The sequence below is a fragment of the Vulpes vulpes genome, chromosome 5, assembly GCF_048418805.1.
Source record: "Vulpes vulpes isolate BD-2025 chromosome 5, VulVul3, whole genome shotgun sequence".
In the NCBI taxonomy this organism is placed as follows: Eukaryota; Metazoa; Chordata; class Mammalia; order Carnivora; family Canidae; genus Vulpes; species Vulpes vulpes.
Genome location: NC_132784.1, coordinates 75,964,316 through 76,036,404, shown reverse-complemented (window position 1 = coordinate 76,036,404; position 72,089 = coordinate 75,964,316). Strand labels below are relative to the sequence as shown.

Sequence of the window (72,089 nt, the reverse complement as noted above, 5' to 3'; positions counted from 1 at the left end):
AAAAAGAGAATTATAGACCAATATCCCTGATGAACACAGATGTAAAACTTCTCAACAAGATACTGGCCAATAGGATCTAATTGCACTTTAAGAAGATTATTCACCATGACCAAGTGGGATTTATCCCCAAATGCAAGGTTGGTTCCACACTAGTAAAATAATCAACATGATAGGTCATATCAACAAGATGAATAAAGAATCCTATGATCCTCTCAAATGATACAGAGAAAGCATTTGAAAAAATACATTATCTATTCCTCATCAAAACTCTTCAGAGTGTAGGGATAGAGGGAACATTCCTCAGCATCTTAAAAGCCATCTACGAAAAACCCACAGCAAATACCATTCTCAATGGAGAACCACTGAGTGCCTTTCACCTAAGATCAGGAACAAGACAGGGATGTCCACTCTCTTCACTGCTATTCACATAATACTAGAAGTCCTAGCCTCAGCAATCAGGCAACAAAAAGAAAGAAAAGTCATTCAAATTGGCAGAGAAGGGGTCAAACTCTCCCTCTTCACAGATATGGTACTGTACATAGAAAAACCAAAAGATTCCATCACAAGATTACTAGAACTCATACAAAATCCGGCAGTGTGGCAGGATACAAAATCAATGCCCAGAAATCAGTGGCATTTCTACATACTAACAATGAGACTGAAGAAAGAGAAATTAAGGAGTCAACCCCATTCACAGATGCAGTGAAATGCTAGAACACCTGCACCCCAATGTTTAAAGCAGCAATGTCCACAATAGCCAAACTTTGGAAGGGGCCTCGGTGTCCATCGAAAGATGAATGGATAAAGAAGTTGTGGTCTATGTATACATGGAATACTACTCAGCCATTAGAAATGATGAATACCCACCATTTCCTTCAACTTGGATGGAACTGTAGAGTATTATGCTGAGGGAAGTAAGTCAGTTGCAGAAGGACAAGCATTATATGGTCTCATTCATTTGGGGAATATAAAAAATAGTGAAAGGGATCATAGGGGAAAGGAGAGAAAATGAGTGGGAAATATCAGAGAGGGAGAGAGAACATGAGAGACTCCTAACTCTGGGAAACGGACAAGGAGTAGTTGAAGGGGAGGTGGGTGAGGGGATGGGATGACTAAATGACGGGTATTGAGTGGGGGCACTGGACGGAATGAGCACTAGGTGTTACACTGTATGTTGGCAAATCTATTTCCAATAAAAATAAATAAATAAATAAATAAATAAATAAATAAATAAATAAATTGATAGAAGATAGACAGATAAAAGGAGGGGAAAATGCATATTATTGCATTTAAATTTGGGTTCTATTGATGGATTAAAAGGAAGTACCAGAAACATTCATAAAAGCTCATTTGGCTTGTCTCTAATTAAGTTAGAGAGAACCTACTTTAGCAGTAGGAAGCCACTGTCTTGAGCAGCCCGAGTGGCTCAGCGATTTAGTGCCGCCTTCAGCCCAGGGACTGATCCTGCAGACCCAGGAGCATCAAGTCCTAAGTCAGGCTCCCTGCATGAAGCCTGCTTCTCTCTCTCTCTCTCTCTCTCTCTCTCTCTCTCTCTCTCTCTCTCTCTCCCTTTGTGTATCTCATGAATAAATAAAATAAAATCTTTAAAAAAAGGAAGCCACTTTCTTTCCTGCTTGTCCTTTCTGAATAAATAGTGTCTATTCACAAGTTAGAGTTGCCAATAGATATTGATGCTCATGGTGACCAGAAGGATTAAAAGCCGTGCCTTGAATATGGGCATGCCAGGTGTAATATCATGAATTTTTAAAATTAATTGATTTCTGTGGATACACAACTACTAAATCAATGGGATATGTGCACCCAAATGTTCATAGAAGCATTACCTGCAATAGTCATTTGCAATGACAAGGAAAGAGCTAGAGAGTATTACGCTAAGTGAAGCAACTCATAGAAATATGATTTCACTTATGTGGAATTTAGAAACAAAACAAATAACTATCGGGAAAAAAAGAGAGAAGGGTCAAATAAATAAATAGACTCTTAAATATAGAGAATAAACTTATGGTTGACAGAAGGGAGGTGGGTAGGAGGATGGGTTAAATAGATGATGGTAAATAGGGATACACATGTTGTAATGAACTGAGTATTGTTGTAAGTGTTGAATTACTAAACTGTACACCTGGAACTTTTATTACATTGAATGCTAACTAAATGGAATTTAAATATCCATTTTGAAATAAATAAATAAATAAACTCCTTGATTTCAGTGTATTCAAAGGTACCACATGCTAGTAACTGTTACAATAATCCATGTTTAATTTTTCTTTTCAGTATTTTGCTGGAAAACCTTGTCAATACGAATATTTTCTTCCTGTCAGGGATACTTTTAAAATAAGTTCATTAAAATATCATGTTTTCACTGTTCTCACTACTTTTTGCTTTCTGGGATATTATGAAGCCTAGTGACTGCATTAGTGTTCCAAAGATGGCATATTGACATACAAAAATATATATATTTCAGTTGTAAAATGTTATTTTGATATACATATAATGTGAAAACATCACCACAATCTAACTATGTAGCATTCTATTTTTCTCTATATAATTACCATTGTGCTTTTGTGTGTGTGTGTAAGATTTTATTTAAGATCTATCCTTTTTGTAATTCCAAGTATTCATTACGGCGTTGTTAACTATAGTGACCATGCTATATATTAGATCTCTAGAATTTATTCATTCTACATAATTGAAACCTTATAACCTGTGGGCCAACTTCTCTTCATTTTTCCATCCCTGGCGCCTGGTAACCACTATTCTACTCTCTGCTTCTGTGAAGTGAACTATAACATTTCAACCTGTAAGTGAGATCAGGCAGTATTTCACTTAACATAAAGTCTCCCAGCTCTTTATGTTATTGCAAATGGCAGAACTCTCTTCTTTTTAAAGACTGAATCATATATATCTCACATTTTCTATATTGATTCATCAGTCAAGGATGAGGTTGTGTTCACACCATGGCTATTGTGAATAATGATGCATTGAACCTAGGAATGCAGATAGCCCTTCACAATCATGATTTCAGGTCCTTTGGATATATACCCAACAGTAGGATTGGGGGGCAGTAGTTCTAGCTTTAATTTTCTGAGGGACCTCTATGCAATTTTCTCTAATGACTGTAGTAATTTACATACTCATCAATGGCATGATGAGGTCCCTTTATTCTACATGCTCACCAACATTACTGATCTTTTATCTTCCCAATAATAGTCTTTCTAACAGATGTGAAATGATATCTCATGATTTTGATTTGCCTTTTTTATGGTGATGAGTGATGCTGAGCTCCTTTTGATGTATCTGTATGCCTTTGCAAAAATGCCTATTCAGTCCCTTTGCCTATTTATAAATCACAGGAGATGAAGGAAATCTCCATAGCTTCTCTCAATTTTCCTGTAAACCTGAAACTGTCTTTAAAAATAAAGTCTATTATTTCAAAAGATATTAAAAAGATATGATTGACTATTAGACAAAAATCATCTAAATTTGCCCAAAAGAATATAGAAAAGAAATAAAATAGGCTATAAAGCGGAAAAAAAGTAAACCACAAAAAGATGAACTTATACCAAAATATTTAACAACTACATTAAATGCAAATACACTACACTTGAAAGGCAGAAGTTGTCAAGATGGACAGAATAATCTTCAGGTAAGTAATGGACTAATGATACACACCTCACTATGATAAAGTTCAGAACAAAGAGACCGTGTATGATGAGTAAATGCTGTATTTCAATTTACATAAAGTTATAGAGTAGACAATACGGAGCTAAGCATGGAGTCTGCTTAAGAACTCTCTCCCTCTGCACCTTGCCACCCGCCAGCACACACATATGTCCTCTAACTCTTAGAAAAATCAAGAAAAAAAAATGAAAGTAGATTGTATATGTCTAGAAATGCTGTTGATGGTGACGGAGAGGAATAAGTGACTGCGAATGGCTATGCAATTTCTTGTTGGGGGGGCAAAGGCATTGTAAAATAAGACAGTGTTGATTATTTCATACCTTAAATTGTATACCATTAAATTATATACTTTAAATAATTGAATTGTATGATATGTGTAGATTCTATGCCAATAAAGCCATTAAAAACCAATGAATTATTGAAAACTGCATTTGAAATGTAGAGCTATATGTGGTCTAATTGAATTTAAATAAAAAGAAAATATATTTTTTTAAAAACCCAGATAAACATTAAATATAATGATCATTTGTACAGAATAAAAGGCCATACAGCAACTATTACTAAAAATATACTTACCATGAACAGAAGTTATGTAAATGTTGTATTAAAATCACTGCATAATAATGACTTTGGATCTCTTTTAGAATTAAAATGTTAAGTGACCAACATTTCATTTGATAGTTTGATTCAGTCTTACAGAATAACTGAGAAATTTTGTTATCAGAAATAAATAGGTTGCGGCATAAGAAAAGGCCATCTGTTTCTAATCTGCAAAATGGTGCCATGTGACCATTTGGTCAGTGGATAATGTAGCATAGCTCTAAAGAGAATAGAACTTGGCATCAGATACAGTTCATATCTTAGGTTACTGCTTAATATTTTAATGAATAGTTATTATTATCTGAACCCACCCATTTTTGTTAACTCATATGAAAAAGGAGTATCAGAATAGTAACCCTGGGGTTATAGTGAGTTTGTGCATGCAAAATGTGTATAAAAATTCTCCCCATAAAGTATGCTGTCATTAAACATTATCTGAAATATGATAATAGCCTTAAGCCAAAACGATTTAAAAGATTGAGTATAATAATTCCTCTGCGACATGCATATTTTTTGGTGCAAAAATACTCCAAAGGGACGCCTGGATGGCTCAGCGGTTGAGCATCTGTCTTTGGCTCAGGGCATGGTCCTGAGGATCCATGGTCTCAGGATCCAGTCCTGCATTGGGCTCCCTGCATGGAGTCTGCTTATCTCTCAGCTTATGTCTCTTCCTCTCTCGCTTTTTCTCTCTCTCTGTCTCTAATAAAAATAAATAAATAAAATCTCTTTAAAAAAACAAAAATACTCCAAAAACATAAAAAGTACTATTAAAAATGTCATATGTTCTTTATCATTTCAGGTAACCTAAGTTTCTATTGTGTCTCTGTAGTGAATATGTTGAACCATCACATTTTACCCATAACCAAACGTCTGCCCTCAACAAAAACATGATTTGCCTAGAAGGCTCTCAATGTGAATGAATTATTTTAATGGTACAAGCAGGAGAACAGTATGGTGTAGTGGACAGTGTCTGGTCTAATGATCATGAAAGTGAGCATCTAGGAACCTATGTCTTGTCACCTTTTTCTTGTTAGCACTGAGCATTCATTCCTTCTGATTCTTCTTCAGTTGGTAAGTGGAAGTAAAAATACTGGATCCATTTGCCTTGTGCCAAGAGCAAAATGGAGACCATTTAAGAATATACAATAGAGGGTCTTATGATTCTTACTTGTCATGGCCACAGAAGAGTACTCCCAAAAATATTTGGAGAGGAAAAACAGTTGTATTAAAAAATAGATATCAGAATTTTCTTCATCAATTAATTGGTTTTAACTGTGTATTTTGTATTCTGCCAGAGGGGATAGAATGAAGATTTTATATTATGATAAGGAAAAAAACATTGACGTTGGAATAAGTTTGTTCTAGGTTCAACATAGAGCTTAGCAAAGTACTTCTTTATATATAAATCGAGAATATCCAAGCTTAACGTTTGTTTACACAGAAGAATATGATCAGTTAGAGGACATATATAAATCCCAGGGCAGCTTTTCATTAAAATCATAGAACAAAAATTAAAAAAATCAAAACCGTAGGAAATGCAACTCTTGGTTTACAGTGTGTCCTTAACAGTGGTGCAAACCTCATCATCTCTTAACATAAGGTCCAGTGCTGATCAACCTACAATGCTTAAAAATCAGTTTTGAAAATGTAGATCAATATAGAAAAAGATCCTTCAAAGCAGCTCCTATAAAGTTTCTCCTGAATCTTCTGGGGAAAAAAATTCCATAAAATATCCCTCTGTATTTTTCTCTTTCCCTTTCCCTATTCTTTGTCTCTCCCCCTCTCTCCCAAAATATCATACTGTACTCACCTTTATTGTATTCACCTTTCTTCTTGTGATGATATGAGATGATAAAATGCCTACATGATGGGATGAAGTGAGGTAAATGAGGTAGGCATTGTGAGGCAGTGTTAGCTATTCTTGACCTTACAAGACATCAAATGAGGATCATTTGCTTCTGAACCATGCTTGACAGCAGGTAACTGACCCCATGGAACATGAACCATGAGTAAAGGGGACTACTGTATTTTTGTCCTTGTTTTGCAGATAAGGAAACTTGAGTCCAAGATTGCACAAGGACTAAGAGGGAGGTCTACCTCTAATCCATTGATTTCAGCCATATGATTTGTAAGTGCCTATTTTTTCTTTACACCTAGATACTATCCTCAAAATACAAATAACGGCTTAAAACCCTCATCAATTGCACTCAAGATTTTCCTGAATGTACTATCTGTAGTAACAAAATTACTACAGAAGAATTTAAAAATTTAAATTATGAGATCAAGTTTTTATAAAATGAAGATTTATGGACATTACAATTATTTTCTCTGTATCTTATATATATTATAAATAATATATATGTCAAAGTAATCTTTCAGGAATTTCTTTTTACTTTCTTGTCTGTACCATGCAACAGCAAACAGATGTGATGCACCTCTGACTCTCCTGTGAATCTTGCATCCAAAGGAGCTTTCAGGAAAACATTGTTGGGAATACCACGAATTAAAGCATGAAGGGGTCCTGAGGGGGGAACCTCCCACAGGTAACTTATAGTAGCCAATGTGTTTGTGATTATAATTTGAAAAATAAAGCCTGTATTAGTAGAGCGGTCATATAGATGGTCTTGAGTCTTACTTGATATATTTCTTTTTTTTTTAAGATTTATTTATTTGAGGAAGAGAGCAAGGGGAGGATCAGAAGGAGAAAGAGAGAGAAAGACAATCCAGAAGCAGACTCCCCACTGACCATGGAGCACAAGGTGGACTGAATCCCAGGACCCAGAGATCATGACCTAAGCTGAAATCAAGAGTTGGATGCTTAACCAACTGAGACACTCAGGCACCCCTTGATTTGTCTCTGGAGGGTTATTGCCTAAATGATTCAATATTTTTGTAATGTTATAGTACTGATGTAATGTGGATATCTTTTGCTCTCTCTCCTCTTCTAGAATAATTTCCTCAAAGACTGGAGATATATATGTACATATAAATTTTTAATTGTTCACATCATCTGAGTTAAATATACAAATAGTTATAGAAGATTATTAATATCTTACCCATTGACATAGAGGCATTGCCATTAGCATGAAGATTTTGAAATTATTCTCAATAGTTACATCCATTGGAAACTTTGAAATCCTATACATTGTTTTGTGTTACTAGGTATCGTCTAATAGTAGGGTATCAGTTAGAATTTGGAAAATGCCACGATGCACAATTAGTTATTTTCCTTATTTTAGTTTTGTTTTTCTTTTGCATTGTTTGAGGAAATCCAATTGAGTGAATTGTAGTCTTTTGTTCATAGCAGCAATCCATATGGGTTCATACTAGATCCATGTAAGTCTAATTTTACTTTATATTTTTTTATTCATTGGTCATTTGTACTTCTGCTTGCCACTTTTGTGCACCTACTGTATTCAACTGTACTCAATTCCACTAGCCCAGGACATTGTATAGTCCTTGTGATTTTCCTACAACTATCCACATCTTGCATATAACCTCTTCCAATACTATCTTCAAATTATGGCATTTGGTTCTGTCTTCTTGCTGCATGACCCTTTCTCATGGATGCACTTAATAATCTAGTCCTCAAATACATAAGTTTAGATAATACATATGAAGAAAAATATGAATGTACCTTCACATTGGAAGATTTCAACCTTCCTCTTTCAATTATTGATGCATAAGGAAGGCAGTAAGTATAGAGGGTATAAAAGATCTGAACAATAGAACTTAAAAGTATATGGATATATACATCATATATATTATATATAATATATATAATATATATAATATATAACTATACATCTAACAAGGATATATAGATGGAATATACATAAAATTAATTATTTTGTATGCACAGATGGGATATACATATAATAATTATATTAGATTATCTTTAAAAGCTTCATCATATTTAAACATGTGACATTATACAAAACTCTGAGTACAATAAAAGGTATAAGTAGATATAAATATAGGTAAATATGAACATAAGTACACAGACAAGCACAATATTGGAAATTAAAACTATACTTTGCAAATTATCTAGTTTGTTAAGAAGTAAATCACACTGGAAATTTAAAAATCTACCTATACTTGAAATATAAGGAACATACTGCCTGTCAAAGTTTATAGGGTATAGTAATAGTGGTACTTTTGAGGAAAATTATAACTTTAATATTTTAAAAATATTAGAAAATTAGATATTTTTAATATTTTAATATTTTAGAAAATTAGAAAAAAGAAAATCTGAAAAAGAATATATCATTAGAAGACAGGAGCCCATCAAAAAGTAATATGAAGAAAACATAGGCAAATCAAAGTGAAAAATAAAAAAGAAAAATACAAAAGAAATAATAAATTTTGATATTGAATCTTTGAAAAACCTTTCAAAATAGTTGAAGTTATAATAATATGGATCAATATAAAGGAAAAAGATATAGTATTTAGTGAAGAATAACATAATTATTGGTAAAAATGGGGAGGAGAAATATAAAACATTATCAACAACCAAATGCCAATAATTTTCAAGGATAAACAGAAAAACATGTTTCTACAAAAAAATTATAACAAAACTAACCGGAGAAGAATTACAGAAGATAACTAGTCTATAACTAGTAATACTAGAATTAAACAAAAATAATTCTGTAAAAGAAATACCAGTCTCAAATGGATTTATAAGATTTTACCATAGTTTTTCAAAATATATTATTCCACTCTCTTACAGTTTTTCATAAATGAGTAAAAATGAAACTATCATTAATTCATTTTGCAAGGCTATGGTTACAAGGAAATACAATTAATCTTTGATCCTTTTCCTTCTGAGGTTGACTATAAAAATCTTAATAATACATTAAATTAACTTTATAAAAAAGTCAATGTTCCATTACCAAGTTTTATCCCAGATATTCTTTAATAGTTTACTATTAGAAACTCGAAAAATATGTCATCAAGCTGGAAATTAAAGTGAAAAACCAAGTAAATATTTCAATAGATGCAGAAACAGCATGTGATAAACTTACAAGTTCATCATAAAAATGTTGTGGGGGCCATGAATAAGGGGGCCATCAAAACTTTAATGGGGGCCATTAAAACACAAAAATATATTAATACAAAGGAACTTGCCTAATACTAAAAATAATATTTCTTAAAAATCCTACATAAAATGTTATTTTAGAGGGATGAAGTTAGATACATTCTCTTTAACACCCAGAATGAGACAAAATGCTCATTTCTATCACCATTCTATTCAACACTGTAATGCAGCACAGTGAGACCAAAGTCCGATCTGTATGGCCACCTGGTGGCTCAGTGGTTGAGTGTCTGCCTTTGACTCAAGTCATGATCTTGGGGTCCTGGGATTGAGTCCTGCAGCAGGCAGAAAGCCTGGTTCTCCCTCTGCCTGTGTCTCTGCCTCTCTCTCTCTCCATGAGTTTTGCTGAATTGATTGAATTTTCCTTTCACAAATGAGTTCTCAGTAGCATGAGATACTGTTTGGTAGCATTTTACACACAGTCGACCTTCTCTGAACACTGGAGTCAATCCTCTCAAACCCTGCTCTTGCTCTACCTACAATTTTATGCACTCTTCTAAATCTTTTGTTGTCATTTCAACAATCTTCACAGCATCATCACCAGGAGTAGATTCCATCCCAAGAACCACTTTCTTTCCTCCCCCATAAAAAAGCAACTCCTCACATGTTGAAATTTGATTATGAGATTGCAGCAATTCAGTCACATCCTCATCCTCCACTTCAGATTCTGGTTCTCTTGCTATTTCCACCGCATCTGCAATTACCTCCTCCACAGAAGTCTGCAACCCCTCAAAGTCATTCATGAGAGTTAAAACCAACTACTTTCCAACTCTTATTAATGTCAGTATTTTGATCTCTTCCCATGAATTACAAATGTTCTTAATGGCATCTAGAATGGTGGATCTTTTTCAGAAGGTTTCAGTTTACTTTTCCCAGATCCATCAAGGAATCACCATCTATAGCAGTTATAGCCTTACAAAATGCATTTCTTAAATAATAAGATTTCAAAATCAAAACTACTCCTTCCCATATAATATAACAGATGTTACATTAGCATGAAAATGTGAATCTCTTTGAATATCTCCATCAGAGCTTTTGGGTGACCAGGTGCATTGTTAATGAACAGTTATATTTGGAAAGGCATCTTTTTTTTTTTTTTTTTCTGAGCATCAGACCCAAGAGTCAGTTTCAAATATTCAGTAAACCATGTTGTACACAGATGTGCAACATGTCATGCAGCCTTTGTCGTTCTACTTATGGAACATAAACAGAATAGATTTAGCATAATACTTAAGGGTCCCAGCATTTTCAGAATGGTAAATGAACATTTTCTTTATCCATTCTCCATTGATGGACAGTAAGGTTATTTTCATACCTTAGATTTTATAAATAATTTTGCAATGGAAGAATGAAAGACTTTCATGTGAAAAACCACAAAATACTTTTCAGGGAATTTAAAGAAGACCTAATTGAATAGAAACACAGTTCATATTCGTGGCTTAGAAGACTATACTAAAATAAGATGGCAATATTCCTCAAGTGATCCACAGATTTCATGCAACTTCTACAAAGATATCAATAGCCCTTTTTGTCAAATGGAAAGTTTATCCTAAAATTTAAAAGCATTGTATGGGTTCCAGAAATAAAATAATACAGGTTCTACACAAAGTCTTTCAGAAAATGGAGACAATACTAGACAATTCATATATGAGGTTGGTATTGCCTAGATGCCAAATTCATATTACAAGAAAAAAATGACAAACATCCATTATGAACTCATTCTCAAAGATCTTAAACAAAATACCAGTCAACCAAGTCCATCGATGTTGCTTTAAAAATAATAATTAACCTGATGATGTAGAATTTATTAGGAATAACAGGTTATCTAACATTTAAAAATCGATGTAATTCACTAAGTTAACAGAATGAAGAATTAAAAGGTCATTTCAAGTTGATATAAACACCATTGGATAAATTTCAATTGATTTTTATGATTAAAAAAAGACTTTAACAGGGGCACCTGGGTGGCTCAGTCATTTAAATGTCTGTCTTTGGCTTAGGTCATGATCCCAGGGTCCTGAGATTGAGTCCTGCATTGGGCTTCCTGCTCAGCAGGGAAGCCCGCTTCTCCCTCCACCCCTCACCCCACTCTCATGCTCTCTCTCTTACTCTGTCTCTCAAATAAATAAATAAAATCTGAAAAGAAGATCTTAACAAATGAAGAAAAGAATTGTTCAGCTTGATAAGAAGCATATCTATAAAACCTACAAGTATTATATTATTTAGTAGTAAATTCTTTTTTTTAGGATTGGAACAAATCAACCGTTTCCACCCATCATTTCTTTTCTGCATTGTCCCTTACATTCTAGTCACTGCAGTAAGATGAGAAAAAGAAGTAAAGACATGCAGATTGGAAAGGAAGAAGCAATTTTTCAAAATAGATTTATGTTAAGATGACATGATTATGTAGGCAGAAAATGTTAAGTGCCTACAAAAATTCTAATGGACCTAATTAGTAATTTAGTAAGGTCACAAGATGCAGTGTAAAGACAAAATACCATACATACTTCTATAATTGCAACAATTAGAAACTAAGATTAGAACCATATTATGTAGAATATTTTTTTAGAACATAAAATTTTGAGGGGTGCCTGAGTGGCTCCATTGGTTGAGTGTCCAACTCTTGGTTTTGGCTCAGGTCATGATCTTGTGGTTGTGAGATCTAGCCCTCTGTCAGGCTCCTTGCTCAGCAAAGAGTTGGCTTGAGATTCTTTGCCTCTCCCTATATCCCCTCAACTTGTGCTTTGTCTCTAAAATACTAAAATGAATAAGTAAAATATTTAAAACACAATTGAGGAGTAATATTTTTTAAATTTTTTTTACAGAAAGAGAGTAAGTGTGGGTGGAGGGTAGAGGGAATAAGAGAGAGTGAATCTCAAGCTCAAGATCCTGAGATCATGACCCAAGCCAAAATCAAGAGTCAGACACTCAACTCAACAACTGAGTCACCCTGGTTTCCAGGAATAAATTGTAAACTCATTCATGTATATTCAAGAAATATATATGAAAACTAGAAAGCACTGCAGAGAAAAATAAAGTACAAAAATGAAGAAATATACCTTGACATTGGGGTTAAAAGACTCCAATTTTACCATATTATTTCATATTGTCAATACAATTTAAATAACAATCTCAAGAATATTTTAAAAGAAATCAACAATTCCATTCTGAAATGTTTGTAGAAATATACAAATTTATTGAAGTATAGAAGATAAAATCATTTAAAAAAAACCCCACAATATAGTTTGAATGCTTACACTACTTAAATTCAAGACTTGCTATAAAGCTCCCATTATCAATGCTGTGTCTGAGGATAAACCCTCAGACCTCAAAACAAATAAAATACCCAGAAATAAGCCTGAGTATATGAATTTTTACAAAGATATCAAGTAATTCAATGAGAAAATTATAGACTTTTCCACAAATTATTCTGGATCAATTGGGATATCCATAGTAGGAAAAAAAAAAAAAAGGAATCTAAAACCACAACTTCACCTCACACCACACGCAAAATTAACTCAAAATGAATCAGAGACCAAAAAGTTAAAGCTAAATCCACAGAAATTCCTGAAGAATTCTTTTGAACTTGGAGGTCAACCAATATTTAATATTTGTTAGATATAAAACAATAATCATGAACTATAAGAAAAGATTAAAAATTGCAATTCATCAAAGTTTTAAAATTCAGTGCTTATCAGGTGACACCATTTATAAATGAAGAGGAAATTCGTGGAGTAGCTGAAAATTTTGTATATATGCATATCATATGTGTGATAAAGACCTGAATTGTATGTAAAGAACATTTATAATTTAGTAACCAGGAAACCAGAACCCTTATTTTTAAATTATGTGAAGGACTCAAACAAAAGTACAAAAAAAGGAAGATATACAAATGGCCAATAATAAGATAAAAAAAACAACAACATCATACATCATCAAAGAAAGCAAATTAAAACCACAACAATGCATCATCACATGGCCCCTAGAATGACTCAAAGGAAATAACTAACAGTACCAAGTGACAAAGATGTGGAACAACTGGGAGCCTTCATGTGATCTCACTCAACAATTTTAATGTTGCCTAGTACTCTGTACTGACCAAACCATGAATCCCAAAGAATACTGAGAGCCTTTTAGAATTTCTTTTTTTTTTTTAATTAATTTTTATTGGTGTTCAATTTACCAACATACAGAAAAACACCCAGTGCTCATCCCGTCAAGTGTCCACCTCAGTGCCCGTCACCCATTCCCCTCCAACACCCGCCCTCCTCCCCCCTTCCACCACCCCTAGTTCGTTTCCCCGAGTTAGGAGTCTTTATGTTCTGTCTCCCTTCCTGATATTTCCCAACATTTCTTCTCCCTTCCTTTATATTCCCTTTCACTATTATTTATATTCCCCAAATGAATGAGAACATACACTGCTTGTCCTTCTCCGATTGACTTATTTCACTCAGCATAATACCCTCCAGTTCCATCCACATTGAAGCAAATGGTGGGTATTTGTCGTTTCTAATTGCTGAGTAATATTCCAGTGTATACATAAACCACATCTTCTTTATCCATTCATCTTTTGATGGACACCGAGGCTCCTTCCACAGTTTGGCTATTGTGGCCATTGCTGATAGAAACATCGGGGTGCAGGTGTCCCGACGTTTCGTTGCATCTGAATCTTTGGGGTAAATCCCCAACAGTGCAATTGCTGGGTCGTAGGGCACGTCTATTTTTAACTCTTTGAGGAACCTCCACACAGTTTTCCAGAGTGGCTGCACCAGTTCACATTCCCACCAACAGTGTAAGAGGGTTCCCTTTTCTCCGCATCCTCTCCAACATTTGTTGTTTCCTGCCTTGTTAATTTTCCCCATTCTCACTGGTGTGAGGTGGTATCTCATTGTGGTTTTGATTTGTATTTCCCTGATGGCAAGTGATGCGGAGCATTTTCTCATGTGCATGTTGGCCATGTCCATGTCTTCCTCTGTGAGATTTCTCTTCATGTCTTTTGCCCATTTCATGATTGGATTGTTTGTTTCTTTGGTGTTGAGTTTAATAAGTTCTTTATAGATTTTGGAAACTAGCCCTTTATCTGATATGTCGTTTGCAAATATCCTCTCCCATTCTGTAGGTTGTCTTTTAGTTTTGTTGACTGTATCCTTTGCTGTGCAAAAGCTTCTTATCTTGATGAAGTCCCAATAGTTCATTTTTGCTTTTGTTTCTTTTGCCTTTGTGGATGTATCTTGCAAGAAGTTACTGTGGCCGAGTTCAAAAAGGGTGTTGCCTGTGTTCTCCTCTAGGATTTTGATGGACTCTTGTCTCACATTTAGATCTCTCATCCATTTTGAGTTTATCTTTGTGTATGGTGAAAGAGAGTGGTCCAGTTTCATTCTTCTGCATGTGGATGTCCAATTTTCCCAGCACTATTTATTGAAGAGACTGTCTTTCTTCCAATGGATAGTCTTTCCTCCTTTATCGAATATTAGATGACCATACATTTCAGGGTCCACTTCTGGGTTCTCTATTCTGTTCCATTGATCTATGTGTCTATTTTTGTGCCAGTACCACACTGTCTTGATGAGCACAGCTTTGTAGTACAACCTGAAATCTGGCATTGTGATGCCCCCAGCTATGGTTTTCTTTTTTAAAATTCCCCTGGCTATTCGGGGTCTTTTCTGATTCCACACAAATCTTAAAATAATTTGTTCTAACTCTCTGAAGAAAGTCCATGGTATTTTGATAGGGATTGCATTAAACGTGTAAATTGCCCTGGGTAACATTGACATTTTCACAATATTAATTCTGCCAATCCATGAGCATGGAATATTTTTCCATCTCTTTGTGTCTTCCTCAATTTCTTTCAGAAGTGTTCTATAGTTTTTAGGGTATAGATCCTTCACCTCCTTGGTAAGGTTTATTCCTAGGTATCTTATGCTTTTGGGTGCAATTGTAAATGGGATTGACTCCTTAATTTCTCTTTCTTCAGTCTCATTGTTAGTGTATAGAAATGCCATTGATTTCTGGGCATTGATTTTGTATCCTGCCACGCTACCAAATTGCTGTATGAGTTCTAGCAATCTTGGGGTGGGGGCTTTTGGGTTTTCTATGTAGAGTATCATGTCATCGGTGAAGAGGGAGAGTTTGACTTCTTCTTTGCCAATTTGAATGCCTTTTATGTCTTTTTGTTGTCTGATTGCTGAGGCGAGGACTTCCAGAACTATGTTGAACAGCAGTGGTGAGAGTGGACATCCCTGTCTTGTTCCTGATCTTAGGGGAAAGGCTCCCAGTGCTTCCCCATTGAGAATGATATTTGCTGTGGGCTTTTCGTAAATGGCTTTTAAGATGTCAAGGAAAGTTCCCTCTATCCCAACACTCTGAAGTGTTTTGATCAGGAATGGATGCTGTATTTTGTCAAATGCTTTCTCTGCATCCAATGAGAGGATCATATGGTTCTTGGTTTTTCTCTTGCTGATATGATGAATCACATTGATGGTTTTACGAGTGTTGAAACAGCCTTGTGTCCCAGGGATAAATCCTACTTGGTCATGGTGAATAATTTTCTTAATGTGTTGTTGGATCCTATTGGCTAGTATCTTGTTGAGAATTTTTGCATCCATGTTCATCAGGGATATTGGTCTGTAATTCTCCTTTTTGGTGGGGTCTTTGTCTGGTTTCGGAATTAAGGTGATGCTGGCCTCATAGAACGAATTTGGCAGTACTCCATCTCTTTCTATCTTTCCAAACAGCTTTAGTAGAATAGGTATGATTTCTTCTTTAAACGTTTGATAGAATTCCCCTGGGAAGCCATCTGGCCCTGGAGTCTTGTGTCTCGGGAGGTTTTTGATGACTGCTTCAATTTCCTCCCTGGTTATTGGCCTGTTCAGGTTTTCTATTTCTTCCTGCTCCAGTTTTGGTAGTTTGTGGCTTTCCAGGAATGCATCCATTTCTTCTAGATTTCCTAATTTATTGGCATACAGCTGTTCATAATATGTTTTTAGAATCGTTTGTATTTCCTTGGTGTTGGTAGTGATCTCTCCTTTCTCATTCATGATTTTATTAATTTGAGTCTTCTCTCTCTTCTTTTTAATAAGGTTCGCTAATGGTTTATCTATCTTATTAATTCTTTCAAAGAACCAACTCCTGGTTCTGTTGATCTGTTCCACAGTTCTTTTGGTCTCGATATCATTTAGTTCTGCTCGAATTTTAATTAACTGTCTTCTTCTGCTGGGGGTGGGGTCCATTTGTTGCTTTTTCTCTAGTTCCTTTATGTGTAAGGTGAGCTTTTGAATTTGAGTTCTTTCCAGTTTTTGAATGGATGCTTGTATTGCGATGTATTTCCCCCTCAGGACTGCTTTTGCTGCGTCCCAAAGATTTTGAACGGTTGTATCTTCATTCTCATTAGTTTCCATGAATCTTCTCAATTCTTCCTTAATTTCCAGGTTGACCTTTTCATCTTTTAGCAGGATGGTCCTTAACCTCCATGTGTTTGTTGTCCTTCCAAACTTCTTGTTGTGATTAAGTTCTAATTTCAAGGCATTATGGTCTGAGAATATACAGGGGACTATCCCGATCTTTTGGTATCGGTTCAGACCCGATTTGTGACCCAGTATGTGGTCTATTCTGGAGAAAGTTCCATGTGCACTTGAGAAGAATGTGTATTCAGTTGAGTTTGGATGTAAAGTTCTGTAGATATCTGTGAAATCCATCTGGTCCAGTGTATCATTTAAAGCTCTCGTTTCTTTGGATATGTTGTGCTTAGAAGACCTATCTAGTATAGAAAGAGCTAGATTGAAATCACCAAGTATAAGTGTATTATTATCAAAGTATTTCTTCAGTTTGGTTATTAATTGGTTTAAATATTTGGCAGCTCCCACATTTGGGGCATATATATTGAGAATTGTTAAGTCTTCTTGTTGGATAGATCCTTTGAGTATGAGATAGTGTCCCTCTTCATCTCTCACTATAGTCTTCAGGGTAAATTTTAATTTATCTGATATAAGGATGGCTACCCCTGCTTTCTTTTGAGGACCATTTGAATGGTAAATGGTTCTCCAACCTTTTATTTTCAGGTTGTAGGTGTCCTTCTGTCTAAAATGAGTCTCTTGTAGACAGCAAATAGATGGGTCCTGCTTTTTAATCCAGTCTGAAACCCTGCGCCTTTTGATGGGGTCATTAAGCCCATTCACGTTCAGAGTTACTATTGATAGATATGAGTTTAGTGTCATCATATCTATTCAGTCCTTGTTTTTGTGGATTGTTCCACTGAACTTCTTCTTAAAGGGGAGTTTTTTTTTTTTTTTTTTTTTTTTTTTTGCATGCAGCCAGGTGTTATCTTTATTCTCCCCATAACAGAACAAAAAGTAAGGATGTTCACTTACATTTCTTACATTTTCTTTGCTACATTATTAAAAATCACCTTATGCTAAGTAAAATGAATTCCTCTATTTCTGTAGTCCTCATTTACTCACTAAGAGTAAAACTGCAATTACCTCAGATTAAGTTTTACAAACTCCTCTCCTATACCTGTACTTAAAGACCTTTTAAATCATGCCACAAAGAAATTATTTGGTTATACTGGAATTCCATTGAATTGAATTAAATTCAAGTCAAATCCCATTGTAATTAACTCTTGAGACTGTCCAAATTATTTTTTTGCCCTAGAATGTACTGCATTAAATATTATTTGAAATAACAGGCCACCAGTTAAGGGCTAGGAATCATGGGGTTAACACAATTTTTGATGATGTGGGTTTGGCCTATACAAATTTCTTTTTTTTTTTTTAATTAATTTTTATTGGTGTTCAATTTACCAACATACAGAAAAACACCCAGTGCTCATCCCGTCAAGTGTCCACCTCAGTGCCCGTCACCCATTCCCCTCCAACACCCGCCCTCCTCCCCCCTTCCACCACCCCTAGTTCGTTTCCCCGAGTTAGGAGTTTAAAGGGGAGTTTTAAGAGTCCCCCTTAAAATTTCTTGCAGAGCTGGTTTGGAGGTTACAGATTCTTTCAGTTCCTGCCTGTCTTGGAAGCTCTTTATCTCTCCTTCCATTTTGAATGAAAGCCTTGCTGGATAGAGTATTCTTGGTTGCATGTTCTTCTCATTTAGGACCCTGAATATATCCTGCCAGCCCTTTCTGGCCTGCCAGGTCTCTGTGGAGAGGTCTGCTGTTACCCTAATATTCCTCCCCATAAAAGTCAGGGACTTTTTTTCTCTTGCTGCTTTAAGGATCTTCTCCTTATCTTTGGAATTTGCAAGCTTCACTATTAAATGTCGAGGTGTTGATCGGGTTTTGTTGATTTTAGGGGGGGATCTCTCTATTTCCTGGATCTGAATGCCTGTTTCCCTTCCCAGATTCGGAAAGTTTTCAGCTAGGATTTGTTCAAATACATATTCTGGCCCTCTGTCCCTTTTGGCGCCCTCGGGAACCCCAATTAAACGTAGGTTTTTCTTCCTCAGGCTGTCATTTATTTCCCTTAATCTATCCTCATGGTCTTTTAATTGCCTGTCTCTTTTTTCCTCAGTTTCCCTCTTTGCCATCAGCTTGTCCTCTATGTCACTCACTCGTTCTTCCACCTCGTCAAGCCTCGTCCTTAGGACTTCTAGCTTGGATTGTATCTCATTTAATTGATTTTTAATTTCTGCCTGATTGGATCTCAATTCTGCAGTCATGAAGTCTCTTGAGTCCTTTATGGTTTTTTCTAGAGCCACCAGTAGCTGTATAATAGTGCTTCTGAATTGGCTTTCTGACATTGAATTGTAATCCATATTTTGTAACTCTGTGGGAGAGTGGGCTGTTTCTGATTCTTTTTTTTGAGGTGAGGTTTTCCTTCTAGTCATTTTGCTCAGTGCAGAGTGGCCAAAAACAAGTTGTATTGGGAAAAGGAGAAAAAGAGAGAGAAGGAAAGAAAAGCGAAAAAGAAAAAAGAGAAAGAAGAAAAAAAAGGGGGGAAAAAGAGAAGAAAAAGAAAGAAAGGAGAAAAAAGAAAAAAAGGGGGGTGGGGGACGCAATCAGAAATCAAGAAGAAAGAGAGAAAAGAAAAAAAAAAAGCACAAAACAAAACAAAACAAAACAAAAAACAAAACAAAAAAAACAAGGGGGAGTATCTTCCGATTCTGTATACTTTGAGTCCCTTGACTTCCCCTGGAACTGGTCTCTCGCTGGTCTTCTGGGGGAGGGGCCTGCTGTGCTGATTCTCAGGTGTTAGCACTTGGGGGAGCTGCTCTGCCCCTGCCTGGTGCAGGGCTCAGTGGGGGTTGTTCACCCCGTGAGGCCCCGGGAGGAAGCCTCAGTGGCGGGGGCAGCTCTGGGACCCTGAAGTCAGCCCCCGCAGTAGCTCCGGGGCTCTCCGTCTGCAGGGCCTGGAGGCTCCGAGGCGGGGCCGCTGATCTGCTCAGTTCCAGGCAGGAGCGTCCTCGCTGTCCTGGGCCCTCCCGGCCTCTGCCTGTCCCGGGGGGAGGCCGGATCCTGGGCTGTGTCCCGGCGCCCTGTGCTCCGGGGCCTGCGCTGTTGGATTCGCGCTCGCGGCGGTGCAGCCTCCTCCGCGGAGCCGCCGCCCGAGCCCCTCCGAGCTGTTCCCGGAGTCGCGCCGCCCCCTCCGGGCTGAGCTTCTTCCTCCGCCCGAGCCGCCGCTGCCGAGCTGTTCCCGGAGCCGCGCCGCCCCCTCCGCGGAGCTTCTTCCTCCGCCCGAGCCGCCGCCGCTGAGCTGTTCCCGGAGCCCCGCAGCCCCCTCCGCGGAGCCGCCGCCCGAGCCCCTCCGAGCTGCTCCGGGTCCCGCCGAGCGCTGCAGCCCTTAGGGAGCTCGGCGCATCTCCCGGGGCGCAGTTCCTCTGTTACTGTCCCCGGAGCCCGAGGGCATCCCCGCCTTTCTGGGGATCCTGCTCCAATTCCCCGGGAGGCCTTTCCCCCGGGAAGGTCGGTGCAGCTCCTGCTCCTCCGGGACGGGGCTCTCCTGTCCTGGGGACACTCGCCCCGGCCTCAGCCCGGCTCCTCGCGGGGCCCCTCCCCCTTGGAGGTCTTTTGTGTCTTTATTTCTTTTTCCCCGTCTTCCTACCTTGATAGAAGCGCGAACTCTTCTCACTGTAGCGTTCCAGCTGGTCTCTCTTTAAATCTCAGGCCGAATTCGTAGATTTTCAGGATGATTTGAATGTTTTCTAGGTAATTTGTTGAGGACAAGTGACTTGGACACCCTACTCTGCCGCCATCTTGCCCCTCCTCCCCCTTTTAGAATTTCTATTTACTTCCTGCCTCCTGGTGAATGTGGAAAAAAAAAAAAAAAAAAACAGCTTTTGGAGGGAAGAACTATAAAATGACTACCATTGATTTGATGCCCTCACTGCTTTAGCTCTCAAGCAATCAGTAGCAGGTTCCAGAAAAGTTTTATTATTGCTAAGAAGGCAGAAGTTCTCTCTGTGACATGAGTCAACAGGTTAACTACATCAGAGGTCCCACACTGGAATCATGCCATTTTTCTATTTACCTGACTTTTAGCTTTCTTAGAAACTCAGGTTCGCATAGAAAAAAGTGATTCTTACATGCTTGGGTTCAAAGTTCATGGAATGCAATTCTCTATTCAAAATTTTATGTTTGTCTAACATGTCTCTTTAGCATGGTTTCTAAGACAAAGTCTTTCCATCAGAGGAGATAATTAATTCCTAGGAGAGAAAGTAGCAGCTATAAGACAAGGTCCTTGAACCTTTATGGAAACCTCTTTAAATATCATGCACTGTAAGGTGAAAATGATTTTTGTTGACCACATTTCCAGAGGAAGATTCATTATGGTTAGAATAAGCCATTTGAAGGTGTTTCCTCCACATTTCTTGCTTTTTTGCCTATGGGACCAGAGCCATCTGTAGATGATTTCTCCATAGTGTTTCAAAATAATCCATTTTAAATTCAAATCCCAAGTGTTCTATAAAAAGGTTTTGAGGCCATAGGCTAGAAAGGAAGCTTCTGACTTATAAAAATACTTTCTTAAAAACTGTTGATTTGATATCAAATTACTTGAAGAATTTCTTTCTGAGTGTGTCGTATCTTTCCTATGGAAAATTACTATCTAAGAAGAGATCAGTTTGAAGATGGGATTATTTCTCAACACCCCAAAGCATCATTAAGATCTTCTAAGTCTGTAAGGTAAGTTTTCAATATTGCTGATTATCTTGAAGATTGTTACTTCCCCTATATTTTAATCATTGCTTCAGTCCCTTCAAACATAGTAATGCGGTATTCCATCCTCACCTCATTTCTTCAAAAGATACTTGGTAAATATCATCTACCTAAGCTGACACATGAAAACATTTGAAAATCATGGAACTGAAACCAATTGTAGGACTCCACTCTTCATCACCAGACAGCATGCTTTTGCAATGAGATGTGTTTTAATAATCTAGACTCATAATGAGAGTGAAAACAAAATGTAAATATATTTCTCACATAAAAAAGACACAGTATGAATAATAAATGCCACTGATCCATCACTTGTTTAGTCTAAGCATGAAAGGTTAATTCTTTCTGATAACAAAAGCTATGGCTAATTGAGTCCCTATGCCTTCTTTATTCATTGATTTTTTAAAAAGATTTTATTTATTTATTCATGAAAGACACAGTGAGAGTCAGAGACATTGACAGGGGACAGTGAAGCTCCTTTCAGGGACTCTGATGCAGAACTCGATCCCAAGACCCCAGAATCACACCCTGAGCTGAAGGCAGACACTCAGTCACTGAGCCCACCAGGAATCCCTGCCTTCTTTAAAAGTAAAATTAGAGATGATTCTTCCTAAACATCTTGCACAGTTAAATTATCGAATAATTAACACTCAAAATGTCAATCATTCCTATATCCTAGGTGCATACACAGTTAAAAAGGTGATGAAAGTCCTCTTGTGTGTACAACATGGTGGTGATATATTCAAATATGTTTCCTTAATCAATTTGCCTCAAAAGCTTTGAAGTGGATATTATTAATCTTGCTTTACAGATGAGGAAACAAGGATGAAATGTGCTAGAAATGCACTCCAGATAAAAGAAGATGCAGGTGGAAAAATGAGAATTCTAACCTTGCCCTTTTGATTTTCAGACCAAATAATTAACAACAGTGGAAACCTTTTTTAACATTTTACAGATGGTTTTCTTTGGAGATGGAATGTAGTAGGGAGAACTGGGTCTGAGAGAGAGAGCAGTCAAGGTAAAAAGACCTTTCAATGAGTATAGTACCACATTTTATTTGATAATTGACACTTCAAACATGTCATTGTCAAACAATACACACATGTGTATGTGTGTGTCTGCTGATGTAATTGTGTTATACACATTTGCCTCTACAGGAGTAATAAGACCATTATAACTATTACAGTCATATATAGGTTACTAGTTCAATGTTATACGTTATAGCAATAAAGAATTTGGAGGAAAACTATTAAGTATAATTAGAACGACTCTTGGCTCTGCCCTTAACTAGCATCTTGATCTTGGCAGGGTAACAATAGTGGGAATTATCTTACAGGTTTGTGGTGGGGATTAAATCAGCAAATGTCTACAGAAATACTCAAGGCCACTAAATATTCAATTTTAATAAATACTGTTGCTGTTATTATTACCACCAACATAAGTCTCTAAGACTGTTTCCACATCTCAAAATGGATGATATAAGACCAGCTACACAGGATGTTTTCAGTATTAAATGGGATCCTTTACAGAGTACTTGCTACTATACCATGAGCATAGCAATCAATTGTGTTCTATGTTGCAATTATATATTTAGCAACTATAAGGTTATTGTATTTAAACAATAAGCATTATAACTTATTTTTATAGTAGCTTTTGTATACTTTGTTTACAAACCCACCTCCAATGCCCTATTACTCCTACGTCAACTATTATAAATAATCTCCTAACTGGGGTTTCTATCTCTGGCTTCCATCCCCTCTACTGAACTTCACCCTACTTCTCCCAAGACACATGAAGATCTTTTTTGTTTTAAGATTTTTATTTATTTATTCATAGAGGCACAGAGAGAGAGAGAGAGAGAGAGAGGCAGAGACACAGGCAGAAGGAGAAGCAGGCTCCATGCAACAAGCCTGATGTGGGACTCGATCCCGGGTCTCCAGGACCACACCCTGGGCTGCAGGCTGAGCTAAACCGCTGCGCCACCAGAGCTGCCCGAAGATCTTTATTAAAATTATAGCTCTATTGCCCTTCTTCAAATTTATCTTCACTTTTCTACCTATCTTCTCAATATCTCACCATGGTGCCCCATTTCCTAACGACAAAGGGAAAATGTTAACCTTGCATCCTTAGCCTTTACATCATAACCTACCTCCCTTTACCTACTTCCCTGTCACTTGTGTACACTACACTACTTCATGTTAGGCTTACTCACCTCAGATGATGAAGTATACACTGATGATCTCCAGCCTGTGTATTTATAAATTTCCTTATGTCTATACTCAACAGAAATTTCACCCAGGAGATAATTTAAGTAATCTTCAAGAACACAGAAGTTATTTTCTGTCTCAAAAAACCTTATGGAGAATAAACAACTCAGTAGAATCTAGGCTGTTTTTATTTACTAGATGAAGAAGCTTAATAAATTCAAGTTTGCAATAATAAAAGGGATTTCTTTTTCAGGTGATGTAATTAAGTGTAATATGAAATAATGGGGAATAGAAACAATGCGACAGAGTTTGTTCTACTGGGGCTCACAGAGAATCCAAAGATGCAGAAAATTGTATTTGTTGTGTTTCTGATCATCTACATCATCTCTGTGGTAGGAAATGTGCTCACCGTGGCAGCTATCACCGCCAGCCCATTATTGGGGTCCCCCATGTACTTTTTCCTGGCCTATCTGTCCTTCATTGATGCCTGCTATTCTTCTGTCAATAACCCTAAACTGATTGTAGATTCCCTCCGTGAAAAGAAGACCACCACATTCAATGCATGTGTAACCCAAATCTTTGGGGAACATTTTTTTGGAGGTGCTGATGTCATCCTGCTTACTGTGATGGCCTATGACAGATATGTGGCCATCTGCAAGCCACTACATTACATGACCATCATGAATCGACAGGTGTGTGGCCTGCTCATGGCAGTGGTGTGGGTGGGAGGATTTCTTCATGCAGCCATACAGATCCTCTTTATCATCCCTCTACCCTTCTGTGGTCCTAACGTCATAGATCACTTTATGTGTGATCTGAATCCTTTGCTCAATCTCGCCTGCACTGATACCCACACTCTTGGGTTCTTTGTTGCTGCCAACAGTGGTTTCATCTGTGCCTTAAACTTCCTCCTCCTCATGGTCTCCTATGTGGTCATTCTGCGCTCCCTATGGAACCACAGCTTGGAGGCGAGGCGCAAAGCCCTCTCCACCTGTGTCTCCCACATCACAGTGGTCGTCTTATTCTTTGTGCCCTGCATATTTGTGTACATGAGACCCGCAGCTACTTTATCTATTGATAAAGCAGTTGCAGTTTTCTACACTATGATAACACCCATGCTAAATCCCTTAATCTATGCCTTGAGAAATGATCAGATGAAAAATGCCATTAGGAAATTGTGCAGTAGAAAAGTTTTTTCAGATGAGAAATAAATATGCCTGAAGTTCAACATTGATTCAATGGAAAGAAAAAGGTCAAAAGGACATTGGCGTTTGCCAGTGGATAATCTCAGCAAGGAATACTTACCAAGTTAAAAAAAAAAAAAAAACTAAACTGCTACGAATAATAGAAGATTCTGCACTGAGTGGAGCAGAAAAGTGTGCAAGAAAGAGTAAACCCAACTACAGACTATGCTACAAACCTTATACATATATTAACCATCTATAAATTCTAATGTTTTTATTAATAATTCTGCTCATTTTTATACACTGGGCTTGATGAATACAAGTTGCCTAATAAATCATGGTAAAAAATAAATATGGGGTCATAGAAACAAAGAGTTTTTTGACCTCTGAGGGATAATTAAGATTACCCCAATTTTCCAAATTTCCCTTTAGATGTCAAGTCATTTTGTACTGCTCATGTCACCCATCTTATGATGCTAACCTGTCAGATTGAATGAGGGTTCAAATAACTCAACATCTAATTTTTTGAGAAGAATTCCTATTTATTAAATAGAGTCACACTCTACAGAGTACTTAACTAATTATTAAAAAATTTTTGATAAGTCTGATGGGAAATAAATATTGAATGAGTAAATAGTGGTATAAAGGAAGATGAATAAAGGCAAGAAATTATAGAGCAAAGAAATAGTACTGGAGACAAGGGACTTTTTTCCTACTCTTATCTGATTCAGACTCTTGAGTATTCTAGCTAGATCTCCTCGAGAAACCACAATTTGTTTTAACTTCTGCTTAAACTGTGTAATGAGAAAGAAATTGAAATGGAGATTCTCAGTGAAGGAGCAAGAGCTTACCTTGATATTCACCATGCTCTCAACAAGATTTCCTCATCTTATGAATGTGAGCTGTTCACATCATTGCACTCTTTTAATTAGTTTACTTGTAACATTTCATTATGAAAAGCTGTGTTTAAAAATATGTGGCTCCATCTACACGCAAAACAACTTCAGAATATATATATTCCATTTATTTATATTTGGTAATGTATCCCTCTCTCATTCATCAATAGAAGTTTCTTACGTCCAAAGAACATATCAAAGACATTGATGGTTGCTGGGCCTTCAATGACGAATTGAGAGGAACCTGGGTCTTGCCTTCACAGAGCTTAGAACCCACGGAGAAATACCCAGAGAGGAGCAGAAAGTGACAACATCCTGTTAATAAATGGTAAGGTAGTGGCAGCACAGGGTGCTGGGAAAGCATGCTTGGGGGACACACAGCAAAGATCGGGAGTCAGGAAGATTTCCTAGATGAAAAGACATCAAAAATGGATGAAGGGGAATCATCAGAGTGAAAGGCCTATGTTAGGCTGAGAGTATTCTTAGGAAAAGATGCATAACAAATGCCAGGGGGTGAAAAAGTGTATGCGGAAAACCTAATTATTTCAATATGGTTATAGCTATTCACTCAATAACTAATTATTGAGCCACTCCTGTGTGTTGGGTTCTAAGCTGGACACTGAGCTTGTACAAGTCTGTGTAGTAAAATACGAAATGAAAAATTAGTGATAGGGAAGATCGAGAAGAGTCTCATAATTGTGTTTAAGCTGAATGCTATGGACCATGGAGAGAACATTGAAAAGTTCTTCCCCATCCTTTCATAGCCTATACCTTATTTCTTTTTGCACTGAAATGTACCTCACTCTCTGATGTTGCACTTTATCTATCCTAACCTATTGAAGGACATCTTGGCTGCTCCCAACTGTTTTGACAATTATCAATAAAGCTGCTGTTAAACATCCATGAGCAGGTTTTTATATGGGTATAAGTTTTCATCTCCTTTGGGTCAAAGCCAAGGAGTGAGATTGCTGGATTGTACAGTAAATACATGTTTAGTTTTGTGTGAAACTGAAAAAAACATGTTCCCAAATGGCCAACCATTTTGCTTTCCCACCAGCAATAAATAAGGGTTCCTGTTGCTTCACATCCTCACCAGCATTTGTTGGTGACAGTGTCCCATATTTTGTCCATCCTAACAGGTGTATTATGGTAAAACATCATTTGAGTCATTTGCTTATCCAAAATGTGCATATTGATTAATAAAAAAGGTTCATGGACTTGAAGCAAATTGGTCAAAACCTCACAATTGAAATGTGATGGTTTCAGAATCTCTGCTGTATTTGACCTAATATACACATATTTAGTCCCATCATCATATTAAGGTCAACTTATGTTGAATTCTACATACAGTACTGTTCTTACATAAAGTTAGATTTATTCCAAGGGCAATGGGTCATTACATACAGTTTCTGAAGAGTGAGCAATGGAATCAGAATTGTCTATTAAATTCTGTTTCTTTATTTCTTCAGGTCCAAAGACTCACATTTTACAGATAGACTTTTTATAGTTCAGTTTAAAATGTGAATGCCAGATTCCTGGGTGGGTAGGAGTAACATAGCAGACACATGCTCACACATGATAAGGTAGCAATTATGGAAAACAGAATCATCTCTGGTAAGTCTGGAGAGCTACTAAAGGAAGAAGAACTAGAGGGAATGATATAAAAAATAGGGCATAACGGAGCTGAGGTGAATGACTAGAACCACCTTGACTTGATAATTGTCATTTCTGGGTAGAGGATGAAACTCAGGATCCATGTTTTATGAGAGCTTTGGTCAGAGAGCTAGGGAATCTCAAGGACACATCCGTTTTTCCCTCATTTGTGAAATAGCGAAGCCACATAATATAACCAGGAGATAAATAGACTTCTAAAAATAATACAGTGTTAAATTTTATTCTTTTCTTCATGTAACATAGTGTTTTAGAGGTTTATCACATTGCTTTATCAGTAGTTCATTCCTTTTAGTAAGAATAGTATTCCACTGTACGGCTCTCCCACATTTTGTATACTTATTCACTAGCTGATGGACATTTCAATTGTGTCTAGGTAATGGCCATAGTGAATGAAGCTGCTGTGACTACTCATGTACAAGCTTTAGTGAGGACATATATTACCATTTATCTCAGATTGATACCTGAGCATGGAATTGCTGAGTTATATGTTAAATGTATGTTAGCATTTTTAAAAATTGCCATACTGTTTCCAAAAGTGGTGGTGCTATGTTACATGTCCACCAGCAATGTATGAGAGTTCCCATGTCCCCATAACCTCACCAAAAGTTGGCATTGTCAGTCTTTTTAAATTTAGCATATACGTGTTCAAAATATTCTCTTATGACTCATACTTTCTGTAGAATCTGTGGAAATGGTATTCTATTCATTCTGGATACAATCTTTATCAGTTTGTTTTTTGGTTGCATATCTTACTGAATTGGCTAGGTCTTTCAGTAAAATATTGAATAATCTTAATTAGAACTGGTGATACGAAGTGTCACTTCTTCCTGATTCCGAAGCAATGACTTTTGGTATATCACAATTCAATGTTATTGGTCCTAAAAATTTATAGGCAATAATTTATGCATTGTTACAACTATGGTCTTTTTTTCAAAATTTTATTTAAATTTCATTTAGCATACAGCAAAATATTAGAGTTAGGTGCGGAATTGTTTTTCCTTTTTTTAATTTAATTTGTTTGTTTCAAATGTTTATTTAAATTCCAGGTAGTTAAAAAAAAATTCCAGGTAGTTAATATGCAGTATAATGTTAGTTTCTGGTGTAGAACTTAATGATCCAATACTGACATATAACACTTAGTGCTTTGGCTAGGATAAAGTGTAGTTATAATTAGGTGGTAACAAATCAACTCTTGATGTAATAATGTATTTTTTGTCTTAACACAAGCTAGGAATTTACCTCTAAGCGTTGGTGTACATTTTTGATAAATACTATTTGTATTAATTTTAAAATTATTCTCTACCTTTCAATATGATTTATTTTCATTACCTTTATTTTTTTTAATTAATTTTTATTGGTGTTCAATTTACCAACATACAGAAAAACACCCAGTGCTCATCCCGTCAAGTGTCCACCTCAGTGCCCGTCACCCATTCCCCTCCAACACCCGCCCTCCTCCCCTACCACCACCCCTAGTTCGTTTCCCCGAGTTAGGAGTCTTTATGTTCTGTCTCCCTTCCTGATATTTCCCAACATTTCTTTTCCCTTCCTTTATATTCCCTTTCACTATTATTTATATTCCCCAAATGAATGAGAACATACACTGTTTGTCCTTTATTTTAAAACGTTTAAAGTAACATATACTTGAACTTAAAAGTTACGTTTTTATTGCTGTTTTGTACTTTAACTTCATTGTTATTAGATAAGTTGCTCTATAGATAATTTGACATTTGTCAAGAATAATTTTTTTGGGGGGAGGGGCAAGATGACAGATGAGTAGGGTCCCCAAGTCATTTCTCCCCACCAACTTACCTAGATAACTTTCAAATCATCCTGAAAACCTCCGAATTTGGTCCAAAATGTAAAGAGAGAACAGCTGGAAAGCTACAGTGAGAATAGTTTGCGCTTCTATGAAGCCACTCTGCACTGAGCGAAATTACTAGAAGGAAAAACTCACCTCAAAAAAGACTCAGAAACAGTCCTCTTTCCCACAGAGTTACAAAATTTGGATTACAATTCAATGTCAGAAAGCCAATTCAGAAGCACAATTATAAAGCTACTGGTGGCTCTAGTAAAAAGCATAAAGGATTCAAGAGACTTCATGACTGCAGAATTTAGATCTAATGAGGCTGAAATTAAAAAATCAATTAAATGAGATGCTATCCAAACTGGAGGTCTTAACGACTAGTGTTAATGAGGTAGAAGAATGAGTAAGTGACATAGAAGACAAGATTATGGCAAGGAGGGAAGCTGAGGAAAAAAGAGAAAAACAATTAAAAGATCATGAGGATAGGTTAAGGGAAATAAATGACAGCTTCAGAAGGAAAAATCTACATTTAATTGGGATTCCTGAGGGCGCCGAAAGAAACAGAGGTCCAGAATATTTATTTGAATAAATGATAGCTGAGAACATCCCGAACATGGGAAGGGAAACAGGCATTCAGATCCAGGAGACAGAGAGATACCTCCCTAAAATCAATTAAAACTACTCGACACCTCGACATTTAATAGTGAAACTTGCAAATTCCAACAATAAACAGAAGATCCTTAAAGCAGCAAGAGACAAGAAATCCTTAACTTTTATGGGGAGAAGCATTAGGATAACAGCAGACCTCTCCACAGAAACCTGGCAGGCCTGAAAGGGCTGCCAGGATATATTCAGGGTCCTAAATGAGAAGAACCTGCAGCCAAGAATACTTTATCCAGCAAGGCTCTCATCAGAATAGAAGGAGAGATAAAGAGCTTCCAAGATAGGCAGAAACTGAAAGAATATGTGACCACAAAACTGGCTCTCCAAGAGATATTAAGGGGGACTCTGAAAAAGAAAGAGGAAGTCCAAGGAAGCAATCCACAAAAACAGGGACTGAATAGGTATTATGATGACACTAAATTCATATCTTTCAATAGTAACTCTGAATGTGAAGGGGCTTAATGATCCCATCAAAAAGCGCAGGCTTGCCGACTGGATAAAATAGCAAGACCCATCTATCTGCTGTCTACAAGAGACTCATTTTAGACATAAGGACACCTACAGCCTGAAAATAAAAGGTTGGAGTACCATTTACCATTCAAATTGTCCTCAAAAGAAAGCACGGGTAACCATCCTTATATCAGATAAATAAAAGTTTATCTCAAAGAATGTAGTGAGAGATGAAGAGAGAGACTATATCATACTTAAAGGATCTATCCAACAAGAGGACCTAACAATTATCAATATTTATTCTCTGAATGTGGGAGCTGCAAAATATATCAATCCATTAATAATCAAAGTTAAGACATACTCAGATAATAAGACACTTATACTTGGTGACTTGAATGTAGCACTTTCTATAATCGACAGATCTTCTAAGCACAACATCTCCAAAGAAACAAGAGCTTTAAATGATACACTGGACCAGGTGGATTTCACAGATATTTATAGAATTTTATATCCAAACTCAACTGAATACACATTCTTCTCAAGTGCACATGGAACTTTCTCCAGAATAGTCCACATACTGGGTCACAAATCAGTTCTTAATTGATACAAAAAGATTGGGATCATCCCCTGTATATTTTCAGACCATAATGCTTTGAAAATAGAGCTAAATCACAAGAACAAGTTTGGAAGGATTTCAAACATGTGGAGGTTTAGGACCGTCCTGCTAAAAGATGAAAGTGTCAACCAGAAAATGAGGGAAGAATTTAAAAGATTCATAGAAACTAATGAGAATGAAAATACAACCATTCACAATCTTTGGGATACAGCAAAAGCAGTCCTGAAGGGGAAATACATCGCAATAAATCATACATCCTAAAACTGGAAAGAACTCAAGTAAAAAAGTTAACCTTGCACCTAAAGGAGCTGGAGAAAAAAACGCAAAGAGATTCTACACCCAGCAGAAGAAGAGAGTTAATAAAGATTCTATCAGAACTGAATGAAATAGAGACCAGAAGAACTGTGGAACAGATTAACAAAACCAGGAGTTGATTCTTTGAAAGAATTGATAAGATAGATAAACAATTAGCCAGCGTTATTATAAAGAAGAGAGAAAAGACTCAAATTAATAAAATCATGAATGAGAAAGGAGAGATCACCACCAATACCAAGGAAATAAAAACGATCTTAAAAACTTATTATGAGCAGTTTTACGCCAATAAATTAGGCAATCTGGAAGAAATGGACGCATTTCTGGAAAACCACAAACTACCAAAACTGGAACAGGAAGAAATAGAAAACCTGAAAAGGGTGATAACCAGGGAGGAAATTGAAGCAGTCATCAAAAACCTTACAAGACACAAAAGTCCAGGGACAGATGGCTTCCCTGGGGAATTCTATCAAACGTTTAAAGAAGAAACCATACCTATTCTACTAAAACTGTTTGGAAAGATAGAAAGAGATGGAGTACTTCCAAATTAGTTCTATGAGGCCAGCATCACATTAATTCCAAAACCAGATGAAGACTCCAACGAAAAGGAGAATTATAGACCAATATCCCTGATGAACACATATGTAAAAATTCTCAACAAGATACTAGCCAATAGGATCCAACAATACATTAAGAAGATTATTCTCCATTACCAAGTGGGATTTATCCCTGGGATGGAAGGCTGGTTCACCACGCATAGAGCAAACAATGTGATTGCTCATATCAACAAGAGATAAAACAAGGAACATATGATCCTCTCATTAGATGCAGAGAAAGCATTTGACAAAATACAGCATCCATTCCTGACCAAAACTCTCCAGAGTGTAGGGATAGAGGGAACATTCTCAGAATCTTAAAAGCCATCTATGAAAAGCCCACAGCAAATATCATTCTCAATGAGGAAGCACTGGGAGCCTTTCCCCTAAGATCAGGCGCAAGACAGGGATGTCCACTCTCACCACAGCTATTCAACATAGTACTGGAAGTCCAACCTCAGCAATCAGACAACAAAAAGATATTAAAGGCATTCAAATTGGCAAAGAAGTCAAACTTTCCCTCTTCACCGATGACATGATACTCTACATAGAAAACCCAAAAGCCTCCACCCCAAGATTGCTAGAACTCATACAGCAATTTGGTAGCATGGCAGGATACAAAATCAATACCCAGAAATCAGTGGCATTTCTATACACTAACAATGAGACTGAAGAAAGAGAAATTAAGGAGTCCATCCCATTTACAATCACACCCAAAAGCATAAGATACCTAGGAATAAACCTAACCAAAGAGGTAAAAGATCTATACCCTAAAAACTATAGAATACTTCCGAAAGAAATTGAGGAAGACACAAAGAGATGGAAAAATATTCCATGCTCATGGATTGGCAGAATTAATATTGTGAAAATGTCAATGTTACCCAGGGCAATTTACACGTTTAATGCAATCCCTATCAAAATACCATGGACTTTCTTCAGAGAGTTAGAACAAATTATTTTAAGATTTGTGTGGAATCAGAAAAGACCCCAAATAGCCAGGGGAATTTTAAAACAGAAAACCATAGCTGGGAGCATCAGAAAGCCAGATTTCAGGTTGTACTACAAAGCTTTGGTCATCAAGACAGTGTGGTACTGGCACAAAAACAGACACATAGATCAATGGAACAGAACAGAGAATCCAGAAGTGGCCCCTCAACTTTATGGTCAACTAATATTCAACAGGGCAGGAAAGACTGTCCACTGGAAAAAAAGATAGTCTCTTCAATAAATGGTGCTGGGAAAATTGGACATCCACATGCAGAAGAATGAAACTGGACAATTCTCTTTCACCATACACAAAGATAAACTCAAAATGGATGAAAGATCTAAATGTGAGACAAGACTCCATCAATATCCTAGAGGAGAACACAGGCAACACCCTTTTGGAACTTGGCCACAACAACTTCTTGCAAGATACTTCCATGAAGGCAAGAGAAAAGCAAAAATGAATTATTGGAACTTCATCAAGATAAAAAGCTTCTGCACAGCAAAAGAAACAGTCAACAAAACTAAAAGACAACTTACAGAATGGGAGAAGATATTTGCAAATGACATATCAGATAAAGGGCTAGTTTCCAAGATCTATAAAGAATTTATTAAACTCAACAGCAAAGATACAAACAATCCAATCATGAAATGGGCAAAAGACATGAACAGAAATCTCACAGAGGAAGACATAGACATGGCCAACTAGCACATGAGAAAATGCTCCACATCACTTGCCATCAGGGAAATACAAATCAAAACCACAATGAGATACCACCTCACACCAGTGAGAATGGGGAAAATTAGCAAGACAGGAAATAACAAATGTTGGAGAGGATGTGGAGAAAGGGGAACCCTCTTGCACTGTTGGTGGGAATCCAACTGGTACGGCCACTCTGGAAAAACTGTGGGGAGTTTCCTCAAAGACTTAAAAATAGATCTGCCCTATGACCTAGCAATTGCACTGCTGGGGATTTACCCCAGGGATACAGATACAGTGAAACAACAGGACACCTGCACCCTGATGTTTATAAGCAGCAATGTCCACAATAGCCAAAGGGTAGAAGGAGCCTCGGTGTCCATCAAAAGATGAATGGATAAAGAAGATGTGGTCTATGTATACAATGGAATATTACTCAGCCTTTAGAAACGACATAACCCACTATTTTCTTCGACATGGAGCGACCTGGATGGTATTGTGCTGAATGAAGTAAGTCAATTGAAAGACAAATGTTATATGGTCTCATTCATTTGGGGAATATAAAAATTAGTGAAAGGGAATAAATAGAAAGGAGATAAAATGAGTGAAAATCTCAGTGAGGGTGACATGAGAGACACCGAACTCTGGGAAATGAACAAGGGGTAGTGGAAGGGGAAGTGGGTAGGGGGTTGGGGTGACTGGGTGATGGGCACTGATGGGGGCACTTGACGGAATGAACACTGGGTGTTATGCTATATGTTGGCAAATTGAACTCCAATTAAAAAAATAAAGAAAAAAATGAATTTGTGGCACAAAACAGGTTGAATTACTTTAAATAACTCATATTCACTCACCAGCTGATAAGTGTAGTTTTTTATATCTATCTATCTATCATCTATCTATCTATCTATCTATCTATCTATCATCTATCTATCTATCTATCTATACTTTGCTACTTATTATTTTGGATCAAATCCTCTATGTCCTTCTACATGCATACACATTCAGATTTGTGAAAGTTTCAGGGTTGCAAATTCTATCAACAAGGATTTTAGGAATTGATAATGGCTCTTGCTTTAAAGTCTGTTTTGTTTTCTATGTAATATTAACAAAAATAATATTATATATATGTATTTCAAATACTATTTCATTGTGACTGCTTTATCTTTTTCATGCTTTTAGTTTCTTTTTTTCATCTTTCTTTTTTTTAATAATAAATTTATTTTTTTATTGGTGTTCAATTTGCCAACATACAAAATAACACCCAGTGCTCATCCTGTCAAGCGCCCCCCTCAGTGCCCATCACCCATTCACCCCCACCCCCTGCCCTCCTCCCCTTCCACCACCCCTAGTTCATTTCCCAGAGTTAGGAGTCTTCATGTTCTGTCTCCGTTTCTGATATTTCCTACCCATTTCTTCTCCCTTCCCTTTCACATGCTTTTAGTTTCCATTTTTCTTTGCCCTAGGGGGTAAGTGCATTTTTTGTCAAAAGCATGTATTTGAAAAATAGTCACCAAAAGACGTGTTACAAAATGTTCAAAGCAGCTCTGCTCATAATATCCTTAAATAGGAAAAGGTCTGAATGTCTAGCGACAAGAGAATGGATCTCCTGTCACATATCCATGCAGTGAGATACTACAGATCATTGAAAACAATCATAAAATAGATAAAGCATGAAGAATGAATCTCCTGAACATAACAATGAGAAAATAGACACTGAGGAGTATAATCTGCCTTAGTATTTTTCTACAAAATCAAACACTAGGTAAATTTCATCAACTTTATAGATAAAGATAGTGATTACTTTCTGAAGGTGGTGATTTTAAAGAACTATGAAGAGGACTTCTAGTGTACTGGTAATTTGTGACCTTTATTTTTAAGATTTCATTTATTTATTCATGAGAGACAGAGAGGCAGAGACACAGCCAGAGGGAGAGGGAGAAGCAGACTCCATGCAGGGAGACTATTGTGGGATTTGATCCCGGGACCCCAGGATCACGCCTCAGGCCAAAAGCAGGCACCAAACCACTGAGCCACCCAGGGATCCCCAATTTGTGACTTCTAATCTGATTGCCAATTACATGGTATTGCTCATTTTATGGATCTACCCATTCTACACATGAAGATGATCTTTCTTCTAGTAATGTAGTTGGTCATTTTAAGCACATGGCCTTTCAATCTTTAGACTGACAAATGTTTTGTGATGGTCTTTCAAAAGATAAAATCAAACCTTGCAATATTCTTGTTTCTTTATTAGTAGATGCTGAGAAGGTAGTTTGTCCAATTTTTCATTGCTATAAAAACTCTACTTCATGTTTTCTCCCTCATCATTTTTTTTCCTGCTATTCATGCTTCTTTGCACAGTGTCTCCAGAATGACTGCACTTCTTGCATCACATGTGCCTAATCTTAAACTCTTTCAAGGGCACCTTGGTGGCTCAGTTGGTTGAGCATCTGCCCTCAGCTCAGATCATGATCTCAGGGTCCCAGGATCAAGTCCAGTGTCTGGCATCCTGCTCAGGGGGGAGCCATCTTCTCTCCCTCTCCCTCTGTTTCTTCTTTTTTTCCCCCTCTGTTTCTTCTTCCCCTATTTTTGCTCCTGTGTGCTCTCATGCTCTCTCTCATATAAATATAAAGTTTTTAATAACAAATGAAACTCTTCCAGGATTGTGACTACCTTCTTCTCACAAAATTCCACTATCCAGTTCCTTCTCTGTCATAATTGCTTTGTTTCTAAAGAGATCATATCGTTTAAACTATGAAACACGAGCAAAACACCTGATATTACAGTTGAAAGATTTTAAGGTATTACCTGTTTATACTAGAAAATCTTTTTCAGAAGATGCTTCACTTAGTTACAAGATGATTTCATCCAGGTATTGTGCTGCGATGCATTTGTTTTTAATTAATACATCCTATTTTTTTAGAGCAGTTTTACTTTCATCACAATATACAGTAGAAACTACAGAGATACCCACCTGTCCCTCTCACTGGGACAGCCTCTCCCCCAGAGTGCTACATGTGTTACAGTCAAATGAACCTACACTGACACCTCATTATTACCCAAAATTCAGTTTACATCAGAGTTCACTGTTGTTGTTGTACATTCTGTGAGTTCTGACATGTATAATGACACTTTCCAAAATGCAGTGACATACAGAAGTTTCTCTACCCTAAAAATCCTCTACGTTCCACCTATTGATCCCTCTCCTGTCTTTAATCCTTGGCATCCACTGATGAATCTCTTTGCTCTTTCCTTAGTTTTGCCTTTTCCAGAATGTCATACATAGATTGCCCCCAACTTAAAATGATTTGACTTTTACTTTTCCCTTTACAACTGGGCAAAAGTGATGCATAAGTGTAGTAGAAATTGTATTTTGAATTTTGGATTTGGATCTGTTTCTGGTCTAGTGATATGCAGTATAATACTCTTTTGTGATGGTGGGCAGGGACAGTGACACCCATGTGCAGGATGCCTGGGGGCTCTGGTTGAGCATCAGCCTTTGGCTCAGGATGTGATCCCAGGATCCAGGATCCAGGCCCACATCAAGCTCCCTTTAGGGAGCCTGCTTCTCCCTCTGCCTGTGTTTCTTCCTCTCTCTGTGTCTCTCATGAATAAATAAGCAAAATCTTTAAAAATAAATCCATGTGCAACCAAAATGCATTATTTTTTTTCATTTACTTTGTGGTGAAATCACATCTTATTTCTCTTTGCTAATTCTCTCTCTCTCTCTCTCTCTCTCTCTCTCTCTCTCTCCGTCTTTTCTTATTGTAGTAGGAAAAGTCTTTGGTTGTGGATCCAAATACTAACCATTTACTTACCAATTTTAGGCCAGTAGGAGCAAGCATTAAGATTATGGGAAATGATACTGAACTCTGGCCCATAGGTGGCATCAGCATTCTGATTTGTAGGTTCTCACTCTATCTTCACTGTTTATGATTATTGATTTCAGTTGGGCATCAAGAGAGTTGACCCCGAAGAACCATCTTAAAACAGATTCTACTCTAAATATTTGTTTGCACAACTGATTTCTGTATGATCTAGAGGATGTATATATGAATGTTCTATCACAAATTTAGATTAATTCATTTAGTTTTAGATCATAAACTTTTTATTAGATTACAACTTCTGAACTAACAAAGAATATCTATTATTGTGTGGTCTGGCCTCTAAGTATTTTAATAAAATTATCATCAAAATATTATCTTTTATAATTTACTAATTAATATACCATTGGTTTATGTCCATTGACTCAATCATTTTTTCATGAAGGTTACAGTACCTCTACCATCTTAGTACTCCACAAGCCTAAGTTTCCAGTTAATTTTGGAATGCAAGAATTAGTATTTCTTTCATGATTACTTTAAACCTGTAGTCCTATTGCCCCCTTCATTCTGTTTGCAAGACTGATGACATACAAAACCTGTGAGATAGTCCCTGCCCTTTTCATTCACATCTCCCTCTTTTGTTTCTCAGAGTTGCTTAACCAATAAACTTCTTCAAATTAATTACATGCTTCCTTTGAAAATACTGATGGACACCAAACTTTCCTCATGGCTTTTTTCATCTCTGAATTTCTCAGAGTATAGATTAAGGAATTCAACAAAGGAGCAATGATGGTGTAAAACAGAGCAAATATTTTGTCCTCTGGAAAAGTAATAGGTGGCCTAAGGTACATGAAGACTACAGGCCCAAAATATAGATGACCACAGTGATATGAGACCAACAGGTAGAGGGAGCTTTGCATCTTCCATAAGCTGAGAGGTTTATTAAAGTGAACAATACCATAAGAAACAGATAAGACGGGCACTGAGGTGGACACTTGACGGGATGAGCACTGGGTGTTTTTCTGTATGTTGGTAAATTGAACACCAATAAAAATTAATTAAAGAAACAGATAAGACAATAAAGGTAACTAATGTGACCATACCTGAAAGGGCAATCACAGGGACACCAGTGATGTAAGTATCAGTACAGGCCACTTTAAGCAAAGGAAAAATATCACAAAAGTAGTGATCAATTTCATTAGGACCACAGAAGGGCAAACCAATTGCAGTAGAAAATAAAGGAAAGGCATGAATGGCCCCACCAGCCCAAGCAGCTAAGACTAGGAGATTGCATCTTGTCCTGTTCATGATAATCACGTAGTGGAGAGGTATGCAGATGGCAGCATAAGCGATCAAAGGCCATGGCGGTAAGAATGAAGATCTCAATGCCTCCAAAGAAGTGCATTGTAAAGACCTATAACATGCAATTGTCATAGGAGATGGTTTTCCTTTCCACTAGCAAGTCACCAATTAACTTGGGTGTAACTGTAGAGGTGTAGCAGATGTCTATTAAGGATAAGTGTATAAGGAAGTAGTACATTGGTTGGTGAAAAAGAGGGCTGCATCGAATGGAGGTAAGGATCAGAAGATTTCCTGCCAACAGAGCAACATAACAGAGTAAGAAAATGACAAAACAAAATATTTGTATGCTGTGGACATATGAAAGTCCAAGAAGTATAAATTTGGAGATTTTTCTCTGGCTTGTCATATATTTGCTTTGGCGTATGCTTCCACAGGGACTTAGGTTTCTGAAAGAAAGAACACATAACCAAAGGTGAAAATTAACTCCATAAACACAATAATGTAAAATTTATTAAAATGAATATTGACATAGAGTTAAGATTAATTTTTCTTGATTTTTTGAATTAAGCTGATTCTCCTTATTTTGTCTTTTATAAATCTAGCATGACATAATTTCATAATGGCAATCATGAGAATAATTACATATTTTATTCACTGTTACTAGTACTTTTTAAAAATTTAAATATTATTTTGATAATACATTTTATTACTATTAATGACATATTTAGATAAAAGAACTGCTAATTATATCAGTTAGTCTTAAACAAGAAAAGATTTTGTCCACATTTTCCAGTTCTTATACCTTACAAATAAAATAAATGATCCTTCTTAAAAATTACCTGAGAAAACACTCTTAATGTTCTGGGAATGAATCCTGAAGAAATGCACATTTGTTTATAGATCCAGTTTGAACTACTTAACTTTGATTTCTGTAGCGCATACTATATTTTCCTACATGGTCAAATATTGTCAATGAATCATGTTAAACCAACCAAATTCCTCTTACATTAAAAAGCAAAGTGTTAAAAAAAAAAAAAGGCAAAGTGTTTGAAAACAATACAGCAAAAGAAAGAATATCAATTAATCACTGAAATTTTGAGAAATATTCAGGAAGCCCATTCATTTGTCACATTTATATTTTATGAGTTAAATACAATTTAAAAAAATACATAGGATCATTGAAGTTTTTAATAGTAATTGATCAAGGAAAGATAAGATTGTTGAATTGCCCAAATATATTTGAATTATGCATGAGTCATGGCTCTTGCTGAAAATTTCATACTTTAGTTACAATGTCAAAAATCAAATGCCAATTAAAGGAAATAAAAGTGAAAGCAACTTGAAGACAAACTTTGTGGTAAGTTAGCACTTGGTGGTATTTCTTGGAATAATGACTAAATGTAATATTCAGGAAATCACATCTTTGTAACATTTATCTTAAGACATTATTTAATCAGGGAAAATGAGTTTAGGATAATGAAAAAACATCTCAAAAAGCTATTTTACCCACTAAGGAGGAAATATCTGATCCTAGTGGGTTTGCAAGAACTAATACATCTTCTACCTTAGTCTGATTCTGAAGTGACAGACATATCAGACCCTCAGATGTTTATTTTAAAAATAAGAAATGTGAGCACCTGTGTGGCTCAATGCATTGAGCAGCTGCCTTTGGCTCAGGTCTTCATCCTGGGGTCCGGGGATTGAGTCCCCAGGTGGGCTCCCTACTTGGCCAGGAGTCTGCTTCTCCCTCTACTACTTCCCCCTCCTCGTGCTCTCTCACACGCTCTCCCTCTCTCAAACAAAATTAAAAAAAAATAAAAGAATAAAAAATTGTAAATAAAGTTGCAATATTATTTAGCAACCATCATCTGGAGTGACTCACAAATTTAACATCAATGTTATTGATTGGCTTTAAGATTTTACAAGGCAAATAATTGACAGCTGTGACATTTTTGAATGGTCTATACCTTACCACATCAATTCTATTTTAAATTACTACTCACAATTCTAACCTCATAAAAGTAGAAATTTTCAATTTGTTCCTACTTTGCTTTCAGAATCACTAACAAGGCTTCCTATCCTCCATTATATAACAAATAAAATAATTATATCACTACTTATATCATACAGTGTTCAGCAATTAACAGTAACTATAGAAACTGAGAAGTTTTAGGAGCGTGAGGATCATTGACTTATCTTCTGTTCATTACACCTGGTACTGGTATGTGTTCATGAGTTAGAAACAATGTTAATTCTTAAGATATACCTAATTACTATAACAAACTGATTTATATGTAAGTAATTTTTCTCTGAGTCTCAAAAGAAGAGACATTAAGAGAATCCTAGTAATTTCTCAGATTTGAAAAGGAATACACTGTAAATATTAAAAGACAGAAATTCTGTTTCTTCCTCAATCTGGGGCTATCTTTCATGGGAGAGAACTGATAAAGAACTGATAGAGAACTGATAGAGAGAACTGATATATATATATTTTTTCATAGTGTTCAAGGCTTTACTGGGGATTAGGCAGGGCTGGGCAGGGACCACCCTGGGGGAGCAACACGGGCACACCAGGTCACACCGGGCTTCAGAGCAGTGCTCCAGAGTTCAGGGGCAGGCTCTGCAGGCCAGAAGTCCAGGCCAGTTCCTGCAAGTGGCACAACCACCGAGGGAAGAATGATCTGGTTGGCTTTAGCACAGGAGGGGTAACACTGGGGGAGGAGGAAAATTGCTGAAGTGGATAGCTGATGTCAAGGGCCTGTTCTGGTACATGGAGCAAGCACAGCTCCAGTTCCTTGCTGGCATCTCCTCCTATGCCCCCCCTACATGTTGCCCCATGCCCCATGAAGGACAGCATGAAAGAACTCTTTTGGTTCCTCATCTGAGCAGAAAGGAATATGCAAGACAATGGGTTAACAGACAACCCGTCTGTCTTTTGAGTATTTATGTTAGTAAAGAGGTAGGAAATATTTAATATTCACACATATCATAGAATTCTCTGATTATAAAAGATTTGAAATAATTTGCCTTCAGTTTTACAAAGACAAATATTCCTAAACAAGACTCCTGCTTGTTGGGACACCTGAGTGGCTCAGCAGTTGAGCGTTCTGCCTTTGGCTCAGGTCCTTATTTCGGTCTGAGATGGAGTTCCCAATCGAGCTCCCTGAGAGGACTGTGCTTCTCCCTCTGCCTTGTTTATGCCTCTCTCTCTCAGGGTCTCTTATGATAAATAAATAAATAAATCTTAGAAGAAGAAAAAAAAAAACACAATCCTGCTTGTCTTCCCAATCACCATTAGAATTTTATCTCCAAAAGCTCAAAACCTCATCCTGTATTTTGAGGGAACTTGCTCTGTGAACAGTGCTGTTTGTAGAGGTAAAGGGAAAGAGGGAAGAGTCAGTTGATGAGAATTGTTGTCATAAAACAACATAGTGATACTGAGGAATCCTCCCATGAGAAAACTGAAGTCACAATTGGTAAGGTAAGAACTACAGGAAACCATGAACAAAAGATTAAAACAATAGCAACACAGAAAGGTGCAAACGTTGAGACATCTCAAATAAACTGGCCGATGTGATCCATGAGTGAATTGCTTAATCTCTTTGGGCCTCATAGTACTCATTTCACAATTAAGATACCATTACAAAATTCAGAATTTTAATGAGGGATACATGAGATAATATGAAATAGCCAGTGACATGTATGGTTTAAAGCTGTCATTTTTCTTTTACGGTCTTTCCTCTTTGAATGACTAGTTTAAGAAAACAGATTGTCATGCATGCACACACAACCAATGGAAAAATAAAGAAAATTAAAAAGAACATTCATATCATGGATTTAACAAGTATGATCATGATAAACTCCCACTTCAGCAATCTTTACTGAAAGTGTGTTAATGTCATAATCAATTGGTTATCTTAGCATTTTTCTTGACACTAATCACTAGTCTATTTTTTTTTCTCTACAAAAAGGTACTCAAAGGATTAGTTTGGTTTTTGGTATCATTGAATACAAATTATGTATGTCTTTTGAATTACAGTATTCATAAGGAAGTTCTTATATTTGAATAAAAGTTTCTACCACACATTCAAACTTTCTTAGTGTAACAGAATGTGGGATGCTATAAATTTACCGTAGTTGGCGCAAATGAAACTACTCTATTTTAGGATGGCAGATGTTTTGAAATAATAAGAAATTCTTTGTCATTGTACATATTCAAGCATAAAGTCTGTTTCTTAATAATAATAATATGGAGGACTGCCTGTAAGCAAGATTCGGAGTCACATTGAAATTCAATGTCAATTTGAACATGTTTTAACTAACTCTACTGTTTTGCTCTCCAAAAAGGGGAATTTTGCTTAAAGCTAATGTCCCATTAAAACTGAAGTAAGCTAAAACATTTGTATAATAATCAAGTTGTCATATGCTGCAGGAGAAGTTGTAGCCTTTAGGATGAATTTATATACAATAATTGTAAAGAACACACAATTAGCCTAGCACATGTGGGGTGGTACCCTTCCCAAACCAAGGTGACAAGGGGTAATCCATTAACCATAAGATCTCAGTGTCTGTCAGGTTAGTTTGGGGCTGCATTCAGTTCTTAGATATTCACTCTGCCAGTTTGTCTCTAGTATCAAAACCTGGAATAAATGAAGGCAATTGCAAAGCCATAATTCAAACACATTCAGATTAATTCTCTACAAATACTTTGAAAGTTTCAACATGTCTTAAACCTTCTACAGTTTACAAGGGAAGGGGGCTTCAAGTATTCGCTTAAACTCAGTGATGAAAGAACTGGATCTTCATCCCACAGGAAAGAAGGCTGGGAATTCTTAGAGTTGATTTAACTTCTTAAGAATAGCTCAGAAAAAAAAATAAGCAAAATGTGTTTTTCTATGCCTGCAAAAGCTAATACAAATTCTTAGGTTTTAGGAATCATCCACTTATTTTATGCCTATGCCTAAAGACAATTCATTCAGAGGGACAAATATAAACTTAAGTGGCAATGTGAGATATAATAGGTCTTTGAAAGCTTTATGTAATTATGTTCCCAAAGACATTTCTAAACAGGTCTTGGCCCAAGTGTTACAAAGTCACTGTCCACAGAAATGTTCTTGGTGCTCTTGGGTATAAACTTTCCATATTTGCCTATCTGAGAAAAAGAAAAATATTGGCCCTTTTCCCTGGAAACCCCAAAAGGCTATAATCTAACTGCCCTGTGCACTTCCATTTTTCTGAAAAGTAGGAAAGAAATTGTAGCCTGTAATACTATCAAGTTAGCTTTCAGGAAAATCTGAGATGAGTTAGGAAAAAGAAGAACCAAAGACAACCACTTGCAGTCCTTTTTTGAAAATTTTCAAGATCTTTGATGCAAAGAGTATGTAGATACATAAAATCAATGATTTCTGATAATATCATTGGTATGAAGTTAGCACTGAATGGATGAGCCATTGGAAAAAAGAGGCAAAAACAGAATAAGAATAAATAACTCTTCCTCATAATGTGGCTGGGACAAAAAGCAAAAATGATATGGAAAAATCAGAGGAAGGAAGGAAAGTACAGCAAAGCCTTTATCGTGTTTTCTATCCGGTGTCTCTGCTCACTGGCTATTCACAGGTTGTTTAGACTCAGTCTCATCTGCATGCACTGAAGCTAATCGGTCTCTCTCTATTAGATGCCAATCATGTATGTAAAATTTTCTCATGCAAGAACTGTCAGGAAATCAAATTTTATAATATTTAATCTGTTCCAGATCAATCTACTTGGCCAAATAACAACCAAAATTTAGTGAGAGATTGTTGGGTAGACTAAGTTAATCATATTATTTAATGCTCATAATAATGCAAATTTTGACACAAATATTATTAGCTTTACTATATAGACAGAAACACAGAAGGTTCTGGAAGTTAAATAACTGTCTCAAATTAGAAGTAGAGAATTGAAGCAAGAAAATGTATTATTTTACTTTAGTACTTCTCTGGGGGCCTTAAATGTTGTATAGCCCTGAGGAAATGAAGGATTGTAGCACTTCCTCTTACAGCACTTTATAACCCAGTGATTTATAGCTTCTCTACATCAATGTTATGCCCAGTGTTGACCAAGCTGTACTCAAGGGCTAGCCTATACCAATCTACAGCAGGAGATAACTGGTCATATCTCTAACCTCTTCCTGTATACACACTTGTACAACCCTTGGGGATGAATATAAGTTGCATTTATATCCTCAACTATTTAATGCATACATCTTTATGTACTAGTTTTGTTACATAGTTTTAATTTTGTTGAAGCGCAAATCATTTTTTTATGAGCAGCTTTTTTTTTAGATTCATTTATTCATGCTAGAGGGGGAGAGGAGAGAGAGAGAGAGAGAGAGAGAGAGCGTGTGCACACAATGGAGGGGTGGAAAGAGGAAAGAAAGCCTCCAGCAGACTCCATCCTGAGTGCTGAGCCCTGCAAGGGGCCCCACCTCAAGACTCCAAGATCACCACCTAAGGGAAACCAAGAGTTAGATGCTTAACCAACTTTGCCACCCAGGCGCCCCTATTTGGACACTTCTATTCCACACATTTAGAAAATTTTCCTTGTAATCCAAAGTCATGAAGATCCCCTATAATGTCTCCAATTTTTTTACCTTTATATTCACATATAGGTCTAAGATCCATTTTAAATAAACCTGTACAGGTTTAATGTATAGACAAAAGATTTTCTGTTTTGTTTTGTTTTGTGTGGTAGATCCAGATGTCCAACGTTGCCACTCTATTTTTGTTAGAGAGTGCAGACTATTTTTTTTTGTTGCAGACTATTTTTTCTCCAGTGAATTGACTACAGACTTTTGTGGATAAGAGTAGACCATAGGTGTGCAGGTCTACTACTGGGCTCTCTAGTCTGCTTTGTTGATCTTCTGGGATATCTTTATGAACATACCACATCATTTTGAACACAGTAGCTTTAAAACATCACTGGAAATCAAATGGCTTAAGTTCTCCAACTTTGTTCTTCTTTAAAGTTGTGGGACCCAGTTTAAGGTCCTTGCATTTCCATATAAGTTTTAAACCAATTTTGAAAATTTTTAAATATGTGCATGTAATTTTGTTTTTGAAAATGCTTGACTCTGGAGATTCCTTTGGGGAGAATTCACATCTTAATAACGTTGAGTCATCTGTCCATGAACACAGTGTATTTTCTGTGTTAAGGTGTTTTTATTCTCTTAACAAATATTTGGCTTTCAGAGAAAATGTATGCCTTATATCTTGATATAGTCATCCTTAATTATTTTATAATTTTATAATATTATGATATTACAAATAGGATTTTTAAAATCTAATTTTTATTTGTTAGTTACTAGCATAAGCTATGTAATTAATTTTTAAATATTGATATTGTCAGGTTTAATTGGATCGGTAATGAAATGGAATAGACAAGTCAGGCAAAAGTTGGTCGAAACAGGCTCTTAATGGGACACGCTCTCAGGTGAGGTTCCACAGCCCACAGGGGAGGGGGAGAGTGAGAGAGCGAGGAAGTCACGGGCCAGGGAAGTCGCGCCCAAGCAAACTGCAGGGAGGGTCTATAAAGAATTTTCGGTGGGAAGATGAGAGCAGGGCAGCATTCTGATTAGGGCAAGGGTTACAGGTCTTTGTGTGCTAAGGTAGGACAGCAACGTGGTGTTAGTGGGAAGATGGGGGTAGGGTGGCATTCCAGTTAGGGCAAGGGTTACAGGTCTTTGTCTGCTAACTTAGGGTAGGGCGGCAAGGTGGCCTTATTGGGAAGTTGCTGGCCTGGGGTCGGCCGTTTTGAGGTCCCCAGTCTTGCCAGCCCAACATTCCGATCTTTTTGATATGTTATAATGGGGCGACCATTCAGATCTTGCTGCTTCCTGCTGATATATGGGCGTAGTGGTGCCTGTCGGAGGTGGGCAGGCGAATGTAGGGGTGTAAAAGAAGTTGATTGACTGATACCCGAGATATTTCACAGATTCATTCCTTGATGAATCGGAGAAAGCAAGGGGCCACCATTAATAGTATGCCAATGATTAGGAGTGGTCTTAGAGAGGGGGGGAGCCATGTGGTTAGTGGGGTCTGCCACCATTGGGGTCTAGTTGGGTCAAGAGGGTGATATTGTTTTTGGAGAGACTCAGGAACTTTGACAAGGAGGTGGAGATTGGTTTCAACTATGCCTGTTGATGTGGTAGCAGCAATCTTCATTGAGAGACATACAAGTTCCTCTGATCTCGGCTGTGAGGAGGTCCAAAGCACGTTGGTTCTGAAGAGCTACCTGGGCCACCGAGGTTATTTGACATTGTAGGGAAGCAAAAGACTCTGCCAAAGCCTCCATAGCCATTTGAAGCCTCTCAGCTCCCTGGAAGAATCTACAGAGTGGATTAAGGCCCCCGTATCCAACCCTGTGGCCACCAGGGTTGAGGCCAGAGGGACAACCAGTGGGAGAAAGATCACTTGTTTCTGTTTTTTCCGGGGGGCTGGTGAGGAGGGCTACTTCTCCCTGACTATAGATAGTTAATCATAGAACTAGTGAGACAGGCAGACAGGAGCAAGGCAGAGGTATTGGGAAATTTAGATAGGGTGCCGTTGCACCAAAAGAAACGGCCAATAGGAGCATGATGAGAGGTGACACTTGACCGGGTAACGTTGCAAAGGGATGAGTTAGGGGTGGAATAACAGAAGGGGAATTGATGGTTGAGAGGGTCAGTATATAGGGGAACATTAGTGAGAGGGAGATGAGGTGCTGGAGGTGTGGGTGCGGGGCTGGTACAGCTGAATGACTGGGAAGGGGAATGACCACAAGGGGAGTTTTGCTTAAAGCAGCACAGATAAAACAGTGGGTCAGATTGCCCATGCAGGAAAGGCTGGTGAGGGAAGGACCTTGTTGGATAAGTTTTATCCAGGAGAAGGGACCCTGGTTCTGAGCTGGGCTAGCCTGTAGGTGGGTTCTCCTGGAGTAGGGGTGACTGAATCCAGATGGGCCCACAGGAGGGCTCTTAGAAGAGTTAGGTAAGGTAGGTAAGATAGGAGAAGAGGAGGTGATGATGGAAGATTTTAAGTGAGCAGGAAGGGCCACCCTGTAGAGAAGCTCAAAGGGACTTTGGCCCTACGGCTCTCTAGGGGTAACTCTGAGTCTTGTTAAAGCCAGTGGGAGGAGGGTTGTCCACGACAGGCAGGTTTCAAGGTAAGTTTGGTGAGATGTTCCTTGAGAAAGACATTGGCCCACTCTACCTTATCCAAAGACTGGGGGTGATATGGAATATGGAGTTTCCAGGTAATATTTGGGCTTCTGGAGACCTGCTGGGTGACACTGGAGATGAAAGCCAGGCCGTTGTCAAATTGTAGGATCTGCAGGAGGCCGAATCTTGAAATGATGTGTCCGATGAGTATGGTGGCCGCCACATCCGCCATCTCCTGACCTGTGGGGAAAGCCTCTATCCACCCTGTAAAGGTGTGCACTAAGGTTAATAGGTAGTGAAAGGATTTATGGCGCAGCTTGTGGAAAAAGTCAAGCTGCCAGTCCTTGCCAGGTTGGTAGCCATGGAACTGATGATTGGGTTCTGGCCTGCGAATTCCCCCTTGGGCATTTACAGTGGAGCAGGTTTTGTAAGACTAATGCACCCCTCCAATTACCTTTCAGAGATGTGGATAGTGGAAAAGGGGTTCTGGGAACTGGTGTAAGGCCTTGGGACCAATGTGTAGGGACTGATGTATGTCTGAAATGATCATAGGAGCTAAATGGTTTGGAAGAGCGAGTTTCTTTGAATGAAGATCCAGTCTTTTCCCCCAGCTATTCTAACCATCTTTTTTAGTGTCTGAGTTTCCTTGTCTGTGTAAAAGTGGGAATGTGGTGTGTTGAGGAAGAGGAGGGGAGCTGATGAGGAGCCTAAGGCAGTGGCTCGGGCAGTTGAGTTGGCTTTGTTGTTAGCCCGGGACACCGGGTCTTTGGAGAATTGATGTCTGTGACAGTGGACAATGGCTACTTCAGTGGGAAGGCTGAGGACCTCTAGTAGTTTTGAAATGAGGGGCCCATAGATTATGGGGGTTCCCTTGGTTGTAAGAATCCTTTGCTCTTGCCAGAGGACAGAATGTGTATGTGTGATAAGGGAGGCATATTTGGAGTCAATGTATATGGTAACTCATTGCCCTTTGGACAGGTGAAGAGCCCTGGTGAGAGCTATAAGTTCTGCCTTCCGAGAGCTTGTCCCAAGGGGGAGGGAACTGCCTCTAGGATGGCATCTAGGGTAACAATGGCCTATGCTGTTTGTCTCCGGCCACAAATTCAGTCAGAGTTAGGGAGGGGCTGATTCGAAAGTCCTGGATGTGGAGGAGTCAGCTCTTCCAGGAGTTGAGAGCAGGAATGGGAGGGTTCAGGGTTAGTAGATGGGTAGGAAGGAGGGTAGCAGAATTTAGACGAGGAGAAGTTGATAGATAGATAGATAGTTGATAGATAGATAGTTGATAGATAGATGGGTAGTCCATGGAATAGAGGGGGTACCATCAATTCCCATCACCACTACTGGAGAGGGAAAGCTGGCCCCCGAGTAGGAAGGCAGAATGGAGTCTGTCCCCGTGTCCAACAGGAAAGAGATGGACTTACCCGCTACCTGGAACAGGACCCTGGGCTCAGCCTGGGTTAGGGGGTATCCAAGTCTGGGTCCCTTCAGTCATGTCCAACCCGAGTAGTTGGAAGGCTGGACTTCCAGGTCAGGGTTTCCTCTGCATGGAGGCGCCAAGGATCCCTTGAGACCAGGGCAGGCGGATTTCCAGTAGCCCATCATTCGACATTGAGGGCATGGCCACGTTGGCTCCTTGAGATTGGGACATTGACGGGCCAGCGTCCCTCGGTGCCGCATCCGAAGCAAGCCCCAGGTGGGGTGCAGTTGGATCCCCCTTTCTGTGGGCTCCAGGAGCCCGCTGGCCCCAGGGCTGCCACCAAGGCTTGGGTCTAGAGTTGGACCTTCTGCTGGAGCCTGGCCTGCCTCTTAAGTTCAGCCACTTCCTCTCAGGTGTTAAAGACTTTAAATGCCATTTTCACCAGGTCGGGAATGGGAGTTTGAGGGCCTTCCTCAGTCTTCTTTAACATGTTTACAGATATCGGAGGAGGACTGAGAGATAAAATGGGTTGCCAGGACAGTAGCCCCGGCTGGGGAGACAGGCTCCAGGCAAGTGTACTGGGTTAAGGCCTCAGTGAGCCTAATGAGGAAAACTGCAGGCATCCACGGCCCTCCTGGCCAGCCTGATAATCCTGTCCCGGATCCACGGGTGGGAACTGAGCACTGATGGGCATAGCAGCTTCAGTTAAATGGACCTGGTCGGCATGTTCTCGGGCAGCAGCCTTCCCTCTCCACTGGTGTAAGGGCGGTGGTCTGGACAACATGCAAATCATGCCAAGTCAAGTCCTATGCCGGGCCAAATATTGGAATGCCTTGATATAGTTTCCTGCGATAGCAGAGCAAGAGCCCAGCCGCTTTTTAATTTGGGAAAGGTCTTAGAGAGAGAAAGGAGCGTGGCTCCGAACAACCCCTTCAGCTCCCGCCACCTCTCGCAGGGCACAGGCCGGGTTAGGGATGGAGGAGACCTTGTGGGATCTGGTGCGCTAGAGATCAGAGGGAGGTACAGGCTGAAGGTCGGGGGTCAGAAACGGGTAAAGAGGTGTGTGGTTGGGAGACAGGAGGAGAAGGAGAGGGGGCAAGGGTTTCCGGATAGGGAGGGCAGAGGGCTGGCAGCCACCTAGTAGGTGGATGGGCCAAGGTCTCAGGAGACTCTGAGGGAGGGGCAGGGGGAAAGGATTCTGGGGCTTTTGGAGCTGAAGGAATAGGTGGAAGGGAGGGAGGGAGCGGTGCCCGTGCCAAAGGACCTGAGTGGTAGAGCACTGGGAGCAGAGGGAGGGGCGAGAGCGGAGATCCAGAAAGCCTGCACCTGTGGGACCTCGGTCCACTTGCCCTGGCTAGAGATTGTCCAGGTCCCTGGACATGAGAATTGGGTAGTCAAAAGTACCCTCAGGGGGCCATTGAGACTGATTGTCTAGGCGATATTGGGGCCAGGCAACCGTACAGTAATGAATGAGGTGGCATCTTTTCAGGTCCTGGGAAAGGCCCAGAGTTTTGAAATTGGCCAGTAAAATGGAGTTTTTACCCAATGGAGTAAAACCAACAGAGTTTCGGGGTCAAATTTGGATTGGGCAGTTCCCATGATTCCTGCCCGGTAACCCAGAGACTGAAAACAGGCATCCCCGTTTGCAGCTCAGGGTCACAGACAGAAACGGAGGTCACCGTGAGTATGAGGACATCTCCTGATCCCCAGGGACCCGCGGAGAGCCACCTGGTGGCGCGGTGGAGGTGCCCTGGCGCGGCCGCAGCTTCAGGCAGGACCACGCGGAGGGAGGCAGGGAATCGGGGACCTTACCCGGTGTTTCCAGATACTGGGTTCGGTTAAGGTCCTGGTGGTGAGAGGAGAGAGGCTCCCCACCAGCGTGGGGCCTCGATCTCCTGGGTCTCAGCTGAGGTTCTGGTGGCGAGAGGAGAGAGGCCCTCTCCTGGAGCGAGGCCTTAAATCTCCTCCTGGGTTTCTGCACCAAATGTCAGGTTTAATCGGATCGGTAGTGTAATGGAATAGAGAGGCCAGGCAAAAGTTGGTCGAAACAGGCTTTTAATAGGACACCCTCTCGGTGGAGGTTCCACAGCCTGCAGGGGAGGGAGAGAGCAAGAGAGCAGGGAAGTCAAGGGCCGAGGAAGTCATGCCCAAGCAAACTGCAGGTGGGTCTATAAAGAGTTTTCAGCGGGAAGATGGGAGCAGGCCAGCATTCCGATTAGGGCAAGGGTTACAGGTCTTTGTGTGCTAAGGTAGGACAGCAAAGTGGTGTTAGTGGGAAGATGGGGGTAGGACGGCATTCGAGTTAGGCCAGGGTTACAGGTCTTTGTGTGCTAAGGTAGGGAAGGGTGGCAAGCGGCCTTATTGGGAGGTTGCTGGCCTGGGGTCGGCCGTTTTGAGGTCCCCAGTCTTGCCAGCCCAACAGATATTATATCCGGCAATCATGCTAAATTCACATTAAAATGTAGAAGCACTAGGGGATCCCTGGGTGGCGCAGCGGTTTGGCGCCTGCCTTTGGCCCAGGGCGCGATCCTGGAGACCCGGGATCGAGTCCCGCATCGGGTGCCCGGTGCATGGAGCCTGCTTCTCCCTCTGCCTGTGTCTCTGCCTCTCTCTCTCTCTCTGTGGCTATCATAAATAAATAAAAATTAAAAAAAATGTAGAAGAACTAAAACTGTCCATAATGACAGTGAAGTGATTGCCTAAATAGAAGGGTCTAAGGAAGGTTCAGAGAAGCTAGTACAATTGATAAGTCTCAAAGATGTGTTAGACTAGTACATTCAGTGCAGAACATTTGCTTCAGTTCTTTTTAAAAGAGTTTCTATAAAATGAATATTAATTTGTATTCTACCAAACTTTGTTTTCTTTAAAGTTTGGTAGAACACACCATTGAAGCTATGTGGACAGAGCATAGGGAGACAAAACAATATACTAAGTTTCTTTAAGAAATACAAACCATTGAGAGTATCTTATTTTATTTTAGATATTTATTTATTATCTATTTGATTGGGAGAGGGAGAGAGAGAATCCCAAGCAGTTCCACACTTGTAAGCCTGATATCGTGACCTGAGTTGAAATCAAGACTTGGATGCTTAATCAACTGAGCCACTCAGGTGCCCCAAATATCTATTATTTTTCAATGTGCTTGGGTAATTAATACTAAAGTATTTGCCCATCCTATCTAAATTGTTGAATATATTGATCCCTGGGTGGCGCAGCGGTTTAGCGCCTGCCTTTGGCCCAGGGCACGATCCTGGAGACCCAGGATCGAATCCCACGTCGGGCTCCCGGTGCATGGAGCCTGCTTCTCCCTCTGCCTGTGTCTCTGCCTCTCTCTCTCTCTCTCTCTCTCTCACTGTGTGCCTATCATAAATAAATAAAAATTAAAAAAAAAAAAAAGACAGTGATCACGTGAGGGCGCGGGCGGGCGCCGGGACTCCGCCCGGCCGGAGGGTCCACCAGGGGGCAGCGGGGACAGGAGCCCGACCCCTGGGCCCCGCCACCCACCATCACCACCATCACCGCTGTTTTCAGCGGTGTTCACCATATTCCTTTATTATCCATCTAAAATCTGTAGAATGTGTAGTGATACTGCCTCTATCATGAAAAATAAGTGTTTAGTGTTCAATGGTCTACAAATGTCCTAGAAAGTAATATCTAGAAATATAGAAGTAAATTAAGACCAAATATGAAAATAGGACATAATAGATTATAAATTTATTTACAAGTTATAATAGGAATGAAGTCAAGGATATGGCTAGCAGCCTTAAATAGAGAATTAAAAAAAGAAAGTATATGGGATGAAAACTATCTCTTCTCCCTTCTCCCTTCTGGATCTAATATTAGATCTCCCTTGGCTGATCTAATAATTAAATTGACACAGAACAGATTAAAAAGAAATTTAATTTTGTACATATAGGAATCCCAAAGATATAAGACTCCCTGAGAGTCAGGCAATTAAAATTTGTGCAGCTTGAGGTCAGGAGAAGGGGTTGGGCTCTAGAGCTTCAAAGGCAAAGAAGACAATTCACAAGAAGATAGAAGAGCAAAAGTTTGATAAACAGATGTTTGTCCTGCCAATCAAATAAGTCTTTCTGATGTAAAAAATCTGTGTCTATTGTTAGCTCTCTTCCTGATACAGCCCTCTACCTAAATTATCTTAGGCACTTCAAGGAGAGGTAAAAACAACTCTACCTGAGTCTGTTGGACTTTTCTTGCCTTCAGCTCAAAATAGGCTACATGCTAAAGGGGCATATTCTGGGATCACGTATTCTGCTCCTCTTCAAAAACAAAAGTTGGTCCTCTAAAGAGATGAATAAAACCAAGAAAAACTTATCAAGATCAATAGAGAAAATAAAAAGAGAGAGAAAGAAAAACAAATTACCAGTATCAGGACTGGAACTCTATATTGCTAGTGAAGTGCAAAATTGTACGAAAACATTGAAATATAGTTTGATAGTATCTACTTAAGCTACAATAAGACATTTTCCATCAATTCTAGGTTCATATATTTGTTTAAAAATCCATGATATTGCATGCCTAGCCCAAGTATCACCAATTAAATATAGAGTTAGTATCATTAGATATGGAGTTATACCTGGTCTTAAGAGAAACAATGTGTCACATGACCTTATGGCTCAGACTTTTTTTTTTTTTTTTTTGCCAGATTTTGTTTGTAATAAATTTCAAAGAGAAGATGACCAATTATACTCAAATAGAGATGAGTCCTTGGAATTAAAGTCAGCTTACAGAGCCATTTCAGAGTCAGTTCCAAAACCTCTAAGGCCAGACTTCTTGCAACCTGGATGGGGCACATGGGGCAGGAATCTTAGCAAACAGGACAGATGAGGTGTTCTGAAGAGTCTAAGGTGCCAAGATCCAACTTGAAATTAGCCTATAAATTCTGTGTGAAACCTCTCAAGTTAGATTGAGAGCTCAACTCATTTTTTTTTTTTTTTTTATGATTTGGGTGATTTGAAAGGAGAGCCTGTGAAAAGCGAATTTGAATAAACAATAAGAAGCAGTTTGATAAACAGCTAATTACAAAGAAAGAGCTCCTGAGAAAGTCTTAATACAGTTAGCAAAGCTTTCGCCTTTGAAAGAAAAGGAATATGTTTAAGTAAAACATGGTGTACTGCGCATCCTTATGTTTTAGGTATAGTTGTGATATGCACATATCATTGAAATTTTGTTATTTCATAAATTTATCACAGAATTTACCATTTCTGAAAGCCCAGAAATAAATGATACCAGTGAAAGAAACCATTACATTAAGTTTAAAATTTGGGATATAAAATGGTAACAAGTGTTTGGCAATCCAATCCAAAAGCTCTCGCACATGGGATAGACCCTGGCAGAGCTCGAGGATGGTTATTGAATGGAGCCAGGCCATTGTGCAGGCCAAATAGTGGCTTCCAAGTTTCTTCTTTCCTTCTAAGGAAAACATGGCATTAAGGCACACCCCTGTTCCTCAGAAACAAGAACCACTCAAGCCCAAACTTGATTTCAGGACAAAATCAAGAACATCATCTCCATTTCCTCATCAATAGGTGGCCCCAGCTAAGGTGGAAACCAGACATCTGTGCTTCTTTTTAAAGTTACTAGTAAGAACAACAGTGACTGCTGCTCATGGACAGGTAGGCAGCATAGTTTTTGAAAACTTGAAACTTGAAACTCAAAGAGCTTAGATACCCTTTCCTAGCCCTACTGCTTAACACGTCTGGGTAAGATACTTAAATCCTCCAAAATCCTAATAAAATAACAAAATGCAAGCACTTATAGAATCCTTACTACTGTTAAACCCGAAAATTCACCAGAGTCATTTAAAAGATCCAGCTGGTTTTATTGAATGATTCATGAATCAGGCAGCTCCTACCTAGATAATAGAAAAGAAGTCTAGAGAACTGCAGAAAAAGAAAAGGTTTTAAAAGCAGAGGAGCACCATAAAAAAGGAAGAGTGCACTGTTTTAGGCAAAGTTGCCTTCCTAAGGGGGATGAATGGGGTCTATCATTAAATTTTGTACTGCTGACCAGGAAATTCCATAGTTGAAATACAGCCACAGAACAAATAGATTCTAGAGTGTGTTTGGAGAATGAAGGTGGACTCAGAATACCTGGATGAAAACATCTGAGCAAAGGGTCACACAGAGAGAAAAACAAAGAAAGAGGAAAAATAACTAACATGAGTCTGGTAGCCATGTGTCATGTTAAAACTTCACTTGTGTTAGCCAAAGTAACATTACATCTTTGGGAAGTACAATATCATACCATTTTATAGATATTTTTAAAAGGGAGACTAATAATATGAAAGCAAATTGCCAAGACCCAGAGATAACATTTAGCGATATACCCACTTCTCTCTGACCCCAATGCCTGTCATTGTAACACCACACACTCAACCAACATAGTGACTTCTGAGAATGGCAAATTAGACTCAGATGATTTATGGAAGATTTCTGATAAACAAGCAGGAAGGTTGGGTGTATTCCAAGGAAAATAGGATCCCTTACAGATTTGGGGGGAAAGGAATGATATGATCAATCAGTGATGTACTTCAGAAGGACATTTCTTGCTTCCTCACATACAGATGGTCACACGTGGAACTATTTCGATCCATAGAGGTGACAGATTGCAATCTGATTCACAGTCACTTGCTTGGTTCACGTAACATCAGTCAAAGGTAATTTGGTTCACGTAACATCAGTCAAAGGTAATTTAGCCCAAGTGCCCAAAGAAAGCTTATATGCTTTGTATAATATCTCAAATAATACATGCCTGGGGTACACAGGATTGAAAGTACAATGAATACTACCTTATTTACATGAATTCTGACGTGTCATTGTAGACCACACATTCCCCATGGCAATTTTCATCTCTGTCTTTCTCAAAATCCAGTCAAGAGGATTCAGCATGAGGGCGATCACAGTGTAAATATGGAGAGTTCCTCATCTCTGTTCTCACTCCCTGCAGGTAGAACCTAAGTACAGATACAGGGCATGAAGAATAAAACTACCACCATGACATGAGAGCTGCAGGTGGAGAGAGCTTTGCATTACCCGGCGGAGGAGTGGGTCCTAAGATCATGTGATATGAATATGTAAGAAGCCACCAAGACAAAAAAGGCTGCCACCACCCTACCATCCTTGAAATAGCAATCACTAAGATAGTACAACACAGGTTTCTTTGCACACCAGTTTCAAAAGGGACTTTATATCACATATGTAGTTATATATCTGAGCAGAACTGCAGAATGGTAAATTGAGTAAATTTGGTAAAAAATAAACATTAAATAAGGGGTAAAGCTTGAACTTTTAAATCTGGCAATATTTTTGTTTTATTACTAATTCGACCAACTAGTCATCTGTCCAGTTCGTCTCTGCTATAAAAACACTAATGCATTACATTTTCCTAATCAATTTTTCCACCCTACCTTCCTTCTGTATAGGGCCTTATATAATCATTATAATTTTAGTATTGCATTTATATGGACAAAACCATCCTTGTGTATTTTCATCATCATCCTATGCTTGTTACACAATTTCTTCTGTCTTAAGGATACTTGCTCTGGTTTCTAAGAAATCATTTCTTTTTGTATCTTGTCAGACATTCAAATAAACAGATGACATCAAATTTTTTTTCAGGTTCCTCTAGGAAATATTTCTCATGCATCTACACTTCAGGTTATTTACAAAGATGATTTGTATTTCTATTCATTTCCATGACTTATGTCATGGGGTTTTTTGATTGAAGTTTTTGTTTGTTTGAGCTCTTATTTGCTTTTTGCTTATGTTTTACTTGTGAACATAAGAAAGTCTCTGGGTCCAATAAACAGAGACTTAATACTAATTTCTGGTATTTCATAGATAGCAGTTCCTTTATGGATTTTTTACATGAGCCAACATGTACAAGAGCAGTGAGTGCATTTTTAATACCCTGAGTGACTGATTTCAATCAATTTTTACTAGTATATACATATGTTTTTTTAAAGATTTTATTTATTTATTGATGAGAAACACACAGAGAGAGGCAGAGACACAGGCAGAGGGAAAAGCAGGCTCCACGCAGGGAGCCCGACAGGGGACTCGATCCCAGGTCTCCAGGATCATGCCCTGGCTGAACGTGGCGCTCTACCGCTGAGCCACTGGGCTGCCGTACTAGTTTATTTTTTATTTCTGATGTGTAGCCAAGAGTTTAAAAACGGGGAATCGCTTTAAATCAGGTTCTATTATGCAAACTTCTTGATGTGAAATTAACTTCTAAATACCACTTGAGTTCACTTAGGTGCAGATCGTATCATGAACCAAAACTTAGTTATAAAATCATGGGTTTTAACTACTCCTTGCCATCCAGAATGTTTCATCATGTGGTCTAGCCACCAAACCTGACTTTTCTAATGCAATTATTATTAGAATTTCCTTTTCTACATCACAATTCACAGCTCATATGGCATTGTCTTAACTGCACGTATAACTTTTTATGCATGTAAACTTATTCATGCCATCTCAAAAATCCACAAAATTAACTATGTTTTAAGCTTATGTTTGTATGGTTGGATTAATATTTCTTTGAGTTATTATGAAACTCTGAGTCCTAAGTTCTGTCACTTATAACATGATACCAGTAGGAGAATTACCCTGTAAGATGGTTTCCTCCCTCCCCTATCCACATGTAACTGCCCCTCTGTTTTGCTAAAATGATGTTGAGCTCTCATGTTTGACACCAAAATTTTCTCATGGCATTTTTCATCTCTGAATTTCTCAGAGTATAGATTAAGGGATTGAACATAGGAGCAATGATGGTGTAAAACAGAGCAAATACTTTATCCTCAGGGAAATTGGTTGGAGGTCTAAGGTAGGCAAAGATGGAAGGCCCAAAAAATAAAACTATAACTGTGATGTGAGATCCACAGGTAGAGAGGGCTTTGCGTCTTCCTTCCGCTGAGTGATTTCTTAAAGTGAATAATATAATGACATAAGAAAAAAATAAAACCACAAATGTCACCAAGGTAACCATTCCCGAATTGGCAACCATAAGGACACCAGTGATGTAGGTATCAGTGCAGGCAACCTTTAGCAAAGGAAATATATCACAGAAATAGTGATCAATCTCATTAGGCCCACAGAAGGGCAACCTGATTACCATACAAAATTGAGGAAAGGAGTGGACAGCCCCACCAGCCCAAGCAGCTAAGACTAGGAGATTGCACCTTGTCCTGTTCATGATAAGCAGGTAGTGGAGAGGTTTGCAGATGGCAGCATAGCGATCAAAGGCCATGACTGTAAGGATTAAAACCTCAATCGTTCCAAAGAAGTGCATGGCAAAGACCTGTAACATACAATTACCATAGGAGATGGCTTTTCTTTCCACTAGCAGGTCAGCAATTAATTTGGGTGTAACGCTAGAGGTATAGCAGATGTCCAAAGTGGATAAGTGGCTGAGGAAGTAGTACATCGGTTGGTGAAAAAGAGAGCTGCATCGAATAGAGACAAGGATCAGAAGGTTTCCTAACAAGAGAGCAGCATAACAGAATAAGAAGAGCACAAAGCAAAATATTTGCATGTTCTGGTCATGCGAAAGTCCCAAAAGAATGAATTCTGAGACATTCCTCTGGCCCTCCATGTGTTTTGGACTGGCATTTATTGTAAACAGACGGGTTCAATATCTGAAAAGAAAGAAAACATGAATCTAGACAAAATTAGTATCATGACAAAAATACCATAAATTTTCAAAAAATCAGACTGATGTCATTGAATAAGTGATATTAATTATTCCTGACATTGAGATTTATGCTTCTTTTTTATTTTTCTCACTTTTCAAATCTATTGTAAATAATTCTATAATGGGAACAATAGGGTAAAATCTCAACTTTACCATTAATGATTAAGGAATATTTAAATGTTAGTTTGCTGTTAAAGAAGCAGTTTTGGGATCCCTGGGTGGCGCAGCGGTTTGGCGCCTGCCTTTGGCCCAGGGTGCGATCCTGGAGACCCGGGATCAAATCCCATATCAGGCTCCCGGTGCATGGAGCCTGCTTCTCCCTCCGCCTGTGTCTCTGCCTCTCTCTCTCTGTGACTATCATAAATAAATAAAAATTTAAAAAAAGAAGCAATTTTATTATTGTCAATTATAATATTATATAACAAAAGGAATATAATTTACATGATTTTAAAAAATAAACATGTGCGTTATAATGTGTACTCTGAGATCATGACCTGAGCTGAAATTAAAAGTTGGATGCTTAACTAAATGAGACACCCAGGTGCTCCACAAACTGATATTTTTAAATAAATTAAAAATTAAATAAAGACACAGTCCCAAATAAAACAGAATTTGTCCAGATCATCCTGAAAGAAGAACAGGAGAGTGCCCTGTGTCAGGCATGGAACCTGCTTAAGATTCTCTCTTTCCCTCAGCTTCTGCCCCACTCCCTCTTCTCTCTCTCTAAAAAAAAATAAATAAATAAAAACTAACGATAATCTTCCTTGCCCTGTGGACAAAAATAAATTGTACATATTTAACTAAAATAGGTTAAGGCACATTAAAAGCAAAGAATGCTTGAAAATTATGCAGCAAATAGACTGTCAAAGGATTTAAGTTGTAAAAAATAAAAAGAGCCAATTTATTCATTTATCTGATTTATAGATTACAAACTAAACGAAAATTTAAAAAATAATCTAAATTTGTGATAGCAAGTGATAAATGAAAAATAAAAAAGAAATTGCCCAAGCATATTTGCACTCTTTGTAATTCAGGACTTTTCCTAGGATTTTCAGTTTTTATACACAGTCTAGGCATAAAATCCAACCAAAGAAGCTGTTATAGAGTGTAATTCCAAGGGAGATTTGTCTCAGCACTGAGACTCAAACCCCTGATTTTCAATAAAGAGATTCAGATAAAGGCAATCTAAGTAGTTTATTAGCATCAGAATGTAAAATCATGTGGAGGACAGATATCTTGATTCCCACCCAGTCCAGGGGCTGCATCCCATTCTTGTGAGCAAAGAACAAAGGTGGGGTATCCGGGAGGCCTGCAGGGAGAAGAGGCATATTGATTCTCATCCCAATTAAAAAAAAAAAAAAAGTATACAAGGTGACAGATTACCAATTACCTAAACTACATTTATGAATACTGGGGGGATATATTTTGCAGTTCATATAAATATATGGTCCAGAATTCTTGATCCCAAATAATTGTGAAATAATTTTTAATGGGCTTTAGCAAAATGAGCTTTCTTTCAGGTAAGATTGTGTCTCAATGTCTGGATTATCAGAGATGTTCCACCCACAATAGCTCTTAAATATTTATCCTGATTTATGAAGGGACATGTTATCATGATCACTGTTGTTTCCTGAAGTAAAAGGGAGATGTGAATGCAGTCCAGTGAGGAAATTATTGTCCTTGAAACACATACTATATTCTTGATGACATGTTCTCAATTTGTCAAATAATCGAAATCATAAGTGATGAATGGAAAAAATATTATTCATTCCCTGGTTGGAAACACAGAACAAAAGAGACGTAGACACACAGAGAAGGATAATTTCTGAATGGAGAACGGTTTTGATTCAGATTGTGTTTCTATAGCATTAACAATGTGAATATAAAAAGAAAAACAGTTACCTAAATGTTCCTACTAGTCAGAGGTTTGATATTAAGCAAACTGTGTCCTTATATTTGCTTTATTCCATTTTAGTTATGGTTATTTAGAATTGATGTGTACAGTTTAAAATCAGACTAATCTGGCCAATGTTCTATGAGAAGTCGATCAACCATTATAAGCAAAGACACTATTCAAACATTTTTCTCACTTACTTTATTGTCTTCCTTTCCTATATCCAATAACTTTTAATAAGATCTCAGTACACAAAATTAATTCTTCCCCATCCATAACATTTATGAATGTTGAGGTTATTGCTGACCTCTTAAAACTTCATTGTCCACATTTATAGAATCCATAAACTATTACATAATCCAGAAATATATTGAGGAATAAAAAAAAATAATGTAAACCACCCCAGTTTCATACATGGTTCAAATCTGCACATTAGTTTCCTTTTTTACCTTTTGGAGTCAACAGTCTCTGAAATTGCCATGGGCACATATATAGCCAGCCTCACAAGGAAACAAAATCCTCCCACAAAATATCATAAAACATATTAAAGAGGATGGCCATGATAAATTTCAATGTGGAACATCAGTTAGTAAAGAGAAATAGAATTACTCTAAAAAATTGGTTGTCTTTGGCATTTCTTAATACTAATAACCTAGCCTGCCATTTCCCTGCACTGTAAAGATACAGTCAAATTATTACTTTATTTCTTTGGTTGCACTACATAATCATGCTGCATTGACTTTGATTGTGCTATTTAAACAATAAGAATAATTGTTCTTTTGGTTAAAGTAGAGTTTCCACAATGAGTTCAAATTTTCACCTAATGATATCAGAATATGGCCCACTATAAAGTTACCTTAATTCAGTCAGATAAATCTAGTCCATTTTAGGGTGACAAGATTTTTTGAAAGTTAGTAAGTTATTCATCATTGGGACATGCAATCATAAACTGGGCTATTCATAAGAGAATATGGAGAAAAATATAAAAGTAACCAAAAAGGAACTCAATAAAGTTCACTGAAACTTAAAGATTTCATTAACCTCAACTCTACTCTTCTCATTCTCAAGTGGAATTCTCCTCATAATAATGTATAATAAGACTACAGTTGGTTAAATTGTTTTTGTAGTAGTCAAACTATCTTATGCTGCTACAGAAAATAAAGCCTACTAATGAGATTAAATGGAATAAATTTAAGTAGCAGGTAACCAACCCAAAGCACAGTTGGTGGAGCATTCTCCAATGAAAGTGCCATGGTTAATTCACCGATCATTAGCTTTCAGTCTCTGTAAGATTAGTTTTAGATCAAATCAGGAGGGCTCCCTCCTGAGGTACTCACTCTGCCGATTCTTCTCCAGTATCTAAAGATGAAATAAAATGCAGAGATTATAAACCAATTATTTATACACATTTAGGTGATTCTCTAAAATTATTTAAAGAATATCAACATGTCTTTGGACATTTTATATATTTGCAAAGAGAGTAGAACTTAAACATCCATTGACCATCAGAAATGTAAGAAGTGGATTTTCAGACTTAAAAAAATTTTTAAGTATTTTGAGATTCTTGCAAAAACAAATATACATTTTAAGTTCTAGGAGTTATTTATTTTGTGCATATCCCTAAAGGGAAAGTTGATTCAGAAGAGCAGAATATAACATATGACAACACAAGAATTAATAGGTATTTGCAACTCTGGAAAATTATCTCCCAGAGGCATTTCTGAACAGAACTTCGTCCAAGGCTCTGTGTTGCTCTCCATGGTACTGACCCTGGTGCCTGTGGGCATTTTCTGGATATAACTTTACTTACCCGTGTGCTAGGCTGTGTCAAGAAGTTTCTCTGGAGGCTCCACAAGCCGACCTTGGGCTCATCTTGCTTTCTGAAGAAAAAATCATATTGCATGAAATAGTATTAGGGTAGTGCTGACTAAGATAGAATTCACTGAAAATTAAAACACAACCATTTGGGATCCCGGGGTGTGGCTCCGTGGTTGATGAGGATCTGCCTTCATCTCAGGGCATGATTCTGGGATCCTGGGATGGAGTCCTGCATTGGGTTCCCTGCAGGGAGCCTGCTTCTCCTTCTGATTATGTCTCTGTCTCTCTCTGTGTCTCTCATGCATTAAAAAATAATAACAATAATAATATAAACATTTATTTGGGCCATTAGAATTGCAATTTCGAAGACACAGACTCAGGTAGAAATCTAAAGTGTGTTCCCAGGAAGACAAAGTGAAGCAGAGTCATATAGCTGAAAGGCTGTGAGTGTAATTCTCATTCTGTTTTTTTGCAAAACAGAGGTTGGAATTAGGGCAGCTGGGATTGGTTGGGCTAAATGAGGGATTAGAGCTCCTTTAGAAGTAAAGAATGCAGATAATTCAGGGGTCATGGTGAGGAAGAAGTTAAGTCCAGGCTAGGGGCTTGCAGCTCTCTGAAAATTTCAAAAATCTTCATGGTTTCTTCAATGAGGACGTGCATAAGTTCTTCCTCACTTATGGCTTCCTGATCTTATTTTTAAAGAAAGACTCTTAAGTATGCATTCTTGCTCCAGTTGGAAATTTACTTTTACAGTAGTTTGGAAAAATCTGAGATGGGAAACACAGATTTTTTTGTTTTTTTCAGAACCAAGCAGATGCAGTACAGTCCAATATGCATCATTATCTACAGTAACCTGCGTCAGTAGAGTACATAGATGGATAGAATAGTGACCTACGATATCAGGACTGGAACTTGGGTTATTTATTGTCATGGATTAACAATGAGGAAATAAATGGTAGGGGAATGGAGGGTAGAAGAAAAGGAATGGTAAAAGAATAAACAACTTATTCTTTATACACATTAGGTTAAAAAAGTTATACTGTCAGGTGAGAATATAATAAAATATGGGGGGGGGGGAACAGAACTCAATGCAAAATTTATTCTGTTTACCATTTGGCTTAGTCCCATGTGATTTCATTTCTGCAGGTTATTTGGCTGAGCCCAAAATGTGCACACTGACATTCAGTGAACCAATATTCTTCCATTATGCACAGATCCATATATTAACAATTTCCTTTATACACATTATACTTCAGATAAATTTTTGTAGGATCTTAACTGCTGCAAAATAATGAAACAACCACAATAACAACAATTTATTGAGAAATTATTTTGTGTCTTAGGGTCATCATATAATTTCATCTCACAATAGTGCATATTGTAAGATAAGTAATGTTAGTTCTATTGTTCCAATAAGAACACAATTCTTGGAGTAAATATCCAGTTGTGCAATTGCTGGGTCATAGGGCAGCCTCTCTTTTTAACTCTTTGAGGAACCTTCACACAGTTTTCCAGAGTGGCTGCACCAGTTCACATTTCCACCAACAGGGCAAGAGGGTTCCTCTTTCTCCACATCCTCTCCAACATTTGTTATTTCCTGTCTTGTTAATTTTCCCCATTCTCACTGGTGTGCAGTGATATCTCATTGTGGTTTTGATCTGTATTTACCTGATGGCAAGTGATGCGAAGCATTTTCTCATGTACTTGTTGGTCATGTGTATGCCTTCTTTGGTGACATTTCTGTTCATCTCTTTTGCCCATTTCATGATTGGATTGTTTGTTTCTTGAATGGATTATAGAGGAAAGGAGAGGAAATGAGTGGGAAAAATTAGAAATGGTGACAAAACATGAGAGACTCCTAACTCTGGGCAATGAACAAGGGGGTAGTGGAAGGGGAGGAATGGGGGAATGCGGTGACTGGGTGATAGGCACTGAAGAGGGCACTTGATGGGATGAGCACTGGGTGTTATACTATATGCTGAAGCACTGAGTGTTATACTATATGTTGGCAAATGAACTCCAATAAAAAAGAATTTAAAAAGTAAAAAATAGAACTTCGATAAAATATATATACATATGTGTGTATAAAGAAAAAAAACAATTCTTTATATGTTAAAACAATTTGCTCAAAGAGCTACTAGATAAGAATAAGAAAAGGAAATGTGTGCTTTCTGTGACAGAAAGGAGCAGGTTTTTATGTTTACTATTTGCTTTCAGGCGTTGAAAGTGTAGTAACCCTGCAGAAATAAGAGATTCTACTACTTTAGCATGATGGATATCAGAACTCACTGTTTTACTGGTGTCTATTTCAACATAATGTTTTTGACCAAGCTTCTCTCAAAGCTTGTGTCAATACACAGAAGGATATATCTGGTCATATGTTTACCAATGACACACACAAATACACTGGGATACTCCGTAGAGATGCATACAAGTACCTTGTGTGTAACCCTAAGCCCTCCATGTGTCTCAGTTCATATTAACTTGCTTTTCTGAGAATTGATTTTGTTTTATTTTTCTTTATTTTCTAACCACTTCTAAAACCATTTGTTTTGTTGGTTATATGGGATTATTTATAAAACAGATTTCAGTTATTTTTGAAGATATTAGATGATGTTCTATAGGCTAGAACAAATATACACACTACATTCCTATACTTTACAAAATAATCCAAATAATCCTTGGAAAATTAATATGTTAAACGAAGTCAAACCAAACTATAACTAGACAGACTTAATTTCCTAGAAATAGAACATTTTCCCTTGCTATCCTACAGGTTATCATGGATCCATGAAAAAAATCAGTAATCAGTTAGATGTGAAAAGTTGTAAGACTACAAATAACAAAGGAAGTTTTCCTGACATAGAAGATAAACACCATCACATTTATGGTTTTTTCTGGACTTCTCCTTACTCTCAGACAGGAGTAATTCAGCTGAGCAAACTCTGTGTGCAAACCATGCAATCATTCTTCTGAGAAAAGGCAAATGCTTCAGCAGAGAGAAATGTCTACACAAATAAGAACCAAGACACAGAGCTAATGGGATTATGTGATTCAAAAGACAAGAGGATAAAAGAAAATTAAAGTAATAGCACCTTCAAATGTAAAAAATAAGTAAAAAGACATAATAGGGAGATGGAATCTCATGGATTTTATACCTTTCCAGGGAGCTACATGGGATGTACGTTGAATTTTTAACCTTTCGGACATTACATATTTTATTACTAAAATAATGCATGATAGTTCATAATATAAGGGGAAGTTCTGGATATGAGAACAGCATGTAAAATCCAATAAAAAGAAAAGGTAGCATCTTTGAATTTAATTCACTGTTTATTTATTAATTTGTATGGGTTTATTCCTAGAAAATAGATAAAAGAAAAATAAAGATACAGTACATATTTGACTGAGTTGACTCAATCAAACTGGAAAAATACATAAGAAGAAACACCAATATGGAACACAGGATTATTTTTAAAGGAGTAATTGCACAGTTTCATAGCAACAAAAGAACAAGGAAGAAATAATAAATACTACTGGTTTGTTTATGAATTGGCAAAATCTTCTGGAATAAGAAAATATCAAGAGTGTGTTTTATATGTAAGATATGAACACTAATGCATCGTGGGAGCAGCATGCTTTCATGCTTATAGCAGAAAAAATAGAAAAAAACAGTCATAGAGCTGATAGACTTTAGAGTATGTTTGGAGAATGTAGAGGAGTGCAGTGTAGCTGACTGAAAGCATCCTAGGAAAGGGAAATAAATGAAGAAAAGTACAAAAAGAGGAAAAATCTATGTTTCCAGAAGCCATATACCCTCCTCAATCTTCACACGTGTTAGCCAAGGCAATATTTCAACTTTATAAAGTACAGTATTACACATTTCATAGATATTTGAAAGATGGAGATACATATATAATTAAAGCAAATTGCCAAGACACAAAGATAAAAATGTATCAGAGTCAGTAATCGCTGAGCTCTCCCTGACCCAAAAACTTGTCATTTTAACACCATCCTTTCTACCATTATAGTGCTTTCTGAGACTAGCAGATTCAGCTGGGACCAATTGTGATAAACAAGTGAGAACTTTGGATTTTATTCCAAGGAAATATTGTTCTGTGTACATTATTGGAGAGGACCGTGCTATGATTAGGCATGTGTTTTAGAAAGACATTTCTAGCATTCCTCAAACCCATTCAACTACATCTGGAACTAGTTGGCAACTTTAGTGTACATATTGCAATCTGAACTACAGTGACTTGCTTCTTTGTCTCTTATATTGTTAGAGCTCATTTAGTTCAACTCCCCAAAGAAGGCTATCTTTTCCATAACATCTCAAATAATAAATGCTCTGGGAACACATGGTCAGAAGTGGAATGAATATCATCTTTACCTGAATTTCGTATGTGCTATTTTAGACCACACCTTCCACATGGCATTTCTCATCTCCATGTTTCTCAAGGTATAGATGAGAGGATTCAACAAGGGAGCAATCACAGTGTAAAACACAGAGATCTCCTTATCCTTGTTTTCACTCCCTTCAGGTAGAACATAAACATAGATACAAGGCACAAAGAATAAAATGACCACCATTACATGAGAGCTGCAGGTGGAGAGAGCTTTGCGTCTCCCTACAGAGGAGTGGGTCCTAAGATTATATAATATGAGAATGTAAGAAGCCACCAGGACAAGAAACACAGCAACTGCTACTATTCCTGAGTTTGAAATCACTAAGATATTAACAACACGAATATCTCTGCACACCAGTTTCAAAAGAGGCTTCACATCACATATGTAATGATCTATCTGATTAGGACCACAGAAAGGTAAATTGAGTACCAAGAGCAATAGAGCAACAGAGTGCCAAAACCCCACACTCCAGGCCATGAAAATCAACAGGTTACACCTCCGCCGGCTCATGGTGACCATGTAATGCAGGGGCTTGACAATGGCAACATACCGGTCTAAAGCCATGGACACCAAGATGAATATCTCCACCCCTGCCAGCAAGTGGGCAGTGAAGAGCTGAGTCATACAGTTGTTATAGGAAATGTTTTTTCTGGCTGCACCTATGTCCCTGATTAGTCTAGGGACTACAGTGGAAGTGTAGCAGAGGTCCATGAGGGAAAGGTGACAGAGAAAGTAGTACATTGATTGTTCAATTAGATGGTTCGGATGATCGTGAGTAGGATGATGAAGTTTCCCATTAAGATTGCCAAATAACAGAGCAGGAACAAGAAAAAGAACAGGAGCTCCATTTGTTTATTTCCCCACAAACCCATGAAAACAAATTCTGTGACATTGTTCTGATTTTCCATGAGGTTGAGGTGATTCCAGAGACACAACAGAAACTTAATTCATCTGAAATGATAAAGAACATGGGACATCTTCAATAGTGTTTTTTAAGTTTTGGAATATTTATAAAAAAAGATTTAGAGAATTTGTTACACTCTTATGAAGCCTTTCAGAGCAAGGGTATCATTATATTTCAAATTATATTTAATAAAAACATATATTATGTTTGAAATTATCGTAAACATTTTGCAAGCATTGAAGTCATAACAACGCAACGGTTACTATTCTGATACTCATTTTACATATGAGGAAACAGAAAAATAGGTTGGTTCAGTTAATTCCACCAAATAATTAAAGTATTAGGTAGCAATCTAAGATATCAGATGCCTGGATCAGATGCAATTTTTATGCTCTTAACGTCTATGCCACATTACTCACTGAGTAAATAGGCTTCCAGCTGTTTTCCACCTCCTTAAAAGATATGGGTCTTACTCCATCTCTGCCATTGACTACTCATATAAGTTTAAACAAATACCATCCCTTCTCTGTGCTACATATATTTGTGTGTCTTGCATGTAGCTCTCATATTTCCTTTTTGTTTCAATTTTTTATTTAAATTTTAGCTACTTGATATGTATGGTAAAATTGGGTTCAGGTCTGAAATCTAATGATTTGTACCTTACATGTATAACACTCAGTGCTCATCACAAGTGCCCTCCATAATACCCATCACCTATCTAGCTCCTCTCCCACCCACCTCCTTCCAACAAACCTCATTTTGTTCTCTGCAGTTAAAAGTCTCTTATGTTTTGCTTCCTTTTCTTTATTTTTTCCCTTACCCTATGTTCATCTATTTTGTTTCTTAAACTCCACAAATGAATGAGATCATATTGTATTTGTCTTTCTCTGATTGACTTATTTGACTTGTTGCTTATTTTGCTTAACATAATACACTCTAGCTCCATACACATTGTTGCAAATTGCAAAATTTCTTTTTCTTCTTAGTACTGAGCAATTCATTCTTCCCAATCCTCCTTCTTCAGCTCGTAGTGATACTGGATATACCTGCCCTGTGCCAAGAGCAAAATAAAGTTCATTTAAGGTTATATTATAGAGGCTTATGATTCTGATATGATCAAGGGTGAAGAAGAATGCTCCCCAAAATGGAAAAGAACAAGTTATTGTATAAGAAAACAGATTATCAGTACTTTCATCAGTGAATTGGTTTTCCCTGTGCATTTTGTATTCTACTACAACGGGATAGTTGAAAAACTCATGTTACACATACATTAAATGCAAAGACAAAAATTGGTGTTTGTATCAGTTTTTTCTGGGTTGAAACAATAGAGCTTAGCAAAGTATTTTCTATGTATAAATTGATAATATCCAAACCTAGTCCTTATTTATGTGGAAGAATATGATTGATTAATGGACAAATACGAATTCACGGATAATCTTTCATAAAATTGTAGAACAAAACTGTAGCAAGTTCAACTCTCAGTTTAGAATGTGTCCTGGACATTGGTGCAAGACTCACCCCTCCCAATGTTTGGTCCAGTGTTGCTCAGCTTACAGTGATTGAACATCAGTTAGGAAAACACAGTTCCATATAGAAAAACATTCTGCAAAGCAATGCCCATAGAATCCCCTGGGAAACCTGCTTTATGCATGAATATCCCCTGGCTCATCTTCAAATCATTTTCTTTGTGGTATTTATTTAATCCATAGAAACAAAGCAAAACCTGTTCTACTTCTCTCCCCCCCCCCCCATACAAACACACACCACAAATATTTGCATGGTTTTGGAGTAAAGAATTTTGAGTCCATCTTTTTTCATATTTTTTATTTAAAGAGTTTCTTTCAAGAATCTCCCCTTTAATTTTAAGTTACTTGAGAACAATCTCTGAGGAATTATTTGCAAACACATGTCAACTACAGGTTATAAAGAAAAAAGTTTCATTAGCTTATTTGGAAGTGGGGATTATGACTAAGGCATAAGAGTCTTTAGGTAGTATAAAAATCCATCAAGGATAATTTGACATGATTTTTCTGCCTTTTTAAAAATATTTATTTATTTGAGAGAGAGAGAGCAAGCAGGGGCAGGGGCAGGAGGAGAGAGAGAGAATCTCAAGCAGACCCCACACTGAATGTAGAGCCAGTGAAGGACTTGATCTCAAGACCCTGAGATCATGACCTGGGCCCAAACCAAGAGTCAGATGCTTAACTGACTGAGCCACCAAGGCACCCTGATTTTTTGGTTTTTTAAAATGACTTATCATATTTATAATAAAGCAAAATGTGAAGTTGAAAGGTATGGGCTGAATTATGTGATATATTTAGACTAAAATGTTTAAATACCAAATATTAAGTAATAATATATTCTACGCACTTTAGTATTTAGTAAGTACTTTTCATATAACAACCATTTCACCTACACTATGACTTGATGAGGTATATTATTGTACTATTGTCCCTGTTTCGCAAATAAGGAAATTTGGACCCAAGGTTACACAAGCACTAAGGGGGAGTCTGTATCTAATTTTTTCTGTATGATTTGGGAGGTCACACTTCATTCATTTTGCTTAAATACCCTCTCACAAGTACAAAGAAAAACTTTAAATCTTCAATTTGTCCTCAAATTATCCATATTTTATTCTGAATGTCTTGAATGACTTCTCTTAGAAAGAACCATGAAGAAAATTTATTCCAGAAATGTAAATGTAAAAATAAGATTTCAATAAGATCAAATTTTTATGTAAAATTAATTGTTAAAAATCCCAAATAGTTTCTCCCAATTTAAATATACATATATATGTATAATTAATATATAAAAATACTATAGACACACACACACAGACATACTTACCAGGATGCTCACTTCTGCAGGATTTTACATCTCTTTGGAATGTCAAGGATCCTTCAGGCTGTTTTGTTTTGTTTTTTAATTTCTATGCCTGTGCTATACAACAGAAAACACATGTGGAATGTCTCTGACTCTCCTGTGAATCTTCCAACCAAAAGAACCTTTCAGGAGAGCATTACTGGGAATACCTTGAATTAAAAGCACAGAGGGGCCTGAAACTCCCACAGGCATCTTACAGTGGCCAATGCATATGTAGTTATTATTTGATAAATAAAGCTCACATTTTTATAAGATCATCGAAGCCCATATATGGGCTTGAGGCTTATTTTATTGATCTCATGAGAGTTATTACCTGAGTGATTCAATATTTCTCTAGTGTTATAGCACTGATGTAATATTATGGGTATTTGTTTTCCCCCTCTGTCCTATCCTAGAATAATTTCCTTAAAGACTGAGGTCTCTGTTGTTTTATCATGATACTATATATGTATAGTGTGTGTATATATATATATATATATATATATATATATACCTATAAATATAGTATATATATATATACTTATAAGTATTGAATTTTTTATCATTCCAATTATAACCTTTTTGTGATACTGGATATTACCTAGTTCGGGATGTGGTTAGAATTTGGAAAGGCCAGAACGCACAATCATTTTCTCTCCTTATTTTAGTTTGTTTCTGTTTTGCTTTCTTTTATCTCCCTCCCTACCTTGGGTGAGAGAGAAATAGAATGTCAATAGAATCTAATGGGGACAGGTTGAGTAAATGATAGCCCTTAGTTCATACCAGATGATCGTCATGGGTCCATGAAGGTCCATCTAAGGTTTTATTTTATAATATATTTTTCTTTCCTATATTGCTTATTTCCATTTCTTCTGCTCGCCCCTTTTGTGAACCCACCATACTCTAACACACTTAACTTCACAAGGGCCATTACACATTCATTGGGTTCTTCTACAGCTGTACACATCATGAAAATAACCACTTCCAATACAGCTCTTAAATTATAGTATTTGTCTTCTCCTTGCCACAGGACTCAGACTCATACATGCACTTAATAATGCAGATTCAGAATGCATGAAACAAAATTAAGTAAATCCATATGAAAAAAATATGAATCCATCTTCACAGT

At 37.7% G+C, this 72,089-nt stretch overlaps 2 protein-coding genes and 2 pseudogenes across 2 annotated transcripts; 1 reads left to right on the top strand and 3 right to left on the bottom strand.

Annotated features, from left to right (window-relative positions):
* The first annotated feature begins 24,036 nt into the window (after positions 1-24,036).
* On the top strand, positions 24,037-24,966 carry LOC112912038 (olfactory receptor 4C46-like). The gene has a single exon (XM_025988767.2). It carries the CDS (start codon positions 24,037-24,039, stop codon positions 24,964-24,966), a length of 930 nt encoding a protein of 309 aa, XP_025844552.2.
* Positions 24,967-38,141: 13,175 nt separating this feature from the next.
* LOC140598910 (olfactory receptor 4P4-like) lies at positions 38,142-39,175 on the bottom strand (annotated as a pseudogene).
* Positions 39,176-58,039: 18,864 nt separating this feature from the next.
* Positions 58,040-58,973, bottom strand: LOC112912599 (olfactory receptor 4P4-like). Its single transcript, XM_025989271.2, has one exon. It carries the CDS (start codon positions 58,971-58,973, stop codon positions 58,062-58,064), a length of 912 nt encoding a protein of 303 aa, XP_025845056.2. The 3' UTR covers positions 58,040-58,061.
* Positions 58,974-67,142: 8,169 nt separating this feature from the next.
* LOC112912601 (olfactory receptor 4P4-like) lies at positions 67,143-68,102 on the bottom strand (annotated as a pseudogene).
* Between the last annotated feature and the right edge of the window lie 3,987 nt (positions 68,103-72,089).

Bases quoted from the DNA above. Each gene is read 5' to 3' on its own strand.
- LOC112912599 (XM_025989271.2), bottom strand. From the start codon at position 58,973: ATGGAGGGCCAGAGGAATGTCTCAGAATTCATTCTTTTGGGACTTTCG.
- LOC112912038 (XM_025988767.2), top strand. From the start codon at position 24,037: ATGGGGAATAGAAACAATGCGACAGAGTTTGTTCTACTGGGGCTCACA.